Source organism: Suncus etruscus, chromosome 4, assembly GCF_024139225.1.
Source record: "Suncus etruscus isolate mSunEtr1 chromosome 4, mSunEtr1.pri.cur, whole genome shotgun sequence".
Classification (NCBI taxonomy): Eukaryota; Metazoa; Chordata; class Mammalia; order Eulipotyphla; family Soricidae; genus Suncus; species Suncus etruscus.
The window spans coordinates 49,439,646-49,504,133 of record NC_064851.1 but is presented as its reverse complement, the minus strand read 5'-3'; the positions used below and the strand labels follow the sequence as shown (position 1 = coordinate 49,504,133).

The 64,488-nt window shown below is 39.8% G+C and overlaps 1 protein-coding gene, 1 non-coding gene and 1 pseudogene across 2 annotated transcripts; all 3 read left to right on the top strand.

Annotated features, from left to right (window-relative positions):
• Nucleotides 1–46,948: 46,948 nt before the first annotated feature.
• Nucleotides 46,949–48,921, top strand: LOC126007060 (metalloreductase STEAP1-like; annotated as a pseudogene).
• A 969-nt stretch (nucleotides 48,922–49,890) lies between these two features.
• Nucleotides 49,891–49,997, top strand: LOC126008318 (U6 spliceosomal RNA). Its single transcript, XR_007495654.1, has one exon. It is a non-coding gene; the product is annotated as a U6 spliceosomal RNA (small nuclear RNA).
• A 6,269-nt stretch (nucleotides 49,998–56,266) lies between these two features.
• On the top strand, nucleotides 56,267–63,327 carry LOC126006740 (procathepsin L-like). Its single transcript, XM_049772264.1, has 8 exons — nucleotides 56,267–56,368; nucleotides 57,162–57,298; nucleotides 57,561–57,683; nucleotides 57,770–57,919; nucleotides 58,574–58,798; nucleotides 59,748–59,913; nucleotides 61,880–61,997; nucleotides 62,937–63,327. The coding sequence occupies exons 2-8, from the start codon at nucleotides 57,173–57,175 to the stop codon at nucleotides 63,034–63,036; spliced, it is 1,008 nt and encodes a 335-aa protein (XP_049628221.1). The 5' UTR covers nucleotides 56,267–56,368; nucleotides 57,162–57,172; the 3' UTR covers nucleotides 63,037–63,327.
• The last annotated feature ends 1,161 nt before the right edge of the window (nucleotides 63,328–64,488 follow it).

Genomic DNA, 64,488 nt, shown 5'->3' with positions numbered 1-64,488 from the left:
TGAAAATGCCTTGTTTGCTTAGATGCAGAAAAGGAGACAATGCTACACCTTGCAATGTATAATTTGCCAGTTAATCAACTACAAAATTTTAGTGTTGCAGGTGGATCATGATAGTAAATAATCTTAAATCACTGCTAGTGGGAATGCCATCTAGTCCAATCTTTATAGAAAACAATATGGAGATTCCTCAAAAAAAAAAAACTGGAAATTGAGCTCCCATATGATTCAGCTACACCACTCCTAGAGATATACTCTATGAACACAAAAATACAATTCAAAATCTCTTCCTCACACCTATATTCATTGCAGTGCTATTTACAATAGCCAGACTCTGAAAACAATCAAGATGCCCTTCAACAGATGAATGGTTAAAGAAACAGTGATACATATACACAATGCAGCCATCAGGAGAGATGAAGTTCTGAAATTTTCCTATACATGGATGTACACAGAATCTATTATGCTGAGTGAAATGAGTCAGAGGGAGAGAGACAGACACAGAATAGTCTCATGCTACATCTCACTCAGGAGGGGCACACACCAGAAGGTGTAGTGCTCTCCTGAAAAAGGAATTATTTGCCAAAAAGGCCCGCTTAGAGCAGTCAAAATCAGTTGACTCTTTGCGTGGATTGTTTGGCCATAATTCTAAAGTGGCTGTAACTATCTCTCTCTTTATTTCTTTCTATTTATATTCTTTATATTCTTTATATTCTTTCTAACAAAGGAGAACAGTACAAATCCCGCCAAAAGTCTCCCACTGTCCTAGCTCCCTGCTACTTTGGCGCCAAGATCAGGTTTTTCCAAAAACTTAGCTCATAGTAAACCAATTTTCAGTTTTCCCCCAAAACTCTAAAACATTTCTCTCTCTTCCCACTTCCCTGAAAATTACCTGTTTCCCCCTGCTTACCCAAAACAAAACTAACCCAAAACAAAACTTCTTTTCAACTTCAGTATCGGTTCTTTAATGTACAAATTTTATCCATGGTCCTTCATTCTGTTTCCCATTTTCTTTGATGTCAAGAATTTGCACCCTGCATTCCAAACCTCAAACCTTAAAAGCAGCCAGCTCAAAAAATAAATTTGTCTTCGTCTTTTTAGACACAAGTCCCCATGCATTCTGTGTGGTCTCATTTCATTTCTACAATATTGTTCCATCTTTTCGCCATTTCGTGTACCCACTCTCTCCCCGTGAAGGATTCCCGAACTCCATGAAGAATCTGTTTGCAGGCGCTGAAGTCTGCAACAGAATTGGCCCACAACAGTCTCACTCATCTATGAGTTTTAAGAAAAATAGAAGAAAGTTTTGCAATAATTCTCAGAGACAAAGATGAGGGCTGAAAGGTCTAGCTCATGTTACAAAGCTAACCACAAAGCGTGATGAGTACAGTTAGAGAAATAACTATACTGACAACTATCATAACAATGTGAATGAATGTGGGAAGTAGAAAGCCTGTCTCAAATACAGGTGAGGGGGTGAGGAGGAGGGAGATTTGGGACAGTGATGATGGTAATGTTGCACTGGTAAAGGTGGGTGTTCTTTGTATGACTGAAACCCAACTACAATCATATTTGTAATCAAAGTGCTTAAGTAAAGATATTAATAAAGATAGAATCAAGCCAATTTCATGTTTATATTCCATAAAAAAATGACACCAAAAAAGACAACTCTGTTCACTGGACAGCTATTAAGCAAAACAATCCCAGGAAGTTTCTGTGTAATGTTGGAGATGGGAAGACTGTGGAGTTTGATGTTATGAAAGGAGAGAGGGTTATAGAATCTGCTAATGTATCTGGGCCTGGTAGTATGCCAGTGAAAGGTAGCTCCTATGTTACCAATCAACACAGGATCTGCTGATTAATCCTCACCCAGCTGCTCCACCATCCATTGAGGCAGATGCCTGTCTGAGGCAGAACAGAGCAGGCAGTAACAGGGAGAAAGCTGAAGACTCTGGGAAGTACCCCAGATGCTGACACTCATTGCCTTTTTTCTACCAAAGGCACTCTGTGCAAAGACCTTGACCCTCCAAACATACAGCAGCTAATCAAGGTCCCTGAAGGGGTAGAAGCCCAAGAAACATCCCTATTGGAGATGGACCAATAGCATGGAGATGAGTGGGTCCCCACCCAGATTCTGACCCAGGTAGTGAAGGAATTTCTGTACCAGGTGACCTTAGCAATCTACCACAGAAGGTGAATATGAACAAATCCAGCCCAGCCAAAGCCCAACTGAGGAGAACCTGCTTTCAGAACCTCTTGTACTGGGTCACCCCAAAAATTAACCTTCCTCTATGTTAGTCTCTTGATTTTATTTGCATTGGTCACTATATTGCTGTTAAACTATATATACTACCTGTATAGATCTTAATAGCTACACATTTGTTCTATGCACTACTACAAACAGATTCTTATGTATCCAAGTCTAGTGGTTTAATATTAGTTTGCACAGTTCTGGAGAAATGCATGCTGTTAGATCTTTAATGATTCTTGGCTATCCTAGTAAATGTTTCCCAATTGCGAAGAAGAAGAAGAAGAAGAAGAAGAAGAAGAAGAAGAAGAAGAAGAAGAAGAAGAAGAAGAAGAAGAAGAAGAAGAAGAAGAAGAAGAAGAAGAAGAAGAAGAAGAAGAAGAAGAAAAAGAAGAAGAAAAAGAAGAAGAAGAAGAAGAAAAGAAGAAGAAGGAGGAGGAGAAGAAGAAAAGAAGAAGGAGAAGAAGAAGAAGAAGAAGAAGAAGAAGAAGAAGAAGAAGAAGAAGAAGAAGAAGAGAAGAAGAAGAAGAAGAAGAAGAAGAAGAAGAAGACTCTAAATGTGTCACCTCTTGTTTCTTGTCCCAGATTTCTAAGATTAAACTCCAACCACTCCTCACCTACTCCATAGAAACAAAGGATGAGGCCCTCTAAAATCTAAAGGGAATCTGGTAGGATATTACCCCTTCTTGTCCCCTTGGTCTGCTGATAAACCTTGAAGGGATCTGTAGCCACAACCCAGCCACCAACTTACCAGTAAAGAAAGGTGACCCAACCCACTCCTGCACAGATATTTTACTCATGAGGAAGTGATGGAGTCTGGCGTTCCCCAGACTGCCACCCACATCCCAGGGCAACATCATTCCTGAGCAGTGGACGAGCAGAAAAGATCAAACACAGAAGGAAAACATCATTTGCATCTGAAGTGAACAGCATGTACTGCTCCACCAGTGGGGAGAGTACATCAGCAGTACTCTAGCTGATGCACCTGCAATGTGTACCCACAACTCTATGTCTCAGTATTCTAGTGACTATGATCCTAGCTGCATGCCTGAGAATTGCTATATTCAACTATTTGGTGTACATTGAATCTGTTGACATTGAATCTGTTTTATCTTGGCAGTTTAATCACACACACACACACACACACACACACACGCATATATATATATATAAAATTCTTGTTTTGATAATGCTGATGCTATGCTTCCAGATGGGGAAGAATAGAGAGGGTACAAGATTGGTTAGAAAATCCAAATAGCACAGGATAACTGGGTTTTCCCAGTCATAAAGCAAACTAGGCCCAGATACTAGTTCTAAGCCAGGTTCTCAATTGTAGGTTCAGTCCCTGCTGAATACCAGCCAAGTGCTGAGCCCCTACCCAGCAGATAAGTCCCACTGTTTGCTTCCATAGACAGTAGACCCAAATGAAACAGTATTTTTCCTACCTGGGAGGAACCTTCACATGCCTCCCTGCTAATATAGAGTTCAGCTAGTCTTCCTCATGCCAGATCTAGACATCTTCCCAGGGAATCAAGTGACTCTCTCCAGTTCAAAAGCCAAATAAGCTGTTGTCCTGCCCATTCTTGTGGGAGTTGCTCTGTAAGGTGCAACAGGAATGTGCCTAGATGTCCAGCAAGTCCAACATAGCCATATTTACCCAAAAATAGAGGAAGACATGATGGCAGTTTGCCAGACATTGATAAGATGCAAAATCAATTAGACTCTCTAGCCACAGTGGTTACTGCAGATGGGACTAGACTTCCTTGCAGCAGAAAAATGGAAAGTTTGTGTCATGTTACAAGAGGAATGTTGTTCCTAAACTAATCAGTCAGAACAAGTGTTATAGGACTCATGAAAACTGTTAGAGTAAATCAAGAATTGATCTCATACTCATGATACATGAACTACTATGAGGGCAACTTTAGTCTTGTGGGTCACTCCATTCTTAAGACCAGAGATGGCACTGCTTTCCCTGCTCCTAGATGGGTCATGTGTTGTGTATGGATTAATATGTTTCACCAAAGACTATCAGATTACAGAGAGTAGTGAGGAGAGAATACTACTCACTGCCCAAGGAATCAGGAGGTATTGAATTACATAGAACATAAACTGGAGACCACTAGTGGTCAAATAGAGGTGGGAGTGTGAGGGAAACTGATAGAAATCTGGGAATGTGAAGGAAACTGACAAAGAGTTGTGAGCATAAGGAGTACTGAAGGAAGATGATGAATTGCAAGCACAAGAAAAGTCCAAATCACCAGAGCTTAGCATCTGAAGGTAAAGATTTAGTTTTGTGCAAAACTAAATAAACTATATAAGCCTTAACTAAGCCTGCTTGCTTGTTTAATTGCTTGTTTCCTCATTTGAAGACAAAAACAGATTGACCTTTTGTTCAGGGCAAGGTTACTTGAATTCTTGGTGTGCACAAAAAAATTCTGTTCTCTTCCACCCACCTTGGGCTACAATCTCTATTCTTCCATTAAATCTCTATTTAACACTGCAAAGCTATAACCAACTTAAGACAGTAGTACCTCACCATTTCCAGCTCTCACTGGCTCTGAAGAGAGAGGCAGTCTTTCCATTGCAGGGAACCTCTTGCATGTAGTGAGAGGGACAGTAGAGGCAGTGCTGATCTGTAGCTACTGAGGTGGATCAAAAGGCATAGTGGCATTGGCAAGAGAATTTAATGGTTTCAAATTTTCCTGGAACTTCTGTCCTTTATCTTCTTTCTTCAGGGTTTACTCCTGAGAACAGTAGTACTATTTCTCCCCCTTTGCTCATTAAACAGAAGTCTATGTTATTCAATAATGTTATCTTATTGTTTGTGTTATTAAAATGTTATGTTTATGTTTTAAATAACATAAAATTCTAAGTCCTCTCATTTCACTTCCTAGATCTTTGAGAAAGCAGTTTTAATGTGAGATAATAGAAGCATTTTGAGATATGTTTTAGGAGTACCACTTCTCAAATTTTTACACATGCATAGGCCAAGCAGTTTTAGTGAACCAAAGAAAGCAAAATCAAACGCCAAGCATAACAAAAGCCAAATCTCAAACACAGGTACAAACTGGTTCAAAACAAGTCCTAACTCCAGAACACAATTTTAAATATAACAGATCTGGGCTCAGAGCAGAAGCAAAACACAAGATCATACAAATGCAAATCCACCCAAAAAGGTGATGGCAATTCAGGTGTTAGATCAGTGTTGGTTTTTTTCCTTTGAAATGACTCACTATTTACTTTCACTAAGTAACTCTAGTAATTTAGACTATGAAATATCTCAAAGTATTAGAGTCCAGAATAGAATTATGAGACCACTTTTTTATGAATGTAGGTCAAAAAAAAGCTCTATTGGGCCCGGAGAGATAGCACAGCGGCGTTTGCCTTGCAAGCAGCCGATCCAGGACCAAAGGTGGTTGGTTTGAATCCCGGTGTCCCATATGGTCCCCTGTGCCTGCCAGGAGCTATTTCTGAGCAGACAGCCATGAGTAGCCCCTGAGCATCGCCGGGTGTGGCCCAAAATCCAAAAAAAAAAAAAAAAAAAAAAGAGCTCTATTGTCCTTAAAGGACAGGACAAACTTCCCATCATCGGACACTGTGACACTGAATAAGATACTCACTAAAAGTACATATGGTTGCCCTCTACTACATGAAGAAAAATATGCTCTCTCCTACTGGCTAAAGGATTTTATACATTTTCAATAATGAGTTGACATCTCATTTTTATTGATTGTTCTATATCTTATCAGTTCCTTTTACATCCAAAGATTTTTATTGCAATCTTTTATTTATTAATACACACATTTAAGCCATATTTATATTTCATTTTCTGTCCTAAGACTAATACTCATTTTCCTAGGACAAAATACTGTGGAGAAAGTTTTTTTTGGTTTTGTTTTTGGGGCTAAACTTGACAGTGCCAGAGTTTATGCATGGCTTTGTATCACTACCACCTGCTAAAGAAAGGGCCACAAAAAGCTCCCCGAGTTCCCCTGCATGGATGGCTAACCAGATCTCAATAGAGAGATCACTTCCCTGATAGTGAGGGTGATATTTCTCAAGCTTAGTTACAAATATTTATTTGGCCTAAATATTAACCTCCCTTCTGCTCTACTAACTATGTATATATTTGAGCATTTACCTTCAGATAACAGAATTATTACAGGCAAATATAGCCTTGATTAAATTTTTCTTTACCTGGAAATCTCAGCACCAAAAGATGCATAAAAACAATTTTGTAATCCTCATAGTCTTTTAAAAAGCCCTGTAGCTTTAAGCAGTCTACTCTCTCAGATGAAATGAATATTTGTTTTGGGATATATCTAAGGGACTCAGTGACTTGCTAATTTTTACCTCAGATGTAACATCCAAGGTTTGGCCTGAAGTAGCAATGGGTTGTTAAGAAATTGTTGTTAAAATTCTACCAGGTAAATATTTACATCTCTTTCAAATAAGCTTGTCTCTTTTTTGCCCTTTTCACTAAAAAATGTTTTTTAGTCAGACTTAGGAAATTAGTTATCTGCAAAAGCCCTAAAAGCAAAAAACCTGTTTCCTCAGGTGAAAAGGAACCTTGAAAGGAAAACCTGGCATCTTCTTAATCCCTTAATCTCCATCAAAACTGATACCTAGGGCCTGGCCATAGAGGAAAAACTTTGAGATGTTAAAATTTGCCCTTGGGGCGATAGCACAGCAGCATTTGCCTTGCAAGCAGCCAACCCAGGACCTAAGGTAGTCGGTTCGAATGCCCAGCGTCCCATATGGTCTCCTGTGCCTGCCAGGAGCGATTTCTGAGCAGATAGCCAGGAGTAACCCCTGAGCATCACCGGGTGTGGCCCAAAAACCAACAAAAAAAAATTGCCCTCTTTTTTTTTTTTTTTTTTTTTTTTAAGGTTTTTGGGTCATACCCAGTGAGGCTCAGAGGTTATTCCTGGCTATGTGCTCAGAAATTGCTCCTGGCTTGGGGAACCATATGGGACCCTGGGGGATCGAACCGCAGTCCATCCTAGGCTATTGCGGGCAAGGCAGATGCCTTACCCCTTGTGCCACTGCTCTGGCCCCAAAATTTGCCCTCTTTTAATCCCAGGGAAGCCTCTATTCATAGGGTAAATTGTTTTGAAGATCAAACAGTGTGTACCGATAAAGCTTCTGTTAACAAGAAAGATATGTTTTACTTTGCAAAGAAACAAATGTGACCTTTTTTTACATATTACAAAAAACATGCAAAAATATATATGCAAAAAATATATATGCAAAAATCCTGCATATATACCCCTTCCTTCCTCCCTCCCATCCTTCCTTCCTCCCTCCCATCCTTCCTTCCTCCCTTCCATCCTTCCTTCCTCACTCCCTCCCCTCCTTTCTTCCTCCTTCCCTCCCCTCCTTCCTTCCTCCTTTCCTTTCCTTCCTTCCTTCCTCTTTCCCTCCCCTCTTTCCTTCCTCCCTCCCTCTTCCCTCCCCTTTCTCCCTCCCCCTCCTTCCCTTCTTCCCTTCCATCCCCCCTCCTTCCCTCCTTCCATTTTTCTCTCCCTTTCCCTCTCTTTCCCTCCTTCCATCTTTCCCTCCCTCCCCTTCCTTCACTCCTTCCCTCTTTTTTTCCCTATCCCCTCCTTCCCTTCCTTCTTCCTTCCTTCTCCCCTTTTCTTCCTTTCTTTCTTCCTTCCTTCCTTCCTCCCTCCCTCTCTCCCTTCCTTCCTCCCTCCCTCCCTTCCTTCCTAAACACAATTTTAAATAGAACAGACCTGGGTTCAGAGCAGAAGCAAAACACAAGATCATACAAGTGCAAAATCAAACTCCAAACATAACAATAGCCAAACACAGGTACAAACTGGTCAAAATCAAGTCCTAACATTTCCTAAACATAGACTAAAATCACTCAGCAATCATCACAAATTGACTTATATTAATTTATTTTCTGAAATTTCATTTCCTTTTATTTTAGTTTTTTTACCAGAGCAAGTGATAATGAAATAAACTTGTAATGTACTCACCAAGGGGACAGTCTGGGGGATTGGAGGGAACCTGGCGATAATTGGTAGAAAGAAGGGAGGGAGGGAGGGAGGGAGGGAGGGAGGGAGGGAGGGAAGAAGGAAGGAAGGAAGGAAGGAAGGAAGGAAGGAAGGAAGGAAGGAAGGAAGGAAGGAAGGAAGGAAGGAAGGAAGGGAAGGAAGGAAGGAAGGAAGGAAGGAAGGAAGGAAGGAAGGAAGGAAGGAAGGAAGGAAGGAAGGAAGGAAGACCACCTTTCTTGGTACTAAGCCAGCTAGTTGAAATGGCGATCTACTGTCCAGATTCAATTACTGACAATCTACTGGAACAACACAGAGCTGGTCTACTTGAAGAAAGGTGAAATAATTCTTTCCCCCCTTTATTGATCATTGCTAAAGAAGAATCTCTTTTCCCAGTATCTTGGGATCAAAAGTTAACCAACATTTTGTTTGGTTTGGTTTGGTTTAGTTTGGGTTTGGGTTTGGGTTTTGGCCCACACCTGGCAATGCTCAGAGATTATTCCTGGATCTACAATCAGAAATCACTTTTAGTAGTGGTGCTTGGGGACCATATGGGATGGGGGTGGGTAGTGTCAGAGATTGTTTGAAACAAAGTCTGCTGCATTCAAGACCAGCACCCTACCCACTGTATTATCTCTCTGGCCTCAAAAGTTGACTATTATGGATACACATAAGAAAAGTATTTCCTTAGGAAGTTGTGTTTCCCTTCTGTTGAAAAATGAAATTCCTGGGCCCGGAGAGATAGCACAGAGGTGTTTGCCTTGCAAGCAGCCGATCCAGGACCAAAGGTGGTTGGTTCGAATCCCGGTGGCCCATATGGTCCCCCGTGCTGCCAGGAGCTATTTCTGAGCAGACAGCCAGGAGTAACCCCTGAGCGCAGCCGGGTGTGACCCAAAAAAACCAAAAAAAAAAAAAAAAAAAAAAAAGAAAAATGAAATTCCTAAGTGGCCCGTATAAGTGAGGGATGGGCAGAGGGTCTTTCATTACACTACTTAATGGATTTTAACCTGCAGCATGGATTCTGAAGAAAAACAAAAGTCAGATAAAACCAGGTGATATCATAAATGCAGCAAATTTTCTCAGAGAGAAAAAGCTGCCCTCACCAGTGTGCAGGCATGAGTTAATTTGCCAACAGGAAAAGGTCCTTGATTGTCTGGTTTATCTGTAACCCGTGGAAGCAGCTGGCTGAGTTTCAGTAGATTTCCTTCCAAGAGAAGCAGTTAGTCCTTGACTTGCTGAGAAAATAAAGAGTGTTTATTGAAGGGAAGCAGAGGCTTTCAGAGGAGCAGCCACAAAAGGACAGACACTGACGTGGGTCCTTAGGCAGTCACTGAGAAGGAATGAAAACAGAAGGCCTAAAAGGAAAAAGGAAATTTTATGCTTTTACTATTAGAGCTCCTCCTCCTCAACCTCTAGCTTCTCCTTTCTCCTCCTAGAGTTCTTCCCACTCAGACAAAACCTTTAGCCAAATAAGGAGCCAGCAAGAGGATGAGTTAATAAGAATTGAATATCTTAAACTCATGTCCCAGAATTTATATTTCTTTTAAAAAGACACTTTTAGTGTCTTTTACTAATGTAGTTATATACTTCTCTCAAGATGAATAGGAATGGCTGAATCTTGCTTGCACAAAGGACTTTGTATAAGAAAATAATATTGTGGGGTCAGAGAGCACAGCGGTAGGGCATTTGCCTTGCAAGCAACCAATCCAGGACAAACAGTAGTTCTAATCCTGGCATCCCATATGGTCACCTGAGCCTTCCAGAAGCAATTTCTGATCACAGGAGTAACCTCTGAGCACCACTGGGTGTGACCCCCACCCCAAAAAAAAAAAAGAAGAAAAGAAGAAGAAGAAGAAGAAGAAGAAGAAGAAGAAGAAGAAGAAGAAGAAGAAGAAGAAGAAGAAGAAGAAGAAGAAGAAGAAGAAGAAGAAGAAATGATAATTGAAACCTGGTTTCTGTGGATCTTTGCATTTCAAAACCTGATGTGATTTTTCTCTTATTGGGGCAAGGTAAAAAAACATGGATGATGAAAGGAGAGATAACAAGAGACTTGGAGTATGTCCAAATGCTCAATGAATTATTGTCAAACTAAAATGTTTATAAAGATAAGTTACCCCATGCTGTTATTAGGGAAGACTGTCAAGCTGTGACCCTGTATATTCTACTTTAGAAGAATGGAAATGTGAAGACTGGTTTGAGAGGGAAAGGGGCTTATCCTTGCTTTACACTCAAGAACTACTCCTGGAGTGTTCGGGAACCATATGGAAAGCTGGAGATAGAACCAGGGTAAACTGCACACAAGGCAAACACCCTACCTGCTATACTGTCTCTCTTGCCACTAAAAATGTATTATTTTGATGAAAATGTCAGATGATCTAGTTAAATGATTTAGCATATGATTCTTGGAATATATTTAGTGCCAGTAAGGTAAAGATTTCTTTAAATCCAAGTTTATCTCTTAAGTAAAATGAATCATAGATCAAGACTAAGATAAAACAGATTTATGGGTAGACAGTGTCCTTTATTATTCCACTGGTAGGAAATATAAATACAAGGCTTATATATTATGCAAGGTGACCACAGTATAAAAGCATGAGGTATTAATGGTGAGAAACTCTCATATCAGCTGGCATTAAGAAGTGAGAATATGGGGCTGGCGAGATAGCATGGAGGTAAGGCATTTGCCTTACATGCAGAAGGACGGTGATTCAAATCCCGGCATCCCGTATGGTCCCCCAAGCCTGCCAGGAGCGATTTCTGAGCATAGATCCAGAGTAACCCCTGAGCGCTGCTGGGTGTGACCCAAAAACCAAAAAAAAAAAAAAAAAAAGTGAGAATATGGGCTGGAATGATAGCACAGAGGCACAGCAGTGGAGCATTTGCCTTGCATGCAGCTGACCCTGAACAGACCCGGGTTCAATTCCCAGTGTCCCATATGGTCCACTGAGCCTGCCAGGTGCAATTTCTGAATGCAGAGACAAGAATAATCCCTAAATACTGCTAGGTGTGGCCCAAAAACAAAAAACAAAGAATTGAGAATAATTTGGAAGAAAGGGGACTAACCAAGGAACAATATTAAATATTAAACTGATCTTTATTTCTTTCTTTTTCTTTCTTTTTCTTTCTCTCTTTATTTCTTTCTTTCTCTTTCTTCTTTCTTTCTTCCTTCTTTCTTTCTTTTTTTCTCTCTCTTTCTTTTCTTTCTCTCTTTTTTTTCTTGTTTTTAGGTCACACCTGGTGTAACACTCAAGGTGTTACTCCTGGCTATGCGCTCAAAAATCACTCCTGGCATGGAATCTATATGTAATGCCAGGGGATTGAACTGTGGTTTGTACTAGATTAGTGTGTGCAAAGGCAAATGCCTACTACTTGTGCCACAGCGCCGTCCCCTCTTTTTCTTTCATTATTTTAGTAGGGTGGGCCACACCTGCTGTGCTCAGACTTACTCCTGCTCTGTGTTTAGGAATCACTTTTTGACAGCAGCCCTTAGGTTTTTAAGGAATTCATGGGTATTCCGGGATCACATCCTTTCTATCCATGGGACCAGTGAAGTGCTTTTCGATCTACTTTGATCTTTTGCTCTACTACTCTGGTTTACTATCAGAAGTTTATCAGCCTTATCTCTGGTCTTTGCTTTATGGTAGAACTCCTCTATCCATATCTCTTCAGGCCTCCTAAAACTGTTGCACATTCAGCACCTACATTCCTGAATCCTCCGCCCCTATACATCCTCCTATTCTCTGCTGCAAATAAAGGGAAGAAAAGAAAAAGAAAAAAGAAAAAAAATTAAACTAACCAGCTAGAAAAGCTTGAGTAGATAAACTTTGGGGGAGAAACCCTGAAAATATAGTTCAATACTGTCTTTTTTTTTGGGGGGGGGAGGGGAGTCCACACATGGTGGCACTTCAGGGTTTACTCCGGGCTCTGTGCTTAGAAATCGCTCCTTGAAGGGTTCAGGGGACAATATGGGGGTGCCAGGGATCGAAATCCGCATGGTCAGCGCATGCAAGGCAAAACGCCCTACCGCTGTTGCTACCACTCAGGCCTCTCAATACTGTCTCTTACGGGAAAAAGTCACAAGTGATTCTACAGTATTCATGTATTCTTTCTAGAGGCTAAGAGGAATGGAGAAAATTAGAGCACATGCCCTATATGTGCTAGACTATAGATTTAATCCTCCTAGTACATGAAAAAAAATCTAAATCAGTAGTTTTCTGCTGCTGCTTCTTGCACTCTTGTCTGTCCACAGGCATAAAAAGATTGAGAATTACTTTAGTACCACAGTGTTAACTAGTTGTCTACGAACTGGTGCTCAGACAAATGCCAGTTCTCAGCTTTGGAAGGGCTTAAAAACATTCAGGACCACAAATGAAAACAGTAAATCATCACATCTTATTCTTGAGGCTTGAAAGACTTATACTTATGCCAAAAGAGGAAAATAGATATGTATGTCATTTTCTTGTGAATGTAAAAAATATTAATTTTTATTATGAGAAAACTACAAGTGACAGTGCTTAGGGGCTTAATTTCTGGCTCTGTTTAGGGATCGTTACTGGCAGGGCTTGGGGTCCATATGTGTTTCTAGGACTCAAAACCTGGGTCACTCTTGTGCACAGCATACCTTACCCACTGTATTATCTCTTCAGCCCTTAACTTTTTATTTTGCTTTGGGTGGTTACTCCTGGTAGTGCTTGGGGGAAATGGAAAGCCAGGAATTGAACCCGGGTCACACATGCAAGGGAAAATGTCTTACCCACTATTCTTCTGCTCTTGTTCTCAGCCCTCCTTTGTCACCTGTGACATGTGACTGGGTCCTACTCTGGAGTGCGGCCCTAGGCGGGGGTGATGGCGGTGGTCGCTGAGGTTTGGCCCCGTCCTCAGGCCTCCTCCCTCCGGATACCTGTGAGATGGTGCAGTCCCCAAGCTCCTACAATGGTGACCTCCCTTAGCCTGGCCTCAGATCTCCTCTCGGTACCTGCCTTATCTACTATTCTTAAATATTTTTAAGGAAACTAGATGTGTGAGTAAAACTAAGTCTAGTAAAGATATTTCTCCCTGGGCCGGAGAGATAGCACAGCGGTAGGGTGTTTGCCTTGTAAGCAGCCCTTCCAGGACCAAAGGTGATTCAAATCCAGGCATCCCATAAGGTCCACCTTGCCTGTCAGGAGCGATTTCTGAGCAGTCAGGAGAAATTCCTGAATGCAGCTAGGTGTGGCCCAGCCCCACGCCCAAATTCTCCCCTTGTTCAATATGTAACTTTATCACTATCTGAATAAAAATTCTACTGTTTTCTAATGGTTTCTTCCTTCTCATCCAGAGGCATCTCAATCTTTTACACAGCTCCTGTTATTCTAATAAGAGTTACTCTGGATTTGTTTGTTTCATCTACTTTTTACTTTATTTCTGTCATTACTAATTATAGTAGTTTTGTGTTTTTTTTTTCTAATTTTGACTCTTATATGTTCTTGTGCCTTGGTGACTGCCTGTGCCTTTGTTTCTTTGAATTCATCAAACTTCCTCATCACGGCATGACTAAAGACATTGTCTGAAGAATTACTGAGCTGGTTGAGGTTTATGTCTTCTGTGATTGTGTGTGTGTGTGTATGTGTGTGTGTGTGTGTGTGTGTGTGTGTGTGTGTGTGTGTGTGTATGTGTGTGTTCATTTGGTTTTCTAAGTTTCTCGTTGTGCCAGAGGTAAGATATTTGTAGTTAGACCCCCTCGAAGACGCTGAGAAATTAGTATGGGACTTGCTCTCTTTCTTTTCTATCTGTCCTCACCAAATGACAGGAAGTGTAACTGTGAGCAGCATGTAATTTGCTTGATTAGATCTGTCACATGGCCACTTATGCAGCTAGCTGCATGCTGTTGAAGCTCTGGTATGGGCCCTTAATATGTTGCAGGACTGGTGTGGAAGTTGCTGGGACACACCTAGCAAGAAGGAGGGGCTCTGTGTCTTGTTCCAGAGTAGGTAGGGTCAGTGATGTCATCAGAGGCAAGCCTCATCTAGAGTGAAAAAGTTGTAAGCAGTAGATCTAAACACTGTTTTTCAAACACTACTAAGAGAACTACAAGAGGATACCAGGAAATAAAAAAAAATTTTGGGAGGGGCCGGCAAGGTGGAACTAGAGGTAAGGTGTCTGCCTTGCAAGCACTAGCCGAGGAAGGACTCCGTTTTAATCCCCCTGTGTCCCATATAGTCCCCCCCAAGCCAGGGGCAATTTCTGAGTGCTTAGCCAGAATGCGCTTAGCCAGATGCTTACCCTGAGCATCAAACGGGTGTAGCCCGAAAAGCCAAAAAAAAAAAAAAAAATTTTTTTTTTTATTTATGTGAACTGGAAGAATTACCACTGTTACAATGGTCATCTTACCTAAAATATAAACACATTTTAAAAACAATTTCTGGGGCTGGAGGGATAGTACAGCAGTAAGGCCTTTGCCTTGCATGCAACTGATTCAGGATGGATGGTGGTTCAAATCCTTGCATACCATACGGTAGTCATGCCTGCCAGTAGGGATTTATGAACACAGAGCCAGGAGTAACCCCTGAGCGCTGCCGGGTGTGACCCAAAAAAAACAAACAAAAATTTTTCATCAAAGTTCCAATTACATATTTAAGAACTTAGAAAAACACTCTACTGGGGCCGGAGAGATAGCATGGAGGTAAGGCATTTGCCTTTCATGCAGAAGGTCATCGGTTCGAATCCCGGCGTCCCATATGGTCCCCCGTGCCTGCCAGGAGCAATTTCTGAGCCTGGAGCCAGAAATAACCCCTGAGCACTGCCAGGTGTGACCCAAAAAAAAAAAAACACAAAAAAAAAAAAAGAAAGAAAAACACTCTACTAAAATTTGTATGGAATCCTACCTCTAAGTAGTCAAAGAAATTTGGAGGTAGGAGGTAAGAGTTATTGAAGGTTTTGTCAATGTATTATTGGAATAAAAATAGACTTAAACAATTGGAATCAAAATGAGAACCTAAATATAGATTTCAGATTTATAGATAGTTTCTGACTAGGAGCTAGATACATAAAGTTGTTAAAAAAATGAATAGCTTTATACAAACAAACCATCACTAGACTAGAACCATAATGCACACCATTCACAAATATTTATTCAAGGTGATTTAAAGATTAGAACAGATTTCATAAAATAAATTTATAAAAATATGGGCAAGGAGCCAGAGCAATAGCATAATTGGCAGGGCATTTGCTTTGCATGGGGTCAACCAGGTTCAATCCCCGGCATCCCATATGGTTCTGCAAGCCTGCCAAGAATAATTTCTAAGTGTAGAGTGAGGAGTAACACCTGAAGGTCACCAAGTATGTCCCAAAACCAACCACCCCCAAAAATGGGCAAAACATTCTTGAATATGAACCTTAGAATTGTCTCAGTGATTACATTTTATTGGTAAAGATAATAAAAACAAAAATAAACAAATGGAACTACAAACAATTAAAAATGGTTTGCAAAACAAAGGATAGTCAGGTTAAAAGCACAACCAACTGAAAGGAGGTAATATTAGCCAAAATACATCAGAAAAAGTGATAACAACCCAAATATATAAATCACTCAGAAATATTATCAGAAAGACACAATAATTTTATCAAAAATGGAGAAAGGAGATGAACAGACACTACTCTAAAAAAGACACACTAATTTCCAATAAGTATATGGAAAAGTTTTATAATAAATTATTATTTTGAAAATGTAAATCAAAACAACAATGAAATATCTGAGAATGGTAGAAATAAAAAAATAAGTCTGGAAATAATCCATGTTGTTGTGAATGTTGTGGAAAAAATAAAACCTCATCCACTGTTGGTGGGAATGACCTCTATTGAATACAAAAACATATTTCTCATACAAAAACAATAGAGGTAATATAAGAATTAATGATTTGGGGGGCTAGAGTGATAGCACAGGGGTAGGGCATTTGCCTTGCACACTGCCGACTCAGGATGAACCCAGATTTGATCCTTGGCATCCCATATCATCCCCCTAGCCTGCCAGGAGTAATTTCTGAGCACAGAGACTGGAGAAACCCTTGAGTGCCTCTAGATGTGGCCCAAAAATACAAAAACAAAACAGACTTAGTGATTCCATTTCTTAACATCTACCCCAAAAATACCAAATTATTGATTTAAAGATGTATGTATCTCAGTATTTATTGCAGCATTTAGTACACTTGTCTGTATATTGAAACAACTCAACTTTCCATAAGAGATGAATAAAGAAGTTGCAATGTATGTACACAATGAACCCTTAGATATCTGTAAGTAAATATAAAGTCATGCAATTTGTGGCAATTCAATTAATTGGAGGGTATTCTGTAAGCAAAATATACCAGAGGGAGAAGGACAAATAGAAAATGATCTCACTCACTTGTGAAATAGAAGAAAATGTAAGAAAGTAGACAATATTCAACAATGATAAATCCTTGGCCTTGGATCACAAAACTGATTAACAAACAGTAAAGGTAATTGGTGGAAATATGAATATCTTTAGTGCTGATGGGATATAGAAGAATGGTGGAGGGTAAAGAGCACTTTAGTAGTAAAGAGGAACAGTAATATTTTTCAACAAAACTATACACTGCAACACCTTAGTAACTGTATATTATAATAAACTATATTAAAAGTTAGGAGAACTGATCCCTACCCCACACATTTTAATGAAGCTGCTATAAAATACCCACTGCTGCAGGTGCTGGGATAAACGACTCAAGGAAGAGCCTGCATAAGCCACGTGAATGAAGTAGAGCTGGGACCACCATCAAAGAGCAGAGCCAGAGGAACTCAGCCTCTGAGCTTAGTTCTGTAGCCTTGCAAATCTCTTAGTCAATGAACCCTAGCACAGCACTCAGAAAACATCACACTACAGGGCCAGAGAGATAGCACTGAGGTAGGGCATTGCCTTGCATGCCGTTGAGCCAGGATAGGTGGTGGTTCAAATCCCAGCAACTCTTATGGTCCCCTATGCCTTCCAGAAGGAATTTTTTTGAGTGAAGAGCAAGGAGCAACCTCTGAGTGCCACCAGGTGTGACCCAAAACCCAAAAATCAAAAACCCACATCACACTACAAGTGTGACAATGCAGAAACAACGCAGGCCAACACCATGCATAGAGGATGAAGATAACAGCTCTGAAGACCAAAAAGAACCCACCACCTATTTAGTCTCACAGATAAAAAGTTTAGAGAAGAAATATAGAGGATGTTCATAGCACTCAAAGAAAGCATGGATCAAGCTGAACAAAACACAAATAAGAATCAAGAGGATATGAAAATAAAAATGAAAAAAACTCCAAACTGAAATAATAGAACTGAAAAACTTGGTAGGAAAAATAAATACCTCAGGAGAAAGTCTCTCCAAAAGAGTAACAGCAGCTGAGGATAGTATCAGTGAGCTGGAAGATGAGACGCATAATAACTTCATACAATAGAAGAGACTGGAATAGAGCCTAAAGCAAATGATGGAAAAAATCCTCAAAGAATATGAATGGAGAAAATAGAAGTTTTTAATAAACTCAACAGAAACAACATATGAATCATTGGAGTCCCAGAGACCCAGGATGAAAATCGTCAGGAAGACTAAATAGTCAAGGACATCACTGCAGAGAAACTCCCAGAGTTAAAGAGTCCATACATCCAAATCTTGTATGCCCAAAGAGATCCAGCTAAGAGACCCAAAGAAAAGCACCCCAAGCCACATCTTAGTCAAAGTGATGAATCCCACAGATAGAATAATAAAAGCAGCAAGATCAAAAAGGGAAATTACATTCAACAGAGCATCCTTAAAATTTACAGCAGATCTGTCACAAAAAACACTCAAGGCCAGAAGGCAATTGTGAGACATAGTGACAAACTCAATGAAATAAATGCTTCGCCTAGAATACTGCACCAAGCAAAACTCACTTTCAGGTTTGAAGGAAATATACATAACTTCACAGATAAAAAACAGCTCAGAAACTTTACAGACTCAAAACCAGCCTTAAAAAAAAAAAAAACTGAAAGGTCTACTTAAAGGTATACTTTAAGACAAGACAGACAAACAGACACACAAAATTCCTACACAAAGATGACACTAAATAAATCACATGACAAGTATCTCTCTCAATGACAATGAACTAAATGAACCAGTTAAGAGACACAGAGTAGGGCCCGGAGAGATAGCACAGCGGCGTTTGCCTTGCAAGCAGCCGATCCAGGACCTAAGGTGGTTGGTTCAAATCCTGGTGTCCCATATGGTCCCCCATGCCTGCCAGGAGCTATTTCTGAGCAGACAGCCAGGAGTAACCCCCTGAGCAACGCCGGGTGTGGCCCAAAAAACCAAAAACCAAAAAAAAAAAAAAAAAAAAAAGAGAGAGAGAGAGAGAGAGACACAGAGTAGCAAAATGGATCAAAAAGCTGAATCCATTGGCCGGAGAGATAGCACAGCGGCATTTGCCTTGCAAGCAGCCAATCCAGGACCTAAGGTAGTTGGTTCGAATCCCGGCGTCCCATATAGTCCCCCAAGCCTGCCAGAAGCTATTTCTGAACAGATAGCCAGGAGTATCCTCTGAGCACCTCTGGGTGTGGTCCAAAAAACAAAAAAACAAACAAACAAAAAAAAAAACCTGAATCCAACATTCTGCTGCTTACAAGAAACAGATCTGAATAGTCAGCAAAAACATATACTCAAAACCAAAGGTTGGAGGACAATCAGACAAGTAAAAAACTCCATTAAAAAGGTTGAAGTTGCCATAATACTATCAGATGGCACAAACTTTAGACTTAAAATGTTATAAGTGACTAAGATGGACATGTCATAATAATCAAAGAAATGTACAGCAGGAAGAAAGCTCACTCCTAAGCATATATGCACCCAATAAGGGACCAGAAAAATATTTAATACAATTGTTGACAACTCTGAAAGAAGACATCAATAGCAACACAATAATAGTGGGAGACCTCACACTGCTATGTCACCCTTGATGGGTCAATAGAATTAAACCTAACTAGCTCTAAAAGAAGAAATGGAAGAAATTGGACTAGTATATATCTTTAGGAATCTCCACCCCCAGAAAACTGGAGACACATTCTTCTCCAATGCACATGGGTCATTCTCCAGGATAGGCTACATGCTGGCCCATAAATAATACCTCCATAAAATCAAGATGATATAAAATTGTACAAACTACCTTCTCAGATCAGAATGCTCTGAAATTAGAGTAAAATATAGACACAGAGGAAAAACTTTAACACCAGTGAACAGCTTACTATTGAACAATCAGTGAGGCAGAGATAAAATCAAAGAGAAAATCAAAAAATTTCTGGAAACAAATGCAAATGAAACCACATATTATCAGAATTTGTAGGACATGACAAAAGCAGTAGGAGTAGGAAAATTTAGTTTTACAAGAACACACCAGGAAGAAAGAAGTGGCCTACATAAATAGCTTAATGACACAGTTTATAAAATTAGAAAATGATCAACAAAATGAATCAAAAATAGGTATGCAGAAGGAAATAATAAAGCTTAGAAAAAAATAATGGAGTGGAAATCCAAAAAAACAATTCAAAAGATCAATGAAAGCAAAAGTTGGTTCTTTGAAAAAGTCAACAAGATTGATAAACCACTAGCAAAAATTCACAAGGAAAGAAATATAGTGGAACTTAATAAATTGAATTAGAAGTAAAAAGGGGGAGATCACTATAAATACAACAGAGATTTGAAGGGTAATCAGAGGCTACATTGAGAAACTCTATACCATACATAAAACAAGAGAAATGGGAAGAAATGGATATATTCTTGGACTCTTATAATCTTCCACATTTGAACCAACATGATATATTATATCTAATTAGATCCATTATTATTGAGGAAACTAAAATGGTAATCAAAAATCTTCCCACATGGATTGGGCCCAGATAGATTAACTAACAATACTTTCAAAATATTTAAGAGGACATACTAGCAATACTTTCAGGCTCTTCCAAAAAATTGAAAAAACAGAAACACTTCAAAAAAGTCTTTATGAAGCTAACATCACCCTAATATAAAAAACAGACAAATATGCTACCAAAAAAAAAAACTACAGACCAATATCCCTGATGAACATAAATCCAAAGATCCTCAACAAAATTCTAGCAAAGAGGTTCCAACGCCTCATCAAGAAAGTCAAGGCTGGAGAGATAGCATGGAGGTAAGGCATTTGCCTTGCATGTAGGACAGTAGTTCAAATCCCAGCATCCCATATGGTCCCCGAGCCTGCCAGGAGCTATTTCTGAGCATAGAGCCAGGAGTAAACCCTGAGCACTGCTAGGTGTGATCCAAAAGCTAAAAAAAAAAAGAAAGTAATACCTCATGACCAAGCAGGTTTCATTCCAGAGATGCAATGGTTTAATATCTGTAAATAAATCAACATGCACACCATATCAAGATAAAGAAAAAATAAAAAGCATATGATCATAACAATAGATGCAGAGAAATCGTTTGCTAAGATCCAACACTGTTTGTGATTAAAAAAAAAAAAACTCTCAACAAGATGGGAATAAAAGAAACTTTTCTCAAGGCCATTTACCACAAGGCCATAGCAAATAATATACTCAATGGAGATAAACAAAAAGCCTTTTCTCTAAAATCTGGTACAAGATATGGTGCCCCCTCTCACCACTCCTATTTAACATAGCACTGGAAGTACTTGCCATATCAATTAGGCAAGGAAAAGATATCAAGGGCATCAACATAATAAAGGAAGAAGTCAAGCTCTCATTTTTTGCAGATTACACGATACTATATTTAGGAAATCCTAAAGACTCTACCAAAAAGCTTCCATAAACAATAGATTTATGGAGCAAAGAGACAGGCTACAAAATTAACAAGCAAAATTAATGGCCTTCTTATACACAAATAATGATAGAGAAAAAATGGATATTAATAAAAAAGAATCCCACTCACATTAGTGCCACACAAACTCAAATACCTTGGATTCAACTTAACTAAAGAGGTGAAGGACCTATACAAAGAAAACTACAAAACACTGCTTCAATAAATGAACGAGAACACAAGGAAATGAAGACATACCCTGCTCATTTATTGGGAGGATTAATATCAGTAAGACGATATTACTTTCCAAAGCATTGTACAGATTTAATGCAATTTCTCTAAGGATACTCGTGACATTCTTTCAAAGAAGTGAATCAAATACTCCTGAAAGTCATCTGTAACAATAAACACCCACAAATAGCTAAAGCAACTGTAGGAAAAAGAATATGGAAGGCATCACTTTCCCCAACTGTAACTTGTACTACAAACCAATAGCCATTAAAACAGCATGATATTGGAATAAAGACAGACTCTCAGATCAATGGAATACACTTGAGTATTTAGAGAATATTCCCAGATATACAATCAATTAATCTTTGATAAAGGGGCAAAAAATGCAAAATGGAGCAAGGAAAGCCTCTTCAACAAGTGGTCTTGGCACAACTGGTCAACCACATGCAAAAAAGTGAACTCAGACCTCCATCAAACAACATCCACAAAGGTTAAATCAAAATGGATTAAAGATATTGATATCAGATTGGAACAATAAGGTTAACAGAAGAACATGTAGGTAAAACACACCATGACACTGATACTAAAGGCATCTTCAAGTAAGAAACACCACTATCCAAACAAGTGGAAGCAGAGATAAACAAATAGGACTATATTAAGCTGAGAAGCTTCTGCACCTTAAAGGAAAAAGTGACTAGGGTACAAAGGCCACTTATAGAATGGGAGAAACTATTCACACAATACCCATCAGATAAGGGGCTATATATATACTAGGTATTGACAGAACTTAACACACACACACAAAAAAAATCTAACCCCAGCAAAATTTGGAGAAAAGAGGGGCTGGAGTGATAGTGCAGCAGTAGGGCATTTGCTTTCACAAGGCTGATCCAGGATGGACCTCAGTTTGATCCCCGGCTTCCCATATGGTACCCCAAGCCAGAAGCGATTTTTGAGCACATAGCCAGGAGTAACCCCTAAGCATCACTGGTATGGCCCCAAAACCAAACACAAACAAACAAACAAAACAGAGAAAAGAAATTAACAGACACTTCCTCAAAGAAGAAATACAAATGGCCAAAAGGCACATGAAAAAATGTCCCACATCACTAATCATCTGTGAGATGCACATCAAAACAACAATGAGGTATCATTTCATGCCACAGAACTGGCACACATCACAAAGAACAAGAACAATCAATGCTGGCGGGGATATGGGGAGAAAGGAACTTTTTCATTCACAGTTGGTAAGAAAGTCTTTTAGTCCAGCTTTTATGGAAAATAATGTGGAGATTCCTCCAAAAAAAAAAAAAAAAAACCTGGAAATTGAGCTTCTATATGATCCAGCTATACCACTCCTAGGGATATGCCCTAGTAACACAAAAACCCAATACAAAAATGCCTTTTATATGCCTATATTCATTGCAGCGTTATTTAAAATAGCCAGAATTTGGAAATAACCCAGATGCTAGGCAACAGATGAGTGGATAAAAAAAAAAAAGTGGTATATATACACCATGGAATACAATGTAGCCATCAGGAATAATAAAGTCATGAAATTTGCTTATATATGCCTATGATGTTGAGTGAAATAAGTCAGAGAGAGATAGACACAGAATAGTCTCACTTATCTGTGTTCATCTGTGAGATTTAAGAAAATTCAAAGATAATGTATTAATAATACTCAAAAACAATAGAGATGAGTCTGGAAGGACTGACCCATGATATGAAGCTTACCACAAAGAGTGGTGAGCGCAGTCTAGAGAAATAATCACACTAAAAACTATCATGACAATGGTAATGAGTGAGAGAAACAGAATGCCTGTCTAAAATATAGATAGGGGGTGGGGGAGGAGGGAAACGGGGGGGGGGGGGCATTGGTAGTGGGAAGGTTGCACCTATGAAGGAGGTTGCTTTTTTTTATGACTGAAACCCAACTACAAACATATTTGTAACATGGTGCATAAATAAATATATTATTTTAAAAAATTAGTAGCAAGTGATATAGTACAGCAGGTAGGGTGCTTGCCTTGCACATGACTGACCTGGGTTCAGTCTCATCACATAAATTATCCCAAGCCCTACCAGGAGTGATCTCTAAGCACAGAGTGAGGAATAAGTCCTAAGTACTGTAGGATGTGGCCCAAATACTGAAAAAATAAGTTAAGGATATTGAGTCTTCTATTAATAAGTCATTCTTTTACACTTAGATATTCTGATTTCTTTTATCAGTCTTTTGTCATTTCAATGTGCAGATCATGACACATTTTGTTAGCTTTATGTCTAAGTAAATTTTAATGCTATTTGTAGGTGGCTGTTTTTAATTTTGATTGTTCAATGCTATTATATCTAAAAATAATACACTTTTGTATGTGTATTTTATGAAATCTTACTTTGATTTTATTTTTCTTTATTTATTTTTAAGCCACACCCGCAATGCTCAGGGATTAGTCCTGGTATTCAGGAATTACTCCTGGCAGTATTTGTGGGACCATATAAAATGCCAATGATCAAACCTGGGTCTACCACATGCAAGGCAAGCACCCTTCCCATTGTGTTATTATTTTGCCCCTTACCTTGATTTTTTTTAATTCTTTCTAGAAGTTGCCACAAGTTTTTTTCCCTTTGTTTTATTTTATGGTGGTCCTACCTAATGGTGCTTAGGTCTTACTCCTGGCTCTTCATCAGGAACCACTCCTGATAGGGTTTGGGGATATGTTGTTCAAAGATCAAACCCAGGTCAACCACATGCAGAGTTGGAAGTTAAACCTCACTTTCTATATCTTGTGCAAAACATGTGTCTCAACCTATTGAGGCATCTCCCTAAGCCTAGGGATTTGTTTGGAATGTATCTGTAGACATTCATATTATCTACAAATAAACAGATTTATTTTTCTTTCCAGTCTAGCACGAGTTTTTATTCATTCATTCATTTGCCTTTTGAGCAGCAAGTGCTTCTAATCCAATGTTGAAGAACAGTTGCTTATATTTTGGGTTTGTTTGGTTTTTGCTTTTTGGGGTTATTTTTTGTTTGGGTTTGGTTTTTGCTTTTTGGGCCATACCAGTGACATTAAGGGGCTACTCCTGGCTATGAGCTCAGAAATCACTCCTGGCAACCCCAGGATTGAACCCAGGTCCATCCTGGGTCAGCCAAATGCAAAGCAAACTCCCTACCACTGTGCTATTGCTCCGGCCCCTGTTGCTTTTATTTTCACTAAGTTTATATCTTTATAACTTTATTTTCAAAAAACTTTTATTATGAATAAATATCCAATTTTATCAAATGCTTTTCATCTGTTTATCACATGTTTTCTCTTAGTCTTTGAATGTGGAAAATTACATTGATTTTCAAATGTTAATAAACTATTAATTCCTCAAATGAATTTTTCAGTTTTCATAATTTTATATATTATTATATCCTTTTAACTAATATTTATTCATATGTGTTTATACACACAGAGACAAATAGATGTACACATATACATATATATTCATAAGAGATTTGGATCTAAATTTTATTTTGTCTGATTTTGTATTTTGGATCATTTTGATCTCCTAAATTGAAAAAAATGTATACTATGAAAAATGGTACAAAGTAGAAAGTAACTATTAAAGAACAGTATTAATGAATAAATCACGTTGAACGAAAGAAGAATTTAATGAAATCTAGGTAAGACAAATCTAATTTAGAGGGATAGAAAATAGTCCAGTAATTATTTGAAAGTAGGGGAGTGATTTATGAGGCAAGCAAAAAAGGGAACTTACTTGTGTATTTTGAATGATGATAAAGTCTAAACTAAATTGTGGTATCATTACTTTACTTGTAGACCCCAACTTCCTCCTCTGTGAAATGGTAATAATGACTATTATTAACCACAGTTCATTTAGAGTACATTGTCTGATGTTATCCAAAACAACCACAATGACCAGCATAAAGGAATTGATCAGAAGATAATAACTATTCTATATTTTATAAGTACCATTCTATATTTTATAAGTAATGATATTCTTTTCTTAAAAAAGCTTGAAACAAGAGTGATGAGTTTAGTTAGGGAAATAACTACATTTTGAACTGTCCTAATAACGAGAATGTATGAGGAAAATGGAGAGCCTGTCTAGAGTACAGGCGGGGGTCGGGTGGGAAGAAGGGAGACTTGGGACATTGGTGATGGGAATGTTGCACTGGTGATGGGTGGTGTTCTTTACATGACTGAAACCCAAACACAATCATGTATGTAATTAAGGTGTTTAAATAAATTAAAAAAAATAAATTAAAAAAAAAAGCTTGAAACAACATCATGACTCAATGGGGCTGGAGAGATAGCACAGCGGTAGGACGTTTGCCTTGCAAGTGGCAGACCCAGGACCAATGGTGGTTTGAATCCCGGCATCTTATATGGTCTCCTGTGCCTGCCAGGAGTGATTTCTGAGCAGAGAGCCAGGAGTAAGTCCTGAGCACCACTGGTGTGGCCCAAAAACCAAAAACAAACAAACAAACAAAAAACATCCTGACTCAAAATAAAACAAGAGAACAAAATAAACAAGAGAATGAATACGTAATAAAGGAGAGATGCTCATCTGACAGCTGTGGGAGAATTCTTTTGTTCTTGAGACAACAGTGTTTGAGGGAAAAATTTTTATCTGATGATACCCATTTCTAAAATCTTGAAATGTCCAATCTCATGTGTACATATCACTAGTAGTCATGACTCACTTCAAAATATTCCCCTAAAGGCATGACAAGCTCCCACTCAAAGGGAATTTCTCTCCTGGAAACTTTGAGTTCCAGGTGCTATCAAATAGATCAGAATAATGTCTGAAAACAAACTTCTCTGTTCTGCTCCTATCCAGGAATAGCATCAGGCATCCACAGGTCTTATAAACCTGCAAAATCATGTGCTTTTGACCTGGTACAGAACAACACAGACATATATGCTTCTCATTGGCTACCTGGCCACCTATACTAGATGGCCCAGAAATGATGTTATAAATATGTAAATGACCCTTTACAGAAAACAATTCCCCATCTATGCAAACTGCTTTTTGTGACAATATAGGAAAAAATGGTTCTCTAGGATAAGTCAAGATCTTCCAAACTACCACTTGTAAGGCTCATTTTCTGTCACAATTGATTAACTCTCCAAATAGCACTAGAAGATTTATACCTTGGAAATTACCAAATATTGTAACATATTATTCATTAAATTATTATTTGGTTATACAACTATGGAAGTGGGCCTTTGTGGATGAAAATAAGTAATTCTTCATTGTTTTTCTTTTTTTTTCTTATTTTCTTCATTTTGTTTAAGAGACACAAGTGTGAGAGAGAAAAGAGATGTGAGAGAGAAAGAAAAGAGATACAAGTAAGAGAGGAGAGAAAAGAGACACAGTGAGAGAAAAGATACACAAGTGGAGAAAAAAAGACACAAGTGGAGAAAAGAGACACAAGTGGGAGAAAAGAGATACAAGTAGAGAAAAGAGATACATGTGGAGAAAAGAGACACAAGTGGAGAAAAGAGCACACACAAGTGAGAGAGAGGAGAGAGAAGAAGCATGAGAGAGGAGAGAAGAAACACAAGTGAGAGAGAAAAGAGACAAGTGAGAATGAAAAGAGACAAGAGAGAAAGAGACACAAGTGAAAGAGGAGACAAGAGAGAGAGAAAAGAGACACAAGTAACAGGAGAGAGAGAAAAGAGAAAGAGAAGAGAGAGAAAGAAAGAAAAAAAAAGGTAATCCTTCATTTTAATTAAAACTTCTTCCCCCCCCCCCCAAAAAAAAAGGGCCCGGAGAGATAGCACAGCGGCGTTTGCCTTGCAAGCAGCCGATCCAGGACCAAAGGTGGTTGGTTCGAATCCCGAATCCCGGTGTCCCATATGGTCCCCCGTGCCTACCAGGAGCTATTTCTGAACAGCCAGCCAGGAGTAACCCCTGAGCAACGCCGGGTGTGGCCCAAAAAAACAAACAAAAAAAAAAAACTTCTTCCCCGGGGCGGACAGAGAGCATGGAAGTAAGGCATTTGTCTTTCATGCAGAAGGTCGGTGGTTCAAATTCCGGCATCCCATATGTCCCCCCAGTCTGCCAGGAGTGATTTCTGAGCATAGAGCCAGGAGTAATCCCTGAGCGCTGCCGGATGTGACCCCCCCCCCCAAAAAAAAAAAACTTCTTCCCAACCAGTCCCAATACTTCTCACTAGTTTTAATTTCAAAGAAACGTGGGGGGAGGGGGGGAATGAATTTCTTGCAGTGACAGAAAATTGAACAAATATAACATCCTGATTCTTTTTACTTTGCTAGATAATTATTATATATTATTACAGTAAAGAATTTTTTTACCTCAGTACAATTGACAATTTTACAGTTAATTATTTGTTGGATTGATACTTGGGAGTTGCCTTATGCATTGCTTGGTATTTAAGAGCATCCTTCACCTCTACCTAGTAGAATCAGGTTGCTCTCCTTCTACAATTTAAATGGTTCTAGAAATAATATTAAAAATGTTTGGAAAGTGAGGCAGAATCTCCCCAGTTTGAGTATTCTAGATGTTTTCTATATCTATTATACATCTGCAATTCAAAATAAATATGTGCTGTTCTCAGGGGTTACTCCTTGCTCTGTACCCAAAAATTATTCCTAGCTGTGTTGGAGATACCATATGAGATGCAGGGGATATAACCTAGGATGGTAATGTGTAAAAGAAGCGCCTTATTCACTTCATATTATCCCTCTCTTTTAGGCCACACCCTGCTTTTACCCAAAACAAAAGCATTCATCCATCTTCCTTTTTCTTTTCATCAGCCCTTTGACTTTTAAAAGTCTGCCTGGATCTCACTGGACCTCCCCATCCAGGCTGGTTAATAAAGAAGTTTCAGTTTGGCTTGGCAGAGAGAGAGACCTCGAGGTGAGAAACCAACTGACTCCGTGATTCTCTCTTGACTGGCTTGGTTTATTAATTCTTCTAAGCTACCTTGCTTCAGACCCATTCACCTGGGGTTGAAAATATGGCGCATTGGCTGATTTCACAACTGGTGACTGAACACAACCCCCAACAATGGTGAGTGACTTGACCATCTGGTGTATAATAACAATGATGCCCCCTCGAGCTGGATTGAATATACCTTGCCTTTCACTAAAAAATCAGAGCATATGGCCCACATTCCAAACTGCTTGATGTTGTTCTGGTTTACCTACCTGCATTTCTTGCTCTGGACTACATGTACCAGGCTCCCTAAAGATTCTCCCACACACATGCGCCAAGAGAGGAAGGATGCATTCCCATTAGTGATGAGTGCTCCTTCTGAAAGCTGATGTCCACCACCTTTCTTCTAACAAATGTGCTTTGTGAGAGGAGCTCAGCCCCCTTAACCTTCAGCAGCTTATCGGGGTAACTGATGGGGTAGAAGCCAAAGAGAAAGATCCATTGGCAAGGGACCAGCAACATGGAGACGAGCAGATCCCTCCACCCAGATTCTGGCCCAGGCACCAAAGGCCTTTTCATCCCAGGCAACCTCAGCAGTCTACCACAGAAGGTGAAGATGGAGAATTCAAGCCCAGCTGAAGTCCAAATGAGAAGCTGCTTTCAGAACTTTCTGCACCTCAAAAAAATAATTTTCTTCTAGATTAATCTCTTTACCCTTTTTGCACTGGTTACTATATTGCTGATTAAACTGTGTTCTTCCTGTATAGATTGTAATAACTGCTCTTTTGTTTTATGCCCCACCACAAACAGTTAATTATGAATCCAACTCTAGTGGTTTAATATTAGTTTTCAGAGTCCTAGGAAAATGCATAATATTGTTAGATTATTAATGATTCTCAGCTATCCTGGTGAATGTGTCCCAATTGCTCTGATAGTTGATTGTGTATATTGTTTAGCAACTTATTCTCAAACTATGTCTGCAAAAATGTTCCAATGTCTGTCCACAGAAGTTTATAGAAAAGGAACCTGAACACTATATTCTCTTATTACAGTGCTTATTATAAAAATGTTTCAGCAAACTTATTTTCAAACTATATATATAAGAACATTTCTGGGGCCGGAGAGATAGCATGGAGGTAAGGCGTTTGCCTTTCATGCAGGAGGTCATCGGTTCGAATCCCGGCGTCCCATATGGTCCTCCGTGCCTGCCAGGAACAATTTCTGAGCCTGGAGCCAGGAATCATCCCTGAGCACTGCCAGGTGTGACCCAAAAACCACAAAAAAAAAAAAAAAAAAAAAAAAAAGAACATTTCTGCAGATTATATATATATATATATATATAATCTGCAGAAATGTTCTTATGGTTTTGTTTAGAGAAAATTATAGGAAAGGAATTTGGATGCCCTAGACTCATATTACAGTGCTCAGTGTAAGAATGTTTAGGAACTTGTCTTTAAATTAAGTACATCTGCAGAAAGTTTCTATAGTTTATGTTCAAATAAGTATATAAAAATTTGTGATATGTATAAGACAAGTATATGGAAAATGCTGATTACTTTGATAATGATGTATGTACAATCTAACCTATGATGCTTTTATAGTCAAGTCTATCCTCACCAGCAGTGATTTCTCAGAATTGGAAATTTTCGGGGCTGGAGCAATAGTGCAGTAGTAGGGCATTTGCCTTTCACGTGGCTGATCCAGGACGGACCTTGGTTCCATCCCTGGTCTCCCATATGGTTCTCAAGCCAGGAATGATTTCTGAGTGCACTTCCAGGAATAACCCCTGAGTGTCAATGGATGTGGCCCAAAAATCAAAATAAATAAATAAATAAACAAATAAATAAACAAACAAATAAATAAATAAATAAATAAAAATGTCCTCATCACCTTACTTACTGCTAAGGGATTTTATTCTTTTAATTTTACCAACTTTTACTGTACCTATGCAAATTAATAGCCATTCTGGAGATTTAGTTTACATCTGGTGGCAACAGAACAAAATTTATATAGCCCTTCTCAAAAAAAATTTTTGAACAGAAAGGGTGAATTGTCAGATCATACCCTGATTTATCCAAAACGATTTTATTCCCCCCACCTTCCTCTTTTCTTTTCACCTACACCTTTGATATATAAATGTCCACCTGGTTGGTGAATAAAGAGGTTTCACTTTGACTTGGCACACAGAGTGGGACCAAGAGGCAAGAATTCCATGATTCTCTCCTGACTGGCTTGGTTTATTAATTTTTCATGATTACCCTGTTTCAGACCATTCACCCAGGGTTGGGGCCGGTGAGGTGGCACTAGAGGTAAGGTTTCTGCCTTGCAAGCGCTAGCCAAGGAAAGACCGTGGTTCAATCCCCCAACATCCCATATGGTCCCCCCCCAAGCCAGGGGCAATTTCTGAGCGCTTAGCCAGGAGTAACCCCTGAGCATCAAACGGGTGTGGCCCGAAAAAAAAATACAGTGTGTGGCATGATTTCACACCTCTGGTCCGTGAAGTTTCTTTCTTATATTGAATCACCATGAATTTCAAAACTCAAATATATTCATGATTGAGATGCAGACATACATGTTTCAACTCCAGTCACTTCACTTGTGTCCTCTTCCCTTACCAATGTTCCTAAGAACCCTCCTGCCTCCCAGCCTACCTCTATGATTGGTAGATGTTTTTTTCTTTTTCTTTTGCTCTGAAGTTTCTTTTCATACAGTTGTATCCTTTATGCCTTTTCATCATACATAAATATAATTCATTTGTTTTAGTCATGTAATTATAAACATTTTCCTACTGAGAAATGGGTTATTTCTTTTCTGGCAAAAAGAAAAAATAACAATGCTACAAACTATTGCAATAAAAATCTTTTAATATATGAAAAAAGGCATCTTCAGGTTCATGTTATTATATTTTGCAAATGAGCGTGGATTTACCTGGGCAAAAATGTGCACAGATTAAAATTATTAGCATTTTAAATTTGGGAAGCAAAAAGAAATTACATTAATATACCAGTAAATTTTCATTCTCTACACATCACTAACTCTAAACAGTTTTGCAGAAGCTGTAAAGTCAGAACAAGGTGTACTGATTTCCATCTCCAGGACTGTAAAATGGCGTTTGTCTCCCTTCTCTCATACTGAGAACAAAAGTGAACAGAAGAAGGATATTATAGGAGGAAGGCTTCCTCTCTTAATTTTTTTTTTTGACTTAATGTTTTCATCACACCGTGAGAGAAACAAAAGAGATGAGACAACAAAATCATCTAGCATAGATGTGACAAACTGGAGGATACTTCAGACACCCTCTCTCTCACCCATCAGCAGGAATATGCAAATGCATGCGGAAGTGGACTGATTTAGTGAGGATTTTGGTAACTGGAGAGTACTGAACTTCTGTAATGAAATTTAATACCTAAAAAGGGTGATTGTGCAATGCAAATGGTTTAGGTTTAGTTGGATTAGGTCACTGATCTGCCAGCTCTACTCTAAAATAGCAAATAGTTAAGATTGTTCATTAATTATTCAAAGTTACTAGGCAATGTTTTGGGCTTTTAGAGTGCTTAAATACTTCTGATTTAGATCAATTTTTGTTGTATTTTGTTTCATTTTTAAGGCCACACCTAGTGGCACTCAGGGGTTACTCTGGCTCTGAGTTCAGAAATTATTCCTGGCAGGCACAGGGGACCAAATGAGATGCCAGGGATATATAACCTGGGTCAGCTGCATGTAAGACAGATATACTCCCTTCTGTACTATTGTTTCGGGCCCAGATTTAAGTCATTTTTTGTATTGAATTGTGAAATAAACTTTATCTTCATTTTTCTTTTTTTTTTTATTTATGTATTTGGTTTTTGGGTGACACCCAGTCGTGCTCAGGGGTTACTCCTAGCTCTGCACTCAGAAATTACTCCTGACAGGCTCAGGGGACCATATGGAATACCTGGGATCAAACACTGTCCATCCTGGGTTGGGTGCATGCAAGACAAATACCCTACAGCTGTGCTATCGCTCCAGACCCTAATTTTCTCTTACAAATAAAATAAAGCTGAATTTTTAGGAAAAATATAAACTTTAAATAATCTTAAAAAGGAAGATTATTTAAGAGTAATGAAGTAGAGGCCAAAGTGACTTTGCCTTTGCACGCTGCCTACCTGGAACAAGCCTGGGTTCGATCCCTGGCATCCCATATGGTCCCCTAAGCCTACAAGGAGCAATTTCTGAGCACAGAGCCAAGAGTAACCCCTGACAGTCACTGAGTGTGACCCCCCCCCCCAAAAAGAGTAATGATGTAATTTAAGAGTAATTAAAAAAATAAAAATTAAAAAAAGAGTAATTAAAAGCAATTGAAGAGTAACGCAGAGGAAAAGAATGAGAGATTTATTCCTATACTTCAGTACTTATGTTTTATAGATATATTATAAATAAAAAGTTTAACATGTGGGGCCAGAGAGATAGCACAGTGGTAGAGCATTTGCCTTGCATGCAGCTGAACCAAGACAGCTCGAATCCTGGCATCCCATTTAGTTCACTGTGCCTGCCAGGAGTGATTTCTGACAAAGAGCCAGGAGTAACCCCTGAGTGCCACTGGTTGTGACCACACACAGACACACACACACACACACACACACACACACACACAAGTTTAATGTTTTACTAAATTAAACCACTTCAAATTACTATTTTGAAGGTAAAAACAGTTCAATACCAATCATTTATGTGAAAATCAGCTTGTTTTTTTTGTTTTGTTCCCCCTTTTTGATAAAACTTTCTATTTCCTTAGTTTATTTTAAAAGATTCCAACTACCAAAAGGTGTGAACATTGAGTTATATTATAATATATATTCTATATAATAATATATAACATAACATATTATATATAGAATAAATATATACATACATACATATATATGAATTAGTTCCTGTGTTTCTGTTGCCTAATTAAAACTTCTTGTTTCATTCTCTTTTGTTTTGTTTCATTTTGATTGCCAATTCAGTAGGGAGCCAAGTTTTGGCAGTAGCCTAAGCCAAAGAAACAGCTGTATCTCTAATAGAGTCTGCCTACAGAGTCAATGTTCTTCAAAAGTTCTTGTCTCAATTAAGCCTTTTTGGCTCTGCCTACAGATAATGACTAAGCACTGACTGACAAAGTTCTTTTTCTCTGAGGTATGAGACATTACCTGTTTGGTAAAGCCACATTACATAACTGCTGTACCTGAACTCTACCACCAAATGACTCATCTGTTTCATGGGCGATTTGTCAACATCATTATCATGGTCGCCCTTAATTAGCATTGGAAGTGCACCTACACAGAGATGACACTGCCTGGTGCTGCGTAGAATACAGGAGGAAGACAATGAGTACAATTTACAAAGTAAACTCTTGGAGCTATACATTTAAATATGAAACATATCACAAGAATGCCTGTAAGTCTGAGACTGCCTGGGTCACTCACACCAGAATGAGCACATTGAGCTCTACAATGGGCACTTGTGTTGCAACAGGGAGTGCAGCAGATTGCCTCCTGCACAATAGACACTGAGAAAGGTGTCAAAAAAAAAAAAACCGCCTAAAGACTATTGATCCATGAAATTAAATGTTTCTCTCAAAAAGTGGGGGAACAGAAGTGTCTATAGATTTAGGAAATTTTAGAGTCCAAGAAAGATTCAACAAGTGAACAACTGAAAAAAAGGGGAGTTTGGGAGCATTTCATAGAAAAATTCTGGAAAAATATATTTGAAATTATGATTGAAGTATGGTTATATAAATACTTTTTCAAGCTTGTAGCCTTAATTTAAAACGTGTTCAAGGGTATTGAATGTTAAATGGTATTCTACTTGTACCAAAGAGAAACAGAATAAAAAGAAAAGAACTAGATAATCCACTTATGCCTGTCTGAGACTATTCAAGCTTTCTATGAGTTGTAAACAACTTTTAAGCAAGTAAAGTTTGTGAGATAATATCAACTCTTTGGAAAACAAGATCTATTTTTTTTCCCCCAAGGAAATATCTAATTGGTGAAACTACACAGATCAGTCCACCTAGAAGGTGGGTGGGTCACCTACAGTGGTACCATTCTAGTGATACTGAATAGATTGTAACCTGTGTGAGCTACAGATTTTCCCCTAATGCCAAAAACACGCCAGTCCTGGTGCAATAGATCAAGCTTGCCCTTCTTAGCTAGCCAATTTGAAACAGATAGTGGGTTCAAGGTTAAGTGTTCCCTAAATGCCACCTGTAAAAAAGAAGAAATTGGCTGGGGGCAGAGGGATAGATAGCATAGTGGTAAGGCTTGTTTGCCTTGCACATGGCCAACACAGAATGGACCCTGGTTCAAATCCTGGCATCCCGTATGGCACCCCCTTGCCTGCCAAGAGTGATTTCTGAGCACAGAGCCAGGAGTATCCCCTGAGTGCTGCTGGGTGTGACTCAAAAACAAAACCAAAAACAAAAGAAATTGGAGGTGGCATTCAGGTAACTTCTGTGTACTACTGGAATGACCATGTCTGTCCCAGTAAATTTCTCATCATCATTTGTGCTTCAGTCTAACAAATTTGCCAGTGCTCTCTTTTGGCTAAGTATTTGGAAGTGGACCTTGCAGAGAATGCCTTGCTCTGTGGAGATTTTCTGAGTGTTTATAATGAAAATGAGGTCAGAGCACATCAAGGCTTTTGTTCTGCAGGTTTCTGGTCCCAGGATAGATCATCAAATTAGGGTTAACAGATTCAGAGTTTATGATTGGGAAACCACCCACAATATGGGGAGCAAGGAATAGGGATAAAAGTAGAAGTCTGTCCTCTCCTTTTCCTTTCCAAGACCCTTTGGATTTGTCTAGTTCTGTTCTGCTGTACAAATTGGGAGCACTTTATAGGGTGATGGAAAGAAAAATGATGGTAGAATTAGGGCTATCAGTTATTCCACGTGGACATGGAAAAGATACTCAAGAAATGTTAAAAAATAAAATAAACTGGGCCCAGAGAGATAGCACAGTGGCGTTTGCCTTGCAAGCAGCCGATCCAGGACCAAAGGTGGTTGGTTCGAATCCAGGTGTTCCATATGGTCCCCTGTGCCTGCCAGGAGCTATTTCTGAGCAGACAGCTAGGAGTAACCCCTGAGCAATGCCGGGTGTGGCCCAAAAACCAAAATAAATAAATAAATAAATAAATAAAATAAACTGTATTTTTCACTTTAAATAAATTTCTATGGCAATACTATGATGGGTAAGGCATTTGCCTTGCATGAAGATCAACCATGTTTGATCTCCAGAAGCCCACATGGTCCCTGCACACTTGAACACAGAGTCAGGTGAATCCCTGAGCACTTCCAGGTATTGGTCTTCTCAACAATTAAATAAGCTTCTATATAGTTATTGTGTTAAGTTTCAATGTTCCAGTAAGAAGTGCTCAGCAGTTACTCCTGGCTCTACACTCAGAAATTGCTCCTGGCAAGCTCAGGGGACCATATGGGATGCCGGGATTCAAACCATCATCCTTCTGCATGCAAGGCAAACGCCTTATCTCCATGCTAAGTCTCCGGCCCCTGTTTATGTTTTGTTTTGTTTGGTTTGGTTTGTTTTTTTGGGCCACACCCATTTGATGCTCAGGGGTTACTCCTGGCTAAGCGCTCAGAAATTGCCCCTGGCTTGGGGGGACCATATGGGAAGCCAGGGGATTGAACCACAGTCCTTCCTTGGCTAGCACTTGCAAGGCTGACACTTTACCTCTAGCACCACCTCTCTGGCCCCATGTTTATGTATTTTTAAGTAAAAAACATGAAAGCCCAGAGAGAGAGTATATCACTTATTCAAAATTACACAGGATTTTGGTATCTAAACGCCATTTCTATATCTCAGCATTTTCATCTTTTTTTCTATTCCTCTACTTTCCACATCACATTTAAACTTTAACCACAAAACTTACAGGCACTATAAAGTATCTTATAGACACATAGTAATTTTCATTTTTAACACTGTGTTGAAACCTAGAAACAGAATCTATAAGAAATGAATGTTAAAATATTTACTGCAGGACTGTACAATAGGTAGGGCACTTGTCTTGTACACAGCCAACCAGGTTCATCCCTGGCACCCGTAAACTTCCTGAGCCTGCCAGAAATGATCCTGAGTGCAGAGTCAGGAGCAATACCTGAGCTCTGCCAGGTGTGGTCACCAAAAATGTTAATGCAGAGAATTATCTTAAGTAATTGTGGAGCTAGAACAATTAAATAAAATTGATTCAGATTGTGAGGTAGGACCTTATGCGAAATGTGTTGGAATTCTCCCCTGACTAAGTCTAAACCTGTGATCTCTTCTTCCTCAGGATGCCTACGTCTTGCTTTTAAAATCTCCCAACTAACAAAATCAGGTTCACCCAGATTATCTAGAATAATTTTCTCTGTTAAAAAACAACTGATAGTTGTCTTTTCACATATCTATAAAATATATTTACATTATAGCTCATCATTAATTGAACAAAAGGAGACATAAAACTAATGGCCATACCTATATGGTAGGAAAAAAAACAATCTGACCACTTTATTCTAGTGGGGAAACAGTATTTGTCTAAAGATATACAGATAGTACATTTTGTTTTTCAATTTTGAAATAGACTAGCAAGGCGAAATAGCTGTTGTGAAGAGTAAATTTATTTAAATAATGTCCAGATGCATATGTAAAGAACCTAGCACATAGGTTTTCAATATTGTGGCTTATAAAATGAGCCATGGTGAGAAAATGTAGTCTCATTCACTGCAGATAGAAATAAAATGTTGCAATAACTTTTCAGTACACAGTTCTATTTCTAGCAATTATATTTATACACATATAAAAAGATATATGTTGTGGTTGGAGCAGTGGCACAAGCAATAAGGTGTTTGTCTTGCAAGCGGCTAACATAGGATGGACGACAGTTCGATCCCCAGTGTCCCATATGGTCCCCCAACTAAGAACGATTTCTGAGCACATAGCCAGGAGAAATCCCTGAGCATCACCGGGTGTGGCCCAAAAACTAAATAAATAAATAAATAAATAAATAAATAAATAAATAAATAATACATGTGATGGGACCAAAGAGATAGAGGGTGAGGTACTTGCCTTGCACACAGCTAACTCAGGTTTGAAACCTGGCATAAGCACTGACAGGATTAAAACCTGAACGTAGAGCCAGTAGTAATCCCCTGAACATCACTGATATGACACAAAAACAAACAAAAAATATAAATGTGCAATAAAGTTAATTGTAAAAGAAAAAAATTGAAATTCCAATCAGTAAGTGAAAAATAAAAGAATCAGGGACTATAAATATGGTCAAACTATCCATGGTAAAGGTCTGAATCTAAAAAGAAGAGTTCATAATAATTAATGCCATTTATTATATTCCCATTAGAAAAAGGCCTGCACTTCCAGTCATTACTTGAGGGCTCTGAAAATAACAATTCTTGTTTGCAGTTAAGACTTGGTGACTTATAACCAGACAGAGAGTATAAGGATTACTATGCCTTGTTTTGTTGGTGATGACCCCAGTTCATTCCTGATAGGAGTGATCCCTGGGCATAAAGTCAGAGGAAAACACCTGAGTCTAGTTGGTGTGTCCTCACCCGAAATGAGAAAAAGAGAGATTAGGAGGCTTATAGAGGTCAATCATGAGATGACCCCAGACTCTTCATGTGAATCAATAGAAGATTAAGATGAATACTTTAAGACTGGATTCAGATACCAGGTCATAGTCTAGTGACCTACAGTGGAGCCCAGGGGCTCTGTAAATAGAGTGGTACATCTGATCTATGAGTGTAGGTACCAGTCATCTTATCTTCTAATGAATGTTCTTCAGAAACCTTTTTTCTCCTAATAAAATCTGAAGAAATGACTATTTTACTTTCTTATGCTCCCTCTATCATGACTGATAGAATGACCCCAAAAAAATCTCACCACTTGAGGACCCACAAAATTAGATACTTTCAAGTTCATTTGACCAATTGGGAAGAAAAAAAACCCACAATTCTACATATTACCCAAAGGTAATATATAAAGGTAAAAATTAGGGCTCATACCTACAACTTTATTTGATATCAGCTCATGCAACAAGGAAAATATTAAAGAGTTATTTATTTTTGATTTTTCAGCAAAGGTCCTAGTGGAAAATGAACACATCAAGGAGTTCTAGAATGAATAAAAAGCAACACATCAATTCCTGAATGCAGGCACTAGAGAGTCTTTCTCCCAAACCATTGTCTTTCCCACTTCTATAACCTATTCAATATCTGCAATAATGAACATAGAATGGAGATCATTTGCAAAGAAAGAAATTGTGTCAACATTCAGTATTATAGAGCTCATGTCACTTTGTACTCATGCCTGACACTCCAAGCCAGTGCCTGGTGACTTACTTAGGCCTAAATTAAGATTCTTTGGTCCACATTTATAAATTTTCCTCAATATGCTTCCTTGAAGCATATTAGACAGTCAAGTTTATTACCTTTTTGAGAGAATTTCAAATTCAGCACTTTGAAGTAAAAAAAGAAAAATTTGGGACAGAGCTACAGTATAGTTGGTAGGGCACTAGGGGGTCTGATTCTCAACACCACATGTGGCCACCTGAGCCCAGCAGGAGTGATCTTGAAGTGCAGGATTAGGAATAAGTCCTGAGTAGTGTCAAGCATGGCAAAAAAAAAGTAAAAGAAGAAATTTGGCAGAGGACCATCCTAAATTGGTATAATACAAGATTACATGCGTTTTTATAGCTATTGTAGGCTGAGTTCTCTGACTAAAGTTAATCATTATAGTAGTAATTTATAAATGATAGTTTGATATTAATTATAGGAATGAATATGAATATATAAATATGAATAGTTATAATGATAGTAAGAATGATGAATGCATTGAAGCCAGAGAGTATTGCAGGTAGGGTTCTTGCCTTGCTTGTGGCTGACCTGGATTCGACCTCTGGCATCCTACATGGTCCCCTGAGAACTGTCTGGAGTGATTCCTGAGTGCAGAACTAGGAGTAGCCCTGGATCATCATCAAGATCAATGCTTTAAGCATAGTCAGTATAGAGCATCTTGTTGGTAACAGTTTTTTTTTTACTCCAATGCTAGTTTACCTTTGGGTTTAATGGAAATTCTCAGACTTATTCTGAAAATATTTATTCATATTTAATGGAATATGCATCTTAAGGGAGAAGTTATATAAATGACTTATTATATCAACACTCATTTTCTCATTTAATTTTTTTTTTTTTTTTTTGGTTTTTGGGCCACACCTGGTGGTGCTCAGGAGTTACTCCTGGCTGTCTGCTCAGAAATAGCTCCTGGCAGGCACAGGGGACCATATGGGACACCGGGATTCGAACCAACCACCTTTGGTTCTGGATCGGCTGCTTGCAAGGCAAACGTCACTATGCTATCTCTCTGGGCCCTTTCTCATTTAATTTTAACACAACTTTCTGTGGTCTTTGGTATAATTAATGTAATAGTAAATGAAAACAAGGCATAGAGACAGTTTATTTGCACAGTTTATTCCTACCAAAAATGAAACTCAAGTTATAAATATTATAAAACCAGTGCAATTAGGCATCTATTTTCAGATGTCAATGGCCCATTGACCTTACAAGGAAGGTTTTGATACCTTTTGGATATAATGCCTTGCTCTGCAATGTACTCAAGAAGGAAAAAAATGACACACAATTGGACCAAATGATTAGTGATTTTGGAAATCAGTAGATTAAACTGCATTAAAATTATTATACTGGGGCCAGAGAGATAGCACAGTGGTGGGGCGTTTGCCTTGCATTCAGCTGACCTGGAAGGGACCTGGTTGGATTCTTGGTATCCCATCTAGTCCCCCAGCCTGTTGGGCGATTTCTGAGTCTAGAGCCAGGAGTGACACCTGAGCGCTGTTGGGTGTGGCCCAAAACCAACAAATAAATATATAAAGTTTAAAAAAGTTATTCTACTGTCATGCTTATTTGTACCATTTTCTTTCTTACAATGTCATTCTATGATATTTTTCTAGAAGTAAGACAGTAGGGGGTTCATTTCCCTGGTATCAGGCAGGCTATAGGAGCCATTTAACTTTCCATCCAGAGACAAGCATAGGAAGCCCACCCACTGCTATAGTGAACTCCAGCACAATTCTTGAATTCACCACACCCATAGCAGGTCCTTACTAACATGTGACTGCTTAATTTTTAGTCTTGAGACCTTCTAAGTGATGAAGCATTCTCTTTGTGGAATTCGTGGATGTTTACTTGGGAACAAAGTCCACCTTAGACGAATTAAACTCTGGGCCAAGTAGTAGAATCTCTAGTGACTTGGAAAAAAATTGGCAACAATTCCTTTTTAAAATTTTTTTTGTTGTTGAGGCTCAAGCATTTGCCTTGCACTCGGTTGACCCAGGATGGACCAGGTTCGATCCCCTGCATCAGATATGATCTCACGAGCCAGGAGGAATTTCTGAGAGCTTAGCCAGGAGTAAAACCTGAGAGTCACTGGGTGTGGCCCAAAAACAAACAAACAAAACAAAAACCAAAAAATTATTTTTGTTTTTGGGCCACACCTGGTGACGTTCAAGGGTTACTCCTAGTTAGGCATTCAGAAATTGCTCCTGGCTCTGGGGGTTATATGGGACGCAGGGGATCAAACCCACGTCCGTCATGGGCAGCCGTGTGCAAGGCAAATGCCCTACCACTGTGCTATTGCTCCAGCCCCTGTTTTGTTTAATTTTTGCATCAGTGATACTCAGAGGTTATTCTTGGCTCTGCACTTAAGAATTAACCCTGGTGGGTATCAGGTGACCATATAGGAAGCCAACAATCGGGGCCGGAGTGATAGCATGGAGGTAAGGCGTTTGCCTTTCATGCGGAAGGTAATCAGTTCGAATCCGGCTTCCCATATGGTCCCCCGTGCCTGCCAGGAGCAATTTCTGAGCATGGAGCCAGGAGTTTCCCCTGAGCACTGCCGGGTGTGACCCAAAAACCACACACACAAAAAAAAAAAAAAAAGAAGAAAGCCAACAATCAAACCTGGGTTGACTGTGTACAAAACAAGTGCCCTACCCTCTGTACTATCTCTCCAGACTTAACAATTCCTCTCTTAACCCAATAATGATCATTCTGCAATATTTCCTGCATATTAAAGCTCATATTGTGGACTCCAATACTAAAACAAAGTGTACATTCTCAAAACACTTGTCCAGAGATCTGAGAAATTTAACTTATCTTATGTTTGTCTATGATAAAAAGAAAATTTTTATATCATTCAGATTATCATTTGTTTCCATTTTACTCTTAACTTGAAGGAAAAAAACTCTAAAGATGTCTGGAGCCAGAAAGTTCATGCAGTGTATACATCATGACCCAGGTTTAATCCCTTCCACTCCTTATTGTTCCAAGCCCCACCAGCAGTAGGTGAGCCTTGAGCACCACTAGGTGTGGCCCCAAACCAAACCACAACAAATAAACAAAAACTGCAACGACACAAACTACAAATCTCAGATTTTTCTTATATCCTGTTCACTTTCAATGTATACAACATCACTGGAAATATTCAAGCACTATGTTTGCTTTCAAGGTGAAGGTCATGAAATTTTTAAATATCCAAGTTTTAAAATTTGGGAAAGTGTGTGAGGGGTAGGATGTTGTGTTGTGTTGGGTAGATTTAGAAGACACAAAAGGTATATCTACTGTGTAGATATTAATTTGCCTTGGGAGAGAGAGAGAGCCTTGTTTTCTGGAAGCAAAGCTAAGGTCGGAGGCAGAAACCCTTGGACAGGACAACCAGACTCTAACATGCAAAGGAGCTACAGGACTAGAAGGCATAGTGGTCAGCACTGTAGAGGGTAGAGCACTTGCCTTGCATATGACTGACCAGAGTTCAATCTCCCATACATACCCCTATATGGTCCCCTGAGCCAGCCAGGAATGATCTCTAAGACCGGTCACTCTCTGTTTGTTTCACAAGGTAGATTTGCCCTGGAATAGGGAGGGGCTTTGAGTTTGTTTTTGGGTTGTTTTTCTGATAAGGGAGTTTAAGCTAAATTGTCATGGAGAATATTATGTTAAGCGAAATGCGTCAAAGGGAGAGGGATAAACATGAAATAAACTTACTCATTGCTGGGATATTAGGAAACTAAAAAACAGTGTGGGAATGATATCTACAGACAATAGAGATAAAAATCAGAAGGACCCTACCATGGTAGGTAACTTGCCATAAAGAGCAGAGAGTGTAATAATATGATAAGGACATTCATTGTACTCCTTCATTTGCAAGTAGTACAAACCACAATGGAGAGAGAGAGAGAGAGAGAGAGAGAGAGAGAGAGAGAGAGAGACAGAGAGAGACAGAGACAGAGACAGAGACAGAGACAGAGACAGAGACAGAGAGACAGAGACAGAGACAGAGACAGACAGAGACAGAGACAGAGAGAGAGAAGTCCTGCTCCAGGGGCCCGGAGAGATAGCACAGCGGCGTTTGCCTTGCAAGCAGCCAATTCCAGAACCTAAGGTGGTTGGTTCAAATCCCGGTGTCCCAAATGGTCCCCCGTGCCTGCCAGGAGCTATTTCTGAGCAGATAGCCAGGAGTGACCCCTGAGCACCGCCGGGAGTGGCCCAAAAACAACAAACAAAACAAAAAAAAGTCCTGCTCCAGAGGCAGGTGAGGGAGGATAGGGTGATGGATGGGTGGGAGGTACGAGAGCATCAGGGAGGGTGAGAGGGAAACTGTTGACATTGGTGGCAGGAAATGTGCACTGGTGAAGGTTGTTATACATTGTATGGTTGTAACGCAATCATAAACAAATTTATCTGTGGGGGGAAAAACTGTATTATGAAAAAAATATATATTGTTGCTGAATTTCAGCCAGATAAGAAGGGTAAGAAAAAAAATGAGATCTCTGCACATCAAACCTGAGAAGCAGAATATTATTTGCACTGGTGTACCTAGCAGATTGCTTGTTACTTCAGACTGGACCCAGAACAAGGACAAAGCAATGAAATGTCCCCTTTGAAATGGACACAAAGTTAAGGACAAGAGAACAGGTGGTCTGAGCAAAAGGGCAGGAGATAAGGGTTTGTGAGAAAACTCTCATAAGGGAAACAAATGGCTTGAAGAGTGTAGTATGGGAGGCTTTCTGGAGACTTTCAGCAGCATATTTCAGTCAGGATGGTCCCACACATGAAGGTCTCTGATCCTACCTACCACCAAGTAAATTTAAGAGGCTCTTTTCTGGGCACACAATGTTGTGAATAATAGAAACACACTTAGAAGTTGAAGCTAAATCCTTGAATCAGAATTGCATACTCTGAAATAAACTTTTTTTGTTTTTGTTTTTGTTTTTGTGTCACACCCAGCAGTGCTCAGGGATTACTCCTGGCTCTACACTCAGAAATCGCTCCTGGCAGGCTCGGGGGACCATATGGGATGCCGGGATTCGAACCACTGACCTTCTGCATGCAAGGCAAATGCTTTATCTCCATGCTATCTCTCCGGCCCCTGAAATAAACTTTTACATGCTGTTTCAATGGTCCTTAGCAGTGATGCTAAAGAAAACTGGATTCTTTATTCAGAACTTAAGTTAGCTCTCATGAAAAAGAAGCCAGGTTTTTCTGAGATGATGATAAAGTTTAGATGTGCCTGAGACCAAAACCTATGGGTCCACTTAGAGGACAAAGAGATCAAGAGAGGTGGGAGCAACCTGAAGATTGAGATCAGCAAATATTGAATACAAGTAAAAATTAGCATAATTACCACCACCAGAGAGGAGCCAGTAACAGAAAAATAACTCAGTTTATATTGAGAAGATGTCTTGGTTTGGAAGGAGAGTAATTGGAATTGTTTGATAATACAGTTCAATTTTCTTTTTTGTAGTGTCAAACTTTTTAAAGGATTGTTTAATATTGTGTTTTTAGAATAAATAAATCTCACAGTTTGTCTCAATATCATGAGTCATTGAAGCATTGTCATCTGAGGTAGGCTTAAACTCTGGCAATGAGTTGATCAAAGGTATGGAGTAAAGATTTTATTTTTGATAAACAACCAAGGGGCAGAAGTTAACATGCCCTTCTGGAAAGGTGTGAGTCTAGCCTAATGCCAGCAACATACCTTCTAGGTGACTCATCTTTTCTTCCTTCTAGCCCATCATCGTCACACTCTTTGGGTAAGCCAGCAACAACAGCAAAGTCAAGAGTCTGGCCCAAGGCAGCAGTGATGCTGTATCTCACAATGATCTCAGTACTCACGTTTCACTTCTCTTGTGTATTCTGGCACTTCACACTCACAGTTCAGTTTGGTATGTTTTGGGGGAAGGGTGAGGAAAGAGTTGCAAAGCCCTCAAAGCACATGGCATTTGTCAATTTTCTTTCTTGCCTAAACTTATTTGAGTTATTCTTCACACCACCTTGATTTTCTATACTCCTTTATAATGTTCTTATTTATGCAATGAAGAAAGAATATAACAACGGTCTTCCCCTAAGGAGGTGGTTTCCTTAAAAAGAGTGGCCCTGGCTAGTGTGGAGTAGCCCTTGCGAGTTAGACTTGGAGGCAGGTGGCTGAAGCCATACTACTTTATAGACTCAGTGGAAAGCAAACCAATATCACAAACCATATCATGGATTATTTCCTGGCTCTGTGCTCAGGAATAACTTCTGGCAGGCTCAGGGGATCATTTTGGATGCTGTGGATCAAATGCAAGCTGGCCATATACAAGGCCCTATCCTCTGTACTCTCTTTCTTTAGAATTTTCAGGAAATCAAGGTTTCCCAAATATAATTTAAAATTATATATATACATATGTATATATAAGTGTTTTATATATATATATATGTATATGTATATGTGTTGTTCTGTGTGTTCTGTAAATTGGAAAACATTTGCTTTTTCTCTTTTCTTGGCACCTGCAGTATATTTTTCTGCTTCTTGGCACTATGTTGGTTTGCATAAATTCAGATAAAAAGCGTTTTCCTCTCTGTATTAGGATCATTCCTCATGCAGACAGGAAATCTTAAAAGTTAGCTTGGGGACTCCAAAACCCTCTTCCAGGAAATTAGATTTGAAAGGGTATGAGGTTAAATGACAGGAGTAGGTCTAGTAACAATGGGTACTGCTACACACACTCTGCTAACCTCAGAGAGACCCTAGAGGCAGACTGGCCTAGGGAAATTGGAAATCATTTGGGAATGTCTAGATCTGCAACTACTGGTCATGGCCTGGGCTGTGCTTTCCATAGCAATAAAAGTCTTAAGTTTGGAGTCTCCCCCAACCCTGGAGAAGGATGAGATAGACAATTTCCTACCAAGACACTCCTAAAGAAGATAAGAGGCCCAGGTCACCTCCATCTCATCATGCTGAACTGACCTTCACATCATCACACCAGTCACACTTGGGTAATCCTGATGTGTCAGGCAGAATGAATTAATGATTCTGTGGATGTAGATCATCTGTTCTGTCCTTGACCAATCCCCAGGAATTCTTAGAAAAATAATAGAGTACCCCAAATGGAGATTTCTTAAACAAACCAAGTTTATTCAGCCATCTGGCAAGATTTAGTGGGAAGGTGGAGAGAAAACGGTTTTTTATCTAACTGACTGAATTAAACTTATTTATTTTTTTGTGTTTTTTTGGGCCACATCGGGTGATACTCAAGAGTTAATCCTGGCTATGCACTCAGAAATCGCTCCTGGCTTGGAGGACCATATGGGATGGCAGGAGATCGAACTGTGGTCAGTTCTAGGTTTGCAAGGCAAACACCCTACCACTTGTGCCACTCTCCAGCCCCATGAATTAAATTTATTCTAATGGATTTATTGATTGTAGCAGACTGGTCATGAAGGAACATAAGGCTGTACATGCTATCACTAGTCTAACTAGGATAATGGAAGCCAAAGCTTTACCAGGGAGAACTTAGGCTGAAAGGTACAGGAGGGGAAGTAATTATGTGCTATTGCTGAACCTAGTGGGACTTCTAGGCTTCTCTTCTAGAACTACCTATCTGACGTTAAGGAGCTTTTCTGGAGGATTGGCAGCGTGCAATACTCAGGAAACAAATATTGTGCTATGATGGACTTGGATTTCTGCTGCTTTAACTTCTGTGTTACCATCCCAGAGATAATATCTAATCTGTTCTATCCTTTCAAGGGTAGGGAGGACCATTTACTGCTCCAGGGCCTGATTGTATTAAATGGTTTTCCTCTAATTGAACTGATCCTTTTCAGATGTTGATAACTTCAAACCTAAACCAGCCAATTGCCTAACTCATTAAAAAATAAAGTAGCATTAAAGTCACCCCTTTAACAAGTGCATTCTACAGTCCTTTTGCCAGCCAAAGAAGTTACTGAAGATGGATCTTCACCATACTCCCCTTAATGACTTCTAAGGTGGTAAAATCTCTAGGGAAAATTTGAAACAGGAAGGTCGGCAGAAAAGCTGCCAGGATGAGTAAGGGATAAAGTGGCCATAAGAATTCTACTGGTAAGGCCATTAGTTAAGGCCATTAGCACCAAATGAAAATTACACTGTGCCTGTTGAACCCAGGGGCAAGTGGAACCAAATTGACCATGGGGACTGGTGGTGGGTGGGTATATCTCTTTCCCTTTGCCTTTTTTAAGGACATGTTGTTCCCCATATTTAAAGGGGTTCATTCCCTCTGAGATATTATATGGGAGATCCCCACCTCTCTGTCTATGGGTGCAGGAAGATATTTTAAAAGAAATCTCTGATCAAACTGTTCTTCAGTCCTTGCAGGCATTACGGGTGATCCTGTCAAAAGTCTATATGTGCATGGAGCCCTGCAGGAAAACAAGCCAGTCTGTCTCAACAACTTCAGAGACCACATGTGAGTCTGAAGACACCAGGTTGTACCTGGTAGAAAAGGCCGAACATGGTCATCTTCACCACTCCTACTGCAGTAAAGATGGACAAATCTGGACTTGGATACATATGTCTCACCTGAAGAAGGTACCATAGGAAGAAAACTCCAAGGACCAGAAATGGACTACCCAATCCACTTGAAAGGATAGTCTAAAGCTAAGACTGAAGTTCCTGGACGAAAATGGGTGGGACTATGGACACTCCTGGCACTGGTGGGGAAGGGGCAAGGAATTCATCTGGCCCCCACTTTTGGTTATGAGCCCTATTGAGAAGAGAGTTACCAGCTATGGCTTTTATGAATGTCCCAGTGTGGGGGAAACTAGTATGAAGAGGATTGTAGAGTCCAGTACTCCCAGTACTATCCTCTTAAGATAAATCAAAGGTTTGACTTGGAACTAAAGATAAAGGGGGATACGTAAGGCCACCCTGAATTAAGACTTAGCCTAAGTTCCTCCATCTTAAAACATCAGCCATTTTATACACACTGGCTGACCTCTCTGTCACTCCCACCCCCAACCATTTCCTGAAATCCTCCTCTCTCTGGAATGAGGGAGGCTTTGTGCAAACAGACATGATGAACTGGCCTAGCATTTACCTCCCAACCAACTCCAAACCTTCCCAACTATGTCTTGAACAAAGTATCAGTCTATCAGATAAGCAGAAGAAATTGGTAGCCTGACTGTTCCCAAGAAAATATGAACAATATGCCCTCCAGGTGGATCTAATCAATCAAAAAAAATTTATTTTTTTTTAGTTTTTGGGTCACACAGGGTGGCACTCAGTGGTTACTCCTGACTCTGTGCTCAAAAATCACTCATGGCAGGCTCAGGAGACCATGTGGGATGCCAGGAATCAAACCGGGGTCTGTCCTATGCTGGTCATAGCAAGGCAAACACCCTACCACTGGCTATCACTCCAGACCCCCAATCAATCTTTTTAAAGGACATAAGAAAATGATAGAATTGCAGTTTTAGAGTATAAAAGGAAGTCCTTACTTGAGCCCAGGATCACTCTCCTCCTAAAGGGGACAGTCCTGACCAGTCAGCTTCAAGACTCAATGCTTGTTATATTTGTGATTTGTGCATAACAAAATCTTTTAGGACAAAGCTCATTGCTTTGTGTGGTCTTTTGGATACTGGGCCCTAATACAATATTCTTATAGAATTCCAATCTTGATCATCAACTAAGTTTTGCCAATGGTTGCCATCACCCTCTAGGCACTGGCTAATTTGCCAGGTGTAATAACAGCTGTTGTCCAACTTTGTAATGGAAGCAAATAGAAATTTCCAAATTGGTTGGATAAGTTGATGTTAACAAGAAAGCACTTTGAACTTCTCAGCTTCTTTTTTGCTATACAAGATGCAATTTATAGTTTGACCTAACCAATGAGGCTATCTTACAGAAACATGCTACTAAACTGGGCATATAAGCAGGTTCAGCAAAATAAGGAAAATGCCTGAAATTAAAGATAATATTTGGAGAATGGAAAGATATATATCTGTGAGGATTATTGCACTTGCATGACTGGCTCTTTTAGGTGTGAGCTATCACATCTATAAGCAACTCTCTCTGTACCATCTGTGAACAACTCTTTGACATGGAGAAAACTTTACTGCATTCAACGCAACCTAGGACTTTATACCCTTCTCCTTGACACAATACATGCAGTGTGTTTTGCCTGGGATAAATCGGTAGAAGTAACACAATTTATATGGTGTACACCTCCATCTTTTATATCAGCTGTATTTCTTACAACTATTGTCCTAGTGTGTAAAACCATACTATTCTTGCCATATTTCAGAAAGATTTTGACGATCAGATATGGTTGGGAAAATGTCAGCAAAATTAATAAAACTGAAATTTCTTCTTACTTATAGAATTACTGTTGATACATTTTTGTTTAGTACTGATAAAGTTTACCATAAACATATTAAATCTATATTTCTTTGCTAAAAGCATGTTTGAGGCTTTTTTTTTTTTTTTTTTTTTTTTTTTTTGGTTTTTGGGCCACACCCGACAGTGCTCAGGGGTTATCCTGGCTGTCTGCTCAGAAATAGCTCCTGGCAGGCACGGGGGACCATATGGGACACCGGGATTCAAACCAACCACCTTTGGTCCTGGATCGGCTGCTTGCAAGGCAAACGCCGCTGTGCTATCTCTCCGGGCCCATGTTTGAGGCTCTTTTTTTTTTTTTTTTTTTTTTTTTTTTTGGTTTTTTGGGCCACACCCGTTTGACGCTCAGGGGTTACTCCTGGCTATGTGCTCAGAAATAGCCCCTGGCTTGGGGGGACCATATGGGACGCCGGGGGATCGAACCGCGGTCCGTTCCTTGGTTAGCGCTTGCAAGGCAGACACCTTACCTCCAGCGCCACCTACCCGGCCCCATGTTTGAGGCTCTTAATGGAAAAAATGCGTGGCCCCCTCAATAGTAGCACTGGCATCTCTTTTTTTAATATACATAATCTTTATTTAAGCACCTTAATTACAAACATGTGTGTAGTTGGATTTTAATTATAAAAAACAAAAACAAACAAAAACACTTCCCTTCATCAGTGCAACATTCCCACCACCAGCACTGGATCTTATGGGAACTTTTCAGGAAAGAAAATTTATGAATCTCATCTGAGATCCACTGACTCAGAAACTTGAGTAATGGTGATCAATAATTTGTTTTCATAGGACTGCGTGGGGGTAGGTGATGGAAAAATGTAAGGTGACCCCTTCCCCCAACTTCCTTTGTCCTCTTCCTTTAAGATGTAAACATTCACTTGATAGTCGCTTTTGTATATGACTTGACCTCCCCCCACCTGGAATTGAGAGTTGGTTTGAATAAAGAAAGGAGTCCAGTGCTCGCTTGGGCAGCACATATACTAAAATTGGAACGATACAGAGAAGATTAGCATGGCCCCTGCACAAGGATGACACGCAAATTCGTGAAGCGTTCCATATTTAAAAAAAAAAAAGAAAAGAAAGAAAGGAGTCCAGCTTTGGGGGCTAGAGAGAGAAAAAGAGCACATGGCAGAGAAAGGCCATGAGGCAAAAAGCAGGCTGTCTCTGATGAATCTCATCCTAACTGCTTGGTGTATTATTTCTCTGAGGCTACCTTGCTTCATCAGACCTGTCCGCCTAAGAAGATGCTAGAAACACGGTGCCTGGGGCAGTCTCTCCAACTCATGGATAGTTACATTTTTATTTTACGCATGGGATTCTGATGACTACTGTCAAGAGTAGTTGAATGATCAGCATTCAGTATGATCATTATCATTATCATCATGAGTCCTTTTCTTTTTTGTTTTGTTTTGCTTTGGGGGTCGCACACAGCACTGCCCAGGGGTTACTCCTAGTTCTGTGCTCAGAAATTGCTCCTGGCAGGCACAGGGGATTATATGGGATGCTGGGACTCAAACCACCATCTGTCCAGGATTGGCTACATGCAAGGCAAACACCCTACCGCTGTGCTATCTCTCCAGCCCCAATGAGTCCTTTTCAATAGTGCTTTAATTTCCAGTTTTGAGTACTCTGAGATGATTCCCTTGCTGTGGAACAAATTTCCTAGCGTGTATTTTGTTTGCTTGCTTGTTTGTTTTGTGGTCACACCCAGCAGTGCTCAGGGATTACTCTCAGCTGTGAACTCTGGAAAAACTTCTGGCAATGCTCAAGGGACTATTTGGGATGAAAGGGATTGAACTTGGCTCAGATGCATGCACTTACCCACTAACACTCTGGCCTGTATTTTTGCCAGCTGTCTCACTACCATTATAAAGAACTTTCCTCTTCTGATCGCTAGCATTGTGGAATGAAATATTAAAGAGGAGAACATCTAAGAACCCTCCATTAGTTAAAACACTATTTTATTAATGGGGAAAATTGCAATAGGATGAGGCTCAAAGTCAGACTGGAAAAGTCCCACACAGTGGGGATAGAATAGGAATAATTTTATAAACAAAGAATATGGAATAGGGAGGCTATGAAAAAAGCAAGCTCTCAAATGTGAGATTTAAGGAAACACAATAAAGGAATAACAAATGCGCAAAGAGAAAAGAGACCGAAAACTAGTTTTCAGTAAGAAGCTTACCAGAAAGTAAATGGGGGAGCCTAGGTGAGAGGGAGAAGGGTGGGGAGGGGAACACACTGGAACAATACTGGAGAAAAGCTGACAGAAGGTGCTGGAATGTTGTATGTATGAGACAGTACTAGTATTAGTTTTGTGAACCACTGTGCCTAAAATTAAATATTTAAGTAGGGGCTGTAATGTGCAAGGGCACTTGCCTTGCACACATCTGGATCAGGTTCCATCCCTGCCCCTATATATGAGCCTCACCAGGAGTGATCCCTGAGCTCAGAGCGAGATGTACTCTGAGAACAGCCAGAACAGCCCAAAATTCACCCTATGGATAAAAAAAAAAAAAAAAAAAAAAAAAAAAAAAACTGTGGCTTGGGATGGAGGGGAGTCTCAAAACTTGAGGAGAAAAAGAAAAAACCTGGTCAAATGTTACACTAACAAGAAAGTCAATGCAGGGAAGCTGTCTATAATCATGTATGTGAGCAAAGAAGTCACACTGGGAATTTCAGTGTTTAGGATGTATCAAGTAATCATTGCCAAGCTAATATTAAATTAAGCACAAAGCTTTGATCAATCCCACCAAGAAACTGATTTTATTTGTGTCATATGTCATAGGCAAAATAAAGGCTTTGAAAGATATCTGGATGTAATTACTAACCTGGAAATATTGGCTTATAGAACAAAGTATTTTGCAAATGTATTTAAATTAAAAATTTTAAGATGAAGAGATTACCTTAAATTATGTAGGTGGGCCTTAAACCCAAACACAAGTGTCCTTCTGGAAGAGTGGAAGAAGAAGCTTTGACACAGACAGGAAAAAAATAATATGAATACAGAAGGACACAAAACAAGGCAAGGGTGCCCCCAGAAGCCTCAAGAAACAGGAGCCTGTGCAAGGACTATACTTGCCTACACAAATACAGCCCAAGTTGATCTAGGGCATCTCCATTATTTCAAGAGAATAAATTCCTATTGTCACAAGCCACATTTATAAGGATTATTTTACAGTAACCATAAGAAACTCATCAACAACTTTTGATCCAATTTGAGGAAGAGATTCTCTAGCATCCAAAGATGAAATAGAAGGTTACATTTTTTTTATTTTTTTATTTTTTTTTTTTTTGGTTTTTGGGCCATACCTGGCGGTGCTCAGGGGTTACTCCTGAATGTCTGCTCAGAAATAGCTCTTGGCAGGCACGGGGGACCATATGGGACACAGGGATTCGAACCAACCACCTTTGGTCCTGAATCAGCTGCTTGCAAGGCAAACACCTTGTGCTATCTCTCTGGGCCCAGAAGGTTAGAATTTTAATTTAATTAAAAGTGGGAAAACAGTCCACAAAATCAACTCATTTGTTATCTAATGCGCCATGATGTTTTTTGACAAATTCTTTTAAATGTATTGGTAATGATCTTCACTTGTGGGCAGTAAAAGTAAACTGGTATCTATGCCTAATATTAAAATGGAACAGCTAACTTCAAAAAATGATATGAACAATGTGTCTAATTAATGTTAAAAAGAAGACAAACACAAAGTCTGAACTCAATTATTGTGCTTTTTTTACTTTTTGGTTTATCCCTGACAGTGCTCAGGATTTACTCCTGATTCTCAGGGATCACTCCTGCAAAAGCTCAGGGGATCAGATGGGGCATCAGAATCAAATTCAGGGCAACACTATACAAGTCAAAAGCCTGTTTTTTTCCCTTTCTATGCTCCAGCTCTGATCTATTCTTTGGTCAAAATGACAGACTGCTTGACCCCTGATGAAAAGTAAGGTTATGGTAGGTCAAAGAAGTACATTATTTCATGAATGGCTTGTAAATTAGTTCGTTTAATTGAAACAAATGGATGAGGAAGTAATTGGCCTCTGAACCTTAAAAAACATCATACAAGATTTATTCATTCCTCTCTGATTTAAAAGAGGATAAAGAATTATTCAGATTTTCCTCCTCTTCTAAATATTTTATCTCCATTATCTCATATGATACCGCACCTAATATACTTAACCTATCAAGCATCACAATCTTATCTTGTGACTATGAGCTATAGCTAGCTATCACTGGCCTACATCAAAGAGTTTCACACCACATAGATCTAGACAGAAAGAAGATAAAATTAAAAGTATAAAATTTCTATTCAGTGTGTAACATTGATGTTTTTGTGCTATCATAAATTAAAAGATCATAAATCAAACTATTGTACATTGGGGACCATTAGTACTCCTAGAAAGCCAAGGAGATCTACACAGAAGTATTTTCACAGACACTGCATTTTAAACAGAAATAGGAAAGTTTTGCCAACTCCATTTTATTTATCTAAGGTTAGAGCTATTGATAATTTACAAAAATGTGACCAATTTAATAATGAACAATCATCAAAATTCTTTTGCAAAGAATTGGAAACAGAAGGGCCATAATGACTATTAATAATACATTTACATAATATATTATTTAATCAATTATAAGTTAAAATCTTGAATAGAGGGGCTGGAGAGATAGCATGGAGATAAGGCGTTTGTCTTTCATGTGGAAGGATGGTGTTTCGAATCCTGACATCCCATATGGTCCCCCGAGCCTGCCAGGAGCGATTTCTGAGTGTAGAGCTAGGAGTAACCTCTGAATGCTGCCGGGTGTGTTCAAAAAAAAAATCTTGAATAGAAGTAATTATTTATTTTTCTCTCCTTGCTTGATTTATTTTTAGGTTAGAACATATTTGCTATAAATTAATCTATTTTTCTCCATTATGGTTGTGTCAGATTCCATGAAACAAAGCCTATTCTTTGGAGTAACACCTGTCACAGCCTCCTGTTAGACTATTGCTCAAGGCAGACATTAATGCAGTAGCAGGTTTTTCCACTCTGCCTGCAACATTTGAACTTGTATCCCAAGGGCAGTTATAAAACCCACGTGTTAGAATAACTTGGGTTTCTTGTGATCATAGAGTAAACAAATTGATTAATGGTCACACATATATGACAATGCAACTCTGACCCACAAAGAAAAAAAAAAAGACAGGAAATAAACTTCTGTAGCAACCAGCCCATAGAATTAGAAACTGGCTGAATGGCTACAACTTTCTTCTTTTGCCTCCAATTCCAACCCCAAAAGCAAACCAGAAAAACCAAATTGTAGCCACAAACCAATCACGAATAAGAGTCATATCTTGTTCCTAGCAAACAAACTCACTCATTACAAACTTCCAGTATAAACTTACAGGAAGCTTCCTCCCATTTTTATTTTTAGGCTTAGCCTCACACCATCTTTGAATTATCTTCATAGTCATTAACTTATTCTTACATGTGAATGATGCTTTTGTTGAACACTATTAGTGATTTTTTGTTTTGTTTTGTTTTGTTTTGGGGCCACAGCTAGTGAAACTCAGAGGTTACTCCTGGCTATGCACTCAGAAATGGCTCCTGCCTTGGGGGACCTTATGGGATGCGGGGGGATCGAACTGCGGTCTGTCCTAGGTTAGCACATGCAAGGCAAACACCCGAATGCTTGTGCCTCTGCTCTGGCCCCACTATTAATGATTTTAAAGGAAAAAACAATCTCAGCCATGTGACAATAAACGTTTGTAACCAAGACTTTCGCAAGCAAGAGCTTCCTTCCGGCCTCTTGCGTTCGAAAGGCCAAGTCTTCCATTGTAAAGGGTAATTTTTAATCACATTACTTTAAAATAGGCATTTGTCTGATTATACTTCTTTCCAAATCAATCGGTTGAAATTTTGCAAATTGGCACGTACTGAGGGTATTCAGCTAGTCGTTTATTTCTGCACGTGAATGCTGCTTTTGCTGAACACTATTAATGATTTTTAAAAGAAAAAAGAATCTCAGCCCTGTGACAAACTTTTGTAACCAAGGCATTCGTTAAGCAAGAGCTTGAGGCGTTCGAGAGGCAAAATAGTCTATTGAAAAATTATTTAAAAACAGGCATTTTCCTGGTTATACTTTCCAAATTATCAATGTAATTTTTGCAACTGGCACGCACTGAGGGTATTCTAAGTCGATCTGTATCATTCTCTCTCTCTCTCTCTCTCTCTCTCTCTCTCTCTCTCTCTCTCTCTCTCTCTCTCTCTCACTCTCACTCTCTCTCTCTTTCTTTCTTGGTTATACTTTCCAAATTATCAATGTGATTTTTGCAATTGGCACGCACTGAGAGTATTCTAAGTCGATCTGTGTCATCTTATTTCTTTCTCTTTCTTTCTTTCTTTCTTTCTTTCTTTCTTTCTTTCTTTCTTTCTTTCTTTCTTTCTTTCTTTCTTTCTCTCTCTCTCTTTTTCTTTCTTTCTTTCTTTCTTTTTTTTTTTTTTTTTTGTGGTTTTTGGGTCACACCCGGCAGTGCTCAGGGGTTATTCCTGGCTCCAGGCTCAGAAATTGCTCCTGGCAGGCACGGGGGACCATATGGGGGGCACCGGGATTCGAACCGATGACCTCCTGCATGAAAGGCAAACGCCTTACCTCCATGCTATCTCTCTGCCCCCAATCTTATTTATTTCTACCAGTTATCAGAAAAGGTTCCAATCCTGAGCCCAGGAACAGCAGAGAAAATGCCCCTGATTCGTGGAAACTGCCCACGCACCGGTTTTCTTTCCAACTAGGCCGCTACCCATCCGGTCCCTCTGAAGCCAGGAGATAAAAGTCAGCTGAAGTTTTCCCGTAATTTGCTCTTGTGTACAAGAAGAGCCGCCAGCCAAGGCCCAATTGCTCAGCGACCTGCAGACGTTTTGAGCAGCAAACTAGAATTGTGGCACAGTGAGACTCGCCTTGCGAAATCCACATGGAGAGGGCAAGGCCTGTTTTTCTGACCCCCTTCTCCCTCTCCAGTACATCTGCCCGGGCAGCAGGGCCCGGGCAGGACAGAGCAAGGGCGGGGCCGGGGCCGTGCCACGCCCACTCTCCGCCGCAGCCAATCGAAGCGCGGGCAGGCAGTGGGGCGGAGCCGGAGCGCAGGGGGACAAGCCTACTCCTCATCTCAGCCAATCGAAGCGCAGGCAGGTGGGGGGGAGCCGATTTGAGGGGACACGCCCACTCCCCGCATCAGCCAATCGAAGCGCGAGCAGGCGGTAGGGCGGAGCCGGAGTGCAGGGGGCACGCCCACTCCCCGCCGCAGCCAATCGAAGCGCGGGCAGGCGGTGGGGGCGGAGCCCGACGGAAGACCCGCCGCGACCTTAAGGGCGAGTCGTGGAGTCGGTGTTGTTATCGAGACCTGCGAGCCACAGTGTTGCTTTCTTGCGCCGCTTCCTTGCGCCGCGGGTGACGTGAGTCTGGGCTCGGGATCAGGGTCGGGCTCGGGATCGGCCAGGGTGGTCCTTACTGCGCAGGCGGGAATGCCTTGGTGAAAGGGGAGGGTGGTCCCCAGGCGAGGGCGGACGAGGACGCCTCGAGATCCCTGGAATTCCAAGGCCGCGCTGGATCTCCCGGGGCTCAGCGCGACCTCGGAGGCCGGTTCGGTCGCCTACCCGGCCGGCTCGACCCAACGAGGCAGAGAGGACGGTGCTGCAGCTGGAAGATGGGGACCCGGGAGACTGACAGCCCAGCCTGCCAAGCACATGATGCAGACCCCCTTTGGTCTGGCCCATGGTCCGACCCTTTAGTCTGGACCGAGCTGGGCGGTCCCGTCCCTCAGGCTTTTGGCCCGCAGGGAGGAGGTGCGGGTGGACACCCCCAGAAGGCACGACCACTGCGTCCTGGGATCCGTCCTGGGAAGGAAGGTTTTTGGGGTGCGCAGATAATAACCTGAAATCTGCACGTCTTAGTTTAGGCTTCGATGGTCTAACCCTCATACCCAGGACTGCCCTAATCATGGCGCTTTTGCAAGAGAGCGTTTCGTGCCTGAGTCCACTGTCAGCCTATTTTTCAGTTGCTAACTGGCTCCAGCACAGTCTCTGGTAGTGGCCTGGTTTTTCTTCATCCACAGTGCATCTTCTACCACACACAGCCTGCTGTGAAGATTGTGAACACTGGGGAGGGGGGAAAAACGTTCCTTCTCTGGAGAATGCTGGGCAGTTTCTGTGAAGGACTGACTTTGGTTTTCTTTTCTTTCCTCTGTAGGTTGCTGAAACATGAATCTTCCCCTTCTCCTGACTGCCCTTTGCTTGGGAATAACCTCAGCGACTACCAAGTATAACCAGAGTCTGGATGCAGAATGGCAACAGTGGGTGTCCAAGCACAGGAGGTTGTATGGCACGGTGAGTGACATCGGCGCTGTCAGGGGGTCCCACAGAGAATGGCCCAGCTGTGGGGAGAGTCTGACTGAGTGCTGATTATCAGAGGGTTGTCAATTGATAGCCCTTTGCAAGCACATCGGAAGTGACAGCCTCCTGTGGGGCTGGTAGAAGACCCTACATTGACAAACATCCCCAATTATCTTCCTTTCTATCAATCCATGGCAATGAGTGTGAAGCAGTTTTAAAGAAAACTAGAGATGAAATAGTGTGTGTTTATTCCTAGCATGAAGAAGGGTGGAGGAGAACAGTGTGGGAGAAGAATATGAGAGCAATACAACTCCACAATCAAGAGTACAGCCAAGGGAAGCATGGCTTCACCATGGCAATGAATGCCTATGGGGACATGGTAAGTCTGGCATGGATGACCACATACCTTTGGTACTTATGAAAGCTTCTTGCTTTATAAAATACTTTTCTTTCTTTTCTTTAAAGACCAGTGAAGAATTCAGACAGGTGATGAATGGTTTTCAAATGCGTAAACACAAGAAGGGGACGAAAAGGTTCAGGGCGCCTCTCTTTCATCCACACCCCAAGTCTGTGGATTGGAGAGAGAAAGGCTGTGTGACTCCTGTGAAGAACCAGGTATGACAGCATCCAGATTTTCTTTCGGAAGGGGGAAACAGAAAAAGGACCTGAAACCTTGCTTTGGTAGACAAAAGATGTACACTTTTATATTTTATTTTATAAATGTGCATGTTCTTCCTGCAGTGACGGGGATTGAACATAAGTGATAGAGCATATTTTTTCACATGCTGAGCTGAGTTTGATCCCTGGCACCCCCAAGCTGAAAGTATTCCCTTATCTACCTATCTATCCACCCTACCACTTCAGCACTTCTGAGTGTTGCGCTTATTTTTAAAATAAATGATATCTTGGGGCCGGAGAGATAGCATGAAGGTAAGGCGTTTGCCTAGCACGCAAAAGGACGGTAGTTTAAATTCCGGCATCCCATATGGTCCCCTGAGCTTGCCAGGAGCGATTTCTGAGCATAGAGCCAGGAGTAACCCCTCAGCGCTGCCGGGTATGACCCAACCCCCCCCCCCCAAAATGATATCTCATTTTTATAATGAGAGTCATTAGTTATTATTTATTTTGGGTTTGGAACCATATCCTACAGTTCAGAGCCTACTCGCTGCATGGTATATACCATGTAGTGCTGGGGAATCAAACCTGGGCCTCCTGCATGCATGCCATTGTATTTTGCCTTACAAACTGACACAATTCTTGGATTTTCAGGGCGCGTGTGGTTCTTGTTGGGCCTTCAGTGCAGTTGGAGCCCTGGAAGGTCAGATGTATCTGAAGACTAGCAAGCTCGTGTCACTGAGTGAACAGAACCTGGTGGACTGCTCCCGTGCTCAGGGCAATCAAGGCTGCAATGGTGGGCTCATGGACAATGCTTTTGAGTATGTTAAGGAAAACAAAGGTCTGGATACTGAGGAGTCCTATCCATATGTTGCAAGGGTAAATGGAACTTATCTTCTTTTTCCAGCTAGCATTTGAAACTGGAACATTTTCAGAGATAACATGCCCCTTACTTAGCATTTTAACTATAAACATTTTACATGTAAACTCAGAGCTGACTTAGTCAGCTTTTGCCCACTTCTCTGGTTACTTGGTCAAAATAATAAGCTGTTATTTTATGATTTTTTAGAATATGGAACACATGCCACTTTGCATCTTAATGCAAATTTCTTGATAGGGAGGAATTTCTTTTCTTTTTTTTTTGAGAAACATCCAGCTGTGTTCAGGACTTAGCTCATGACTCTGCCTTTAAGGGTCACAGCTGGCTGGGAACTAGATGGTATGCCAAGAATTGAACCTGGGTTGGCTGAATGTAAAGCAAGCACATTACCTACTATACTATCATCAGAGCCCCATCCGTATCAGTAGGGAGGAGTTTATTTTTTTAAGTTTTTTTTATTTATTTAAGCAACGTGGATTTACAAAGTTATTGTTGAATCTGTGCTTTATATGTATACCACTCTCTCACATCATGGACCCCTGTTCCCCCATTATTTCTCTTTCTCATCTTCCCTCATTAATTTCTTTCCTATCATTCTCTTCCCTAAACCATGGGGTGAAGAATGATCTAAGCTTTTCCCCTTTACCACATTACATTTTCTTATTCAGTTATTTTGCATACCACAGACAAATGACATCCTGTGTTTTTCTTTCTACTTCTGGCTTACTTCACTCAATATGATCTTATAGTCCCAATTAGATTCCAGTAAATTGTGTGATTCCAGAGAAATTTTTTTTTTGAGAAATTTCTTAATGGACTGGTAGATTTTGGGGTTTCATTTGAAGTTACTAATATTTTAGTCAATAACTCGTGAGTCTTGCTCAGGAAATCATGATCTTCAGCATGTGTGTGGTAATAAATATATAAATCTCTTTCCTTTCTTAAAAGGATACGGGTGCTTGTAATTATAAGCCTGAATATTCTGCTGCCAATGACACTGGCTTCGTGGATATCGACCAGAATGAGAAGCATCTCCTCGCAGCAGTGGCAACTGTAGGGCCTGTCTCTGTTGCCATTGATGCAGGCCATTCATCCTTCCAGTTCTACCAATCAGGTAGGTGTTTGTCATATTTATTTTAGGGGCTCATGAGGGCAGACTAGTAGAAGAACTTGGTATGTAATTCACTTTCCAGGATGAAAGAGTGTTGCATGCTCAGTTAGCATAAGTGTCTTTCCATTTGTCTTTAAGTGTTTTCTCCTGGTGATATATTCTTCATAAATATTTAGAATGTTTTTTATTTTTATTTTAAAATGTAACCCAATTTATGTAACTGTTCTTTAGTATTGTACCTTTTTCTCCTGAATGGTTTGCTGTAGTAACTACAATGTTGAGAACCCTGTGGCTCAAATAATTGTTTTTGGTATATAAGTGCTATTTTCTTGAATTCAATGCTAAGCCAGTTATTTTTGTCTACTAAAAGAATACTTAAGATAGATCTTATTGGATTTTTTGTTTGTTTGTTTGTTTGTTTGTTTTGGGGCCACACCCTGTGGGGCATTCAGGGGTTACTCCTGGCTGTTTGCTCAGAAATAGCTCCTGGCAGGCACAGGGGACCATATGGGACCCCGGGATACGAACCAACCACCTTAGGTTCTGGATCAGCTGCTTGCAAGGCAAGCACCGCTGTGCTATCTCTCCAGGCCCTTACCCACTCTTTCTGATAATCTGATAATTCTGATCATCTGTTTTTCTTAATTTATTTTTATTTATCAATTTTACTTATATTATACATTGTTGAAATCATCTAATATTTATCTTCTTTTTCTTCTTTCCACTTCCTTTAATATCTTCATTTTTTTCCGTTTTGCTATCATGACAAAATTTTGTCATTTTTGTAACCAAAGGAAAAATACTCTTTTTTTTTTTTTTTTTTTTTTTTTTTGGTTTTGGGGCTATACCGGTAGTGCTTAAGGGTTACTCCTGGCTCTATGCTCAGAAATCGCCCCTGGCAGGCTCAGGAAAAATATTCTTAATAAGAAAAATCTTGGGCCCAGAGAGATAGCACAGCGGCGTTTGCCTTGCAAGCAGCCGATCCAGAACCAAAGGTGGTTGGTTCGAATCCCGGTGTCCCATATGGTCCCCCGTGCCTGCCGGGAGCTATTTCTGAGCAGACAGCCAGGAGTAACTCCTGAGCATTGCCGGGTGTGGCCCAAAAAACAAAACAAAAAAAAAAAGAAAAATCTTGGGGCTGGTGAGGTGGCGCTAGAGGTAAGGTGTCTGCCTTGCAAGCGCGCTAGCCAAGGAAGGACCGCAGTTAGATCCCAAGCGTCCCATATGGTCCCCCCAAGCCAGGGGCAATTTCTGAGCGCTTAGTCAGGAATAACTCCTGAGCAGCAAATGGGTGTGGCCTGAAAAACCAAAAAGAAAAAAAAGAAAAAGAAAAACCTTGGAGGGCCGGAGAGATAGCATGGAGGCAAGGCATTTCCCTTGCATGCAGAAGGACGGTGGTTAGAATCCCGGCATCCCATATGGTTCCCCAAGCCTGCCAGGAGCGATTTCTGAGTGTAAAGCCAGGAGTAACCCCTGAGCGCTGCTGGGTGTGACCCAACCAAAAAAAAAAAAATCACCTTGGATTTAGTTACATTTCATTGATTTCTGATGAGTTGAGTTTAACTTTTTATTTTCCTTCATATGCATACCAAGTGCCCCACCACTGAGAAATATCCCTGACCTGGCTTTCCTCGTTTTTAAGCAGTCTTAATTTTAATTTGTCTTGTTTTGAATTTGTTGATCACAGTTCTCTTTTATGACAGGTACCTCTGTTGTCTTTACTGTGGTGGAGGGATTGTGGGAGGGGAGCATACTAGTAGTGCTCCCTATGAATGGGGTAGAATGAGCACAGCAGCTAGAATCATAATAACTATGACTGAACCATCTGCTTGTACATGCAGTGATATATTTTACCACTGTGCCACATCCCTGGCTTTGAGGTGCTTCTCAGAACTGTTTTGTTTGAGTGTGTTTTGTTCACTTGTCATTTGGTTCTTCTCACTCCTATATTGATTTTTTTTTCCTTCAGGTATTTATTATGAGCCAGACTGCAGCAGCAGTGATCTGGATCATGGTGTTCTGTTGGTTGGCTATGGTTTTGATGGAAAAGATCCAAATAAAAATAAATACTGGCTTATCAAGAACAGGTATGAAACATGGAATATTATATTTGAAAATAAATATTGGCTTTCAGCTCATAAAAACATGTTAAAGCCCAGAATTCTCTCTCCTAATTAGAGTAAGCACAGAAGTACTGATTTAGTTTTCATGAAGTAAATAGTTTTATTAAAAGAAATTTACATAGAGATATGAGGGAAGAGAAGAGAAAGACATTCAAGAGAGTACAAAGGTTTTTCCTAAAGGGAAAAATTTCTCATTCTAAAAATATATCAGGCCCCAGAGTTTTACATAAAGACCTTTGCAATTGTAGATTTCAGAACTGATTTCTTTTTTTCTATTGTTATTTATTCCAACGTGGTATACTCAACCAAAATATTTATCATTGTTGATTCTTTTTGTTTGTTTGTTTGTTTGTTTTGGTTTTGGTTTTGGTTTTTTGGGCCACACCCGTTTGATGCTCAGGGGTTATTCCTGGCTAAGTGCTCAGAAATTGCCCCTGGCTTGGGGGGACCATATGGGACACCGCGGAATCCCAAGGTACTTCCTTGGCTAGCTCTTGCAAGGCAGACACCTTAACTCTAGTGCCACCTGCCAGCCCCTGATTCTTTTTGTTTTTGATTGTTTTTTGGCCCACATCCAGAAGTGTTCAGGGATTGCACCTGGCTCTGCACTCAGGAATCCCAATGCTCTAAGATGATTGATGATTATTGGAATCATTTTCCACAATTAAGTTATTAAGTTGAGATGAAATATATGTTAACTTGTAGCAGACAGACCACTACATTGAAATTCTAGTTCTGCTACAATTTCCTGTCAAAAAAAGTTAGGACCACGGGGGGAATTAATACAAATATATGTAATTACACATTGAATCATGTCTAATACATGGTAGTTTTTCTTGCAGTATTATAAATGAAACAATATCTTTGTTTCTTTGGATAAGTGGAAACCATGCTCTCTTTCAGCTGGGGTGAAGAATGGGGCTGGCAAGGCTACGTGAAACTAGCCAGAGACGAAAATAACCACTGTGGAGTCGCAACAGCAGCCAGCTATCCTACGGTGTGAGCTAACGAGTGGTGACAATAGAGGACTTAAGGACAGCATGTCTGAAGGAAGTTGATCTTAAAACTGACCAAACCCTTAATGTGTAAGATAAAATACTTGAATCATTGAGGATCCAAGTTGTGATTTGAATTCTGTGACATTTTTCTAAGGGTAAAATGTTAACACTATAATTAGATATAAATAGCTTTATAATGTTGAAGACTCATGCTCATTTCTAAGACTTTTGAATTTTCATTTTTTTAAAGGTTATATAATACAGGCTTTATCTTTTCAAATAAATTTTAATTCACTATGTAGAGATGTAACTTTCTGATTTTGATACATTAACATTTTTGAAAAATATTGAGTTGGAAAATATGGAGAAACAACTACACACACACACACACACACACATACACACACACACACATACACACACACACACACACACACACATATACACACACAGAGAGATATGTAAATAGTGCCTAAGAAAGAAGGCTGGAAGTAGCCTGACAGTTGATAAGGACAAAAATAATATTAGAGAAGCAATAATATTAGAGAAGCAATACTAGAAGAGGTCTTTCTTTGATACAAGATAGTGAGCCTCAAAACAATTATGGAATGCAAATCTCAAACAATTACTGGAACATATCCTTAAATTGTTTGTAAAGACCAGATGCAAGTGGCTTGCTAAGGCTTTGTTCTGTCAGTTCTCAGGCATGACTCAGGAAGTCTTATTTGTTACCTAGTATAGTAAAAGTAAATATAATGATTCTGATTAACAAAATTTGTTTGGGGTTTTTTTTTTTGGTGATTTTTTTTGGGGGGGGGTTTGAGCCACACCCCGTGACACTCAGGGGTTACCCCTGGCTATACGCTCAGAACATTGTCTAATTTGCATGCATAAAAAGCCTACTTGGATTGGCTGAGTTAGAGGCAGTCCATGCAGCCTTGCAGTGATTGGTGCAGGATGAAGTTGGAAAATTTGTTTTGTGGCAATATTCAGACAATTTTTGTTTAGCGGCATATTGAAACATTTTTTCGGGATATACCCAGCGTATAAGACGACCCCCGATTTTTGGTTGAAATTTTTTTGTTTCAAAAGTTGTCTTATACGCTGGAAAATACAGTACATAAATGTATGTGTTCAACCCCAACACTAACACTAACACTTTACCACTGAATCTACTAGCTCAACACTGGCTGACATTAGCTGCCCAGGTGTGTTATGATGCCTCTTCTGGATTCAACTCAATACTATCAACTTTAGATGCATTCAATAAATGTAAATATTGCTTAGAGTAGGATCACAAAATGATGGATTTGACTGCTGCAAAATTTATATAGAAAATTTATATAGATATTGTGACTATTTTGGTTTTGAAAGGGGTCAGATGAGACAACTTAGTATTTGCCTTTTTTTTTTTTTTTTTGCAATGTTTTGGGGCTATTTAATCCTTTACTTAAGGG

What these genes read in the sequence shown, in the direction of transcription:
- LOC126006740 (XM_049772264.1), top strand. Translation starts at nt 57,173, where the DNA reads ATGAATCTTCCCCTTCTCCTGACTGCCCTTTGCTTGGGAATAACCTCA. An exon ending in TGAATGCCTATGGGGACATG is followed by an intron (nt 57,684 to 57,769) that starts GTAAGTCTGGCA and finishes TTTTCTTTAAAG; the next exon opens with ACCAGTGAAGAATTCAGACA. An exon ending in CCTATCCATATGTTGCAAGG is followed by an intron (nt 58,799 to 59,747) that starts GTAAATGGAACT and finishes CTTTCTTAAAAG; the next exon opens with GATACGGGTGCTTGTAATTA.